The following is a 72,089-nucleotide window of genomic DNA, read 5'->3' as shown; positions in this document are numbered from 1 at the left end:
GATAATGGGCCCCACTTTGCAATTTTACCATTTTCTCATTTTTCCATCTTATTTTCTCAAAAATATCAATTTTCCAATTTAACCACTTAAATGCCAATTATAATTATTTAATAACTAAAAAATTAATTATTAAATAATATTGTCATTTAATATATTTATTAATTAGATTAATTAAAGTCTCGTAATTAACAAATGAACCCTAGAAACTCTTTCTTCACAATTAAGCCCTTGCTTAGTGAAAATTCATAAACTAGACATAGTCTAATTTTAGAATTATAATCGATTAATTAAAATCAATTAACTGAGTCTTACAAGTAGTATTGTCTCATTAATCAAAATCAATTAACTGAGTCTTACAAGTAGTATTGTCTCAACTAGTATGGGGACTATGGGCCCATATATCTAAGCTTCCAATAAGCAGATTTAGAATTTACCAAGTAAATTCACTGACTTATTAATTCCTTGTTGCATCCACCATAGAACTTGGAATATCACTCTCAGTTATATAGAACGCTCTATATGTTCCACGATATAGATACGTTATCACTTATCCATTGTTATAATCCCAATAATTAATGATCTTTTATAGATGATCTACATTGTATAAGGATTAAATTACCGTTACACCGTTCAATGTATTTTATCTTTAAAACACTTAGCCACTTATAAATGATATTTCAGTGAACTAAACATAATCACTGAAATGAGTACTCAACCATTTATCTCTATTTAGCCAAGCTCAAAGGAGATCATCGTTTCACTTCTATGCTTTGGTAGAAGCTATAGATTCCATATCTATGTTTAGCGCTCCCACTCAATTGCACTACCATGTTCCCAAAATGTACGTATCACCCTGACCAAAAAGTAGGCTTAACTAACAAATCAAAGAACATGTATAATACTCTTGAGATTGAACCTAACCATGTAAGGATTAAGATCATTTGATCTAGGATCAACTAGGTGATATTGAATTGAATAGATATTACGGTAAGTTTAACATATCTTATTCAAAGTTCAATATTGGTCTCTTCTGATGCATACTCCATGCATCCAACCAAAGCTTTACTTTAACGAATGCCCTGGAAAGGACATAACACTTATCTAAGGTGCAAGTATACTATGTTGTAGATTATCATATTGGTTAAACCCTATGTACTGATAAATCTATGAATATGTATTTAATCACACAATCTTGATTACTTTCCACTGTGCTGACGACACAATAAACAAGAATATAAATGTGATAAGGATTTGGATGAATTTATAAATCAAATAAACAAATAAATGATAATATGAACCAAATGACACAATAAGTGATGAAAATACTTTTGTTTCTTTATTGATATTTAAATAATAAAGATTACATTGAAATGGAGTTTTATTTAGGGCATAAAACCCAACAAACTCCCACTTGCACTAATATAAAGCAATTAGTACATTTCAATTAATCCTAAATTCTGACGGTGCTTTTCAAATGCAGTTCCTGCCAAAACTTTGGTGAATGGATCAGCTAGGTTGTCCTCTGTGTCCACTTTCTCCACCAATACATCCCCTCTTGCCACATACTCTGATGAAGTGATATTTCCTTTCTATATGCTTGCTTCTCTTGTGGCTTCGAGGCTCTTTACTGTTGGCTATGTCTCCAGTGTTATCACAAAGCAAAACCAGTGGTTTTTCCATTTCAGGGACGACACCGAGTCCTGTGAAGAACTTTCTAAGCCAGACAAGTTCTTTTGCAGCCTCTGCAGCAACTATGTATTCTGCCTCCATGGTAGAGTCTAAAATTGCAGTTTGTTTAGCACTTCTCCAAACCACTGCTCCACCCCCAAGAGTAAACATCATCCCAAATGTAGATTTTCTGTCATCAAGACATGCCTGGATATCTGATCGGTATAGCCTACGGGATTTAAAGCACCACCCTTGTAGACTAACACGAATTGCCTTGTACTTTTCAAGTACTTCAAGATATGCTTAACATCATTCCAATGTTCCTGTCCTGGATTTGTCTGATACCTGCTCATAATTCCCATTGCATAATAGATGTCAGGTCTAGTGTATAACATTGCATACATTAGACTTCCAACTGCTGAGGCATAAGGAACACTTCTCATGTCCTCTATCTCTTGAGGATCAGTAGGACACAGTTCCTTAAATAGACGGATACCAAATCTAGAAGGCATGGTTGCTCCTTCGGTGTTGGTCATTGAGAATCTCTCTAAAACCTTATCTACTTAAGTTGTTTGAGAGAGAGCAAGGGATCTGTTCTTCCAATTTCTGATCATCTGAATACCGAGAACATAGGCAGCTTCACCCAGATCTTTCATTTCGAATTGAGTGTCTAGCCATTCCTTGATGTCAGTCATTTTCTTGATATTGTTGCCAATAATCAAAATGTCGTCAACATAAAGGACCAGGAAGACTACCACTTGGTTTTCCTTGAGTTGGTAATCACAAGGTTCATCTTCATTCTGAAGAAAGCCGTAGGTCTTGATGATTTCATAAAACCTTTTGTTTCAGGAGCGAGAAGCTTGATTAAGTCCATAAATGGACCTATTGAGTTTGCAAACTTTCTTTTCCTGCCCTGGAAGAACATAGCCTTCTGGTTGCTCCATATAGATGGTTTCTTCAAGAATTTCGTTAAGCAAAGCTGTCTTGACATCCATTTGCCAGATTTCATAATCGAAAGCGACTGCTATGGAGAGAAGAATTCGGATGGATTTGAGCATGGCGACCGGACTAAAAGTTTCCTCATAGTCCACGCCTTCTCTTTGGGTGTAACCCTTGGCGACCAGTCTAGCTTTAAAAGAGATAAATGGTTGAGTACTCATTTCACTTCGCTGAAATATCATTTATACTGGGCTAAGTGTTTTAAGGATAAAATACATTGAAGGGTGTAACGGTAATTTAATCCCTATACAATGTAAATCATTTATAGAGGATCATTGATCAAATTGGGATTATAACAATGGATAATCAATAGCGTATCTATATGGTGGAACATATAGAGCGTTCTATATAACTGAGAGTGCAATTCTAAGTTCTATGCATGGATGCAACAAGGAATTAATAAGTTAGTGAATTTACTTGTTAAGTTCTTAGTCTGCTTATTGGAAGCTCGGATATATAGGCCCATGGTCCCCATACTAGTTGAGATAATACTACTTGTAAGACTCAGTTAATTGATTTTGATTAATCAATTATAATTCTAAAATTAGACTATGTCTAGTTTGTGAATTTTCACTAAGCAAGGGCAAAATTGTAAAGAAAGAGTTTCTAGGGTACATTTGTTAATTAAGAGACTTTGGCTAGTCTAATTAATAAATAAATTAAATGTCAATATTATTTAATAATTAATTTTAGTTATTAAATGATTGAAATTGGCATTTAAATGGTTAAATATGAAAATTAGCATTTTTGAGAAAATGAGATGTAGAAATGATAAAACAACAAAATTGTAAAAGTGGGGTCCAATATCCAAAACCCAGGTCGGCCACTTATGTAGGTTTTTATCCTTTATTTTTCAATTATTTTAATGACAAATAATTCTAACCTAACCCTAGGTGGCATCCTATAAATAGGTAGTGATGGCTTCAGGAAAAGATGATGCATCTTAATTCCTTCAAAGAAAAACTGAGTGCCTTCTCTCCCTAACCTAGCCGCCACCTTCTCTCCTCTTTCTTCACTTCTGAAAACCGAACCCTTGAGTAATAAAGTGAGTGCTCACACACATCAAGGGGTACCTCAATCATAGTGTGGAAGATCGTGAAGAATCCAGATTCAACAGAAGGACATTCAGGCTCAGAACTTGGTGATACTCTAAGACAAAAAGTATACAAGGGTTAGAGATCTGAGTGGAAGGAGACATCATATTCCGCTGCAACCACTGTAAGGTTTCTTATACTTTATATGTGTTTATTTAATATCATTTTAGAAGTTCATATTTAGGATGTTAAACAACATACTTGTTAGTAAATCTAAGATCCTGGTAAAATATTTCTAACATCTAGTACTTGGACAATCCTCTGAGGTCTGTCCCTAAGAGCCAGTGTAAGGGGTGGACGGTAATATATTGGGATCTATTGAAACTGAGTATAGGTGGTGTCCATGCCTTCCACGAAATAATAGTCATCAACAAATCCCCCGAGCTTGCTAATGGCCTTGTCCACAGTGCCTATCAACCACTTGAAATCTGGCTGAGAGAAGTAGAAGTACCCCGACCTACTTTGCTTGCGAGTAGACTTCAGGTCAAAGAACCAACTGACCTCGTGCAGAGATGGCACACCCAATTTTTGAATGGCATAGAGGATGAACAGAGCAGACAAATACTTAATGCCCTTGGGAATAAACTGGGTCGAACAAAGGCGAAAATAATCCGCCACCTTCTTGAAGTACGAGTCCAAAGGAAACATTGCCCCTTGGTTAGTATGCGCACCCGACCAAGCACACATCCCTTTCTGCAGGTTCGTGGCTCAGTGATTTGAAAAAGGGACGTAACGTTCAAGTCCGCCCAGATATTCAGCCTTGTCCAAGGCCCTCATGTGTGCCTCGCTGATTTTGGACAGAGGGCTCAACCATCTGGCACCTAAGGCACCTTGCCTCCTGTGAGGATCTGCTTTACTGAGCTCCTTGGTGACGTAGTCTTCCCCTTCAATCAAGACTTCACCCTCCATAGACATCGGCTCCCCGACCTCATTATACCCTCCAAAGTTTGGAGGTTCGGCCACTTCTTCCTCCTTGGCCTTGGAAGGGCTGCCAGGATGGACGTCATCCTACTCCTCAATCTCCTGGACCTCAATGTCCCCATCATGATCTCCCTCCTCCGTGGCGGGCAGATCTTGCTCGGCGCTTTGCAATGTGGTGAGTTGGTCCACATGAGGATTAGATGCGTTGACCTTCCACATCATCTGCTTTGTGTGGGCCATCATCCTCCTCCTGGACGGATACTGATGTGCATGTTGCGCAACCAAAATAGCAGGAACAGCAATTGGGATGTTGAATTTACGCGAACTTGGACGGCCAGCAGCAAGAGTGTTAGCAACACCTGGCCGGACAATATATGTCTAATTGGATGGAAGATAACGCCTCCAACCCTTTTTTAATTCCCAAATGAAGCGGTCGTACCTTTCTTCGGTTATTTTCTCAGAGTAACAATGGTGTTGAACTACAGGTTCTGGAGTAGGAGAACAATCACTACTCACTTCCCAATCTTAAAAGCACGAATTAGACAGTTTGTTACTCAAAGAGGACGTACTGGCACAAAGACAAGGTTGATCCTCGTATAGAAGTTGAAGCAAGTCCTGGTCGATTCGGTGTTCTCTTCCCCAAAACTCACCAGGGTTCATCTACAAAAGACAACACACGAGATGAGTGTTTGGCCGAGATATCGAACAATAAACAGGAAAATATGCCGCTCAGGAGTATTCAACAAATTAAAATGATGAAAAATGTACAAAAAGAAGTCAGAATCCAGAAGTTTGAAATTTTTGGGTTTAGGGTTAAATTTCACGAAACTTTGGATGAGCAAGGTGAAAGGCAAACAATGTGTGATTAAAGGCAAACATCGCAAATCGTGAAGCCGTACAGACTATTACAGAGAAAATCACAAAGTTTTGAGCCTAGATTTTCTATCTAGCTTCTACAACAAGTCGAGAACGCATGTATGAAATCGACTCATCGGATCCTAGGTCGGGACTGACGGGGCTCGAACCCCAGAAATTAAACATGCAAAGTAAAAAGAGAAGGAGATTGAAAAACTTACTCACTGTTTGAAGCCTAAGTTGAGTCCAGACGAAGCTGCTCGGACGCCTTTGCTGGGAATCTCATGTCAGACTTGAAGTGAAAATCTTTTTTGCTCTGAGTTTGTTTAGTGGAGAAATCAGTAAAATTAAAATTATGAGGCAGACTCAGCCTTATTTATAGGCAATATGGTGAAGAAAGGTAATCATTTCAAAATGCCTCAGACGCTTCGATTCCCTCCCAAAAGCAAATATTGGGAAATCAAAATTAATCAAGTGTAATCGTCAAAGCGTGATGAGAGAAACTGGGTTTCGATGAACTAATTAAGTCAGAGCATTAATTAGGCAAAAAATTGAAGAGACGCCTGGTCAGCCTCACATCAAATCACTAACAGACGCGCGTAACATGTGTCACCCATTTAAATGCAAAGGCAGATCGGATGAAGTCTATACGCAACTTTGGAAGTCCCGTACAGACTTGAGGGGCAAATATTATCCCAATTTTGGCACTCTCATGTGGCATCACATACTGGTGACACGTGGAATCGACTTCATGTTGGGAATATTTTACCAGGATCTAGATTTACTAACAAGTATGTTTCATTAACATCCTAAATATGAATTCTCTAAAACAATGAAATAAACACATAAGGGTTTAAGAAAACCTTACATTGATTGTAGCTTAATATAATGACTCCTTCCGTTCAAGATCTCTAGCCATTGATTCCTTTCTGTACCAGAGCATTATCAAGATCTGAACTTGAATCTCTTTCTCTCCTTCGGGTTTGGTTATCACCGTCTTACTCACTATGATTGAGTACTTGACTTGCTATGTGTGGGCATGGCACTCATAACTCAAGGTTAGAATAGGTGAAGAACAATAAAGGAGGTGAGAAAACACTAAGGAAGGAACTTACTCATCTAGTTTTGTTGAATAGTCAAGTTGACATTAATTTAACAAAGTGTCAAGTGGATGAGATGAGAGCATCATGTTCCTTTTACAGTGTTTCAACTAGGGCTTAGGGCTGAATTATATGGATGAAAAAAGAATGAAATATTGGGCAAAAATCCCTTATGGCCGTACCCAATAGTTGACCCATCTCTAGTTAGATTTTTGCCACTTTATTTCAACCACTTATTCTTCTTTTCAATAATACAATATTTTTCAATTCAATCCTATAAATGCCAAAATTATTTATTTAATAATTATAATTAATTACTAAATAAAATTTCTATTTATGTAATTTTTTAATTAGACCATACAAAGTCTCTTTATTAACAAATTGACCCCAAAACCTCTTTTCTTCACAATTAAGCCCTTGCTTAGTGAAAATTCTTAAATAAGACATAGTTTAATTTTATAATTATAATTGATTAATTAAAATCAATTGACTGAGTCTCCAAGCAGTATTATCTCAACTAGTGAGGGGACCATGGGCCTATATAACCGAGCTTTAAATAAGAAGATCTAAAATTCACCAAGTAAATTCACAACTTATTAATTCCACCTTGCTCCACTATAGATTTCAAATTGAATACACTCTCAGTTATACGGAACGCTCTATATGTACCACGATATAGATATGTTATGTAAAGACCGCTCAGTTTAATTTGGAAATTAGCAGTTAATCATGTTTAATTATGAAATTATTTATAGCTATTTAAATAATTATTTATACTGTTATTATTGAATTCGGAGATGCATTTTTATGTCATTTAGTAGTTTTCATAATTTTGCATTTCCGGTGCCCGGTAACATGGAACTCGGAGTTTGGCTCAGTAAAATCACAACTTAGTATGTTAGTAGCTTGGGATGGTTTATTAGACATTGGGAATGTCGGGAATGGCCGGGAATTTAGAATTTCCCAAAAATACCCCTTTAGTGTTATTTATATTATTTTAGTGTGGAGGGGCAAAATGGTCTTTATGCCCCAATGATATTTTGTCCTTTAGTGGACTTTATTTAGTTGAATTATGTGTTTATTAATGATAAGTGTTGGCTGAAATAGGTTGTTGCTTAAGTATTTGCTTTTATTTCACTTTTTCCAACTTAGAAAAAAATAGAAAATTTCAAAACTCTCTCTCTCTCTTTTCCTCTCTCTATTCGGCCCCCTTTGAGCAGCAAGAAAAGAGGATTTTCCTCTTGGATTTCAAGCCCTCCTTAGCAAGATTAAGTGTTCATAAGTTGTTGGTATGTTTTCTACATCTTTCTTTTATGTTTTCTTGAATTTTTGAAGAGAAATGGTAGGTTGCATGCTTAGTTTTAAGTTGTTCTTGCTGTTGGATTTTGATGATTATTTCTAAAGTTTAAGCATGATAATTTGAGGTTAATTAAGCTACTTGTGGTGTTTGATAGTTAGATTGATTATAGTTATGGTTTTTCTATGCGAAAGTTTAGTTTTTCAAAGTGAAATTGAGATTTTGGTGGCTGTGATTATTGCATGAGTTTGTTTTGGTTTTCTGCAGCTTTAGTGTGCATGTTTAGGTAGTTTTAATCTAGGTTTGATGCTTGTTATGTTGTTTAGTCAAGTTTTGAGTTTAGAACTCAATCTTTGACCTTTAATGGTGAAATGAGTTTTCTGTGTGTGAAGCTCGGTTTTGTTGCTTTAGAAATGTTCTAGGGGTTATATAGAACAGGTCTGGAAGGTTTTGTGTGATTTGGATTTGATTTGGTTGAGTTATGGATTTTTGAATTTCTGCCTGCGAGGAACTGGAATTCCGGTTGTGCATCCAGAATTCCGGATGGGTTTTGAAAATTCTCAGAACCGGAATTCCGGTTGGACAACCGGTCTGCCGGTTGGGTGATTTTCAGAAACCCTAGTTTTCCTCGTTTTTATGTTATTTGGGGTATTGCCATGCTTTTTATCGATACGGAAACTTTTCGTTCCTAGTTGAAGTCCTCGGGAAGTGATTTAGCGTATCACTTATAGTATTGTGATTTTTATAGTTTAGGAGCCTGTAGTCCGCCGCGCAGATAGTTCCAGTCAGGTTGACCGGCACACCTGAATTCAGAATTGAGGTAAGATTAGTATAAAAGTATGCATATGTAGATTACATGTTTAGCGTGCATGTTAGGAAGCCGGTTAGATTACATTAGATATGTATGTTGGCTTCGAACCATCCGACTGTGTCACATCGGTATAGGCTGGAGTATGACCAGCAGCTGGAGTATGACCAGTATGACCGAGTATAGGCTGACACTGTATCACATCGGTAAAGGCTTGAGTATGACCAGAAGCTGGAGTATGACCAGTATGATCGAGTATAGGCTGATACTTAGGTTGGTGGTTCCGTACTATTTGACGTATCACATCGGTACAGGCTAGAGTATGACTAGCAGCTGGAGTATGACCAGTTCGACCGAGTATAGGCTGATACTGTAACACATCGGTACAGGCTGGAGTATGACCAGCAGCTGGAGTATGACCAGTTCGACCGAGTATAGGCTGTTACTTGTCAATAGTACCGTCCCTATGAACGTTCAGGACTCAGTATCGTGTTGGACACGGCAGTTAGGGTTGTGGTCAGGGGTATGGGCGTCTGATCGTGACCGGGATTTATGTATGAGTATTATTATGCTTTTCTTACTGAGTCTGTCGACTCACAGTGCTATGTTTATGTGTAGGTAAGGGCAAGGCTAGAGCTGATGGACCATGAGCGAGCCAGTGAAGATTGTACATGTTGGGGCGGTTAGGCCTGGAGTGTACGATCATCGGGACAGCGAGGCTATTTTTGTAATTAGTCGCTAGGCGACAAGTATTTTGTATAGACAGTAAACTTTTGTAAATGGTTTTGTAATCGGGATCCCGAGTATTTTGTATAAATATTTTACAAGTTTAATTAAAAAGCAAAAATTTTAATTAATCACGTTTTCCATAAACCTCGTTGATTAGCAACGAGCTGCACAGTATGTTTAAAAATCACGTAATACGCCTATGCTAGTTAGGGTGTTACAATTTGGTATCAGAGCCGCCAGGTTGTCTTCCGAAGATCGTCACAACATGTACAATCATCATCAGCAGTTAGCTCGTTTTACGGTTCAGTAAGCTTTTATTGCTTTAGTAGTTTATTTATTTTAAAATAAGAAAAGCCTGATAGGAAGCATGTTAGTAGCCTGATAGTAGAATAGGCGCATGTTTCGTTTATAATTTCCAAATTAAGCGGCATTAGTAAGCTCTCCTTGAATACGACCTGATATGCCAACTCTTGGTTTCGCAGGCGGTTCCGACTAGATGGACGCCAGGCGGACTACCAGGAGCCAGGGCAATTCGGTAGGGTCGAATCAAGGTCAGGGAGCTCAGTTTCCCCCGCCAGCTAGGGGCCGAGGTAGAGGTCCCAGGGGCAGGGCTCGTGGTCGGGGTGATGAGAACCCGCCACAGGCTGCCCAGGCTCCCCAAGCCGATCAGGGAGCCCAGAATTGGGAGGTTAGGTTTGCTGAAATGCAAGCCAGAATTGAAGAACAAGACTTAGAGATTCAGAGATTGAGGCAGCAGGGGGCTCCTGCAGTGCCTGTGCCAATAGTTCTAGTGGCACCCGCCCCTGCTGCTCAGGACGAAATAGTTGTGGCGGCTAATAGAATGGAACCTTTGTATGAAAGGTTTCGGAAGCAAGCACCTCCGGTCTTTCTGGGAGGTCCAGATGTGATGAAGGCCGAGCAGTGGCTGACGGTGATCACCAAAATTCTGAATTTTATGGGTGTCACCGGTAATGACAGAGTGGTGTGTGCCACCTTCCAGTTTCAGGAAGACGCTCTTGTCTGGTGGGACATGGTGTCTCAGATTCACGACGTCACCACCATGACCTGGGAAAGGTTCCAGGAACTCTTCAACGCCAAGTATTATAACGAGGCGGTCAGAAGCGCCAAGAGGAAAGAGTTCGCTCACCTGACCCAGCGAGAGAATATGAGCGTGACAGAGTATACTACTCTGTTCGACCGATTGGCGAGGTTAGCCTCGGGTATAGTGCCAACCGACTTCAGCAAGAAAGAGAAGTACCCGGACGGGTTAAATGCGAAGATTAAGCATGACTTGATGATCATCACTGACAACAAGACCACCTATGCTGAGATGGTGGAGAAGGAACTGCGAGCTGAGGGCGCAGTTGGATGTATGTCGGAGTCAGCTAGTACTCCGGCGAGTGGCGGAGCTCCTACCCCTCCTGCATCAGGCTTTAGCAGGGGGAGTAGTGGTTCGGCCATGGACCAGAAGAGGAGAGCATCCACTGCATCCGGTGGCTCGAGTCAGAACAAGAGGTTCCAGGGGAACCAGAATAGAGGTAGTCGTTCTAGTGGTGCAGAGACCCGGTTCTCCTATCCCGAGTGCCCCAGCTGCAAAAGGCACCATCGGGGTGAATGCAAAGGTCAGGGATGCTTTCACTATGGCATGCCCGGACACTTCAAGAGGGATTGTCCCCAGCTCCGACCAGAGGCACCGAGGGCTCCGGCGAGACCCACTCCAGCTAGGGTGTTCGCCATCACTCAGGCTGATGCAGATGCCAGCCCCTCAGTTGTAACAGGTCAGCTTTCAGTTAATAACTCATATTACTCAGTGCTGTTTGATTCTGGGGCTACACTTTCTTATGTGGCAGCCAAAATCTTTAGTAAATTGGATAGACCGTATGATAGATATGAATCAGGGTTTGGAACCCTATTACCTGGCGGAGAGTTAGTTATCTCCAAAAGGTGGATTAGGTCTATGCCGATCAGAATAGATGGTAGAGAGTTAAGTGCTGACTTGATAGAGATGAGCCTAGTAGAGTTCGATATTATTTTAGGAATGGATTTCCTATCGAAATATTCGGCTAGTATTGATTGCAAAAGGAAGATGGTGATCTTCCAACCGAAAAGTGAAGAACCATTTGTGTTTGTTGGTTCAGTTCGGGGATCTCGGATCCCGGTGATTTCGGCCATGTGAGCTAGGGAATTATTGCATGGTGGATGCTTAGGGTTTCTGGCTGTGGTGGTGGACACCACTCGGCCAGATACCATTCGGCCAGAGGACATCAAGGTGGTTCGGGAATTTTTAGATTTTTTTCCCAAAGAACTTCTAGGGTTACCACCTCAGCGGGAGATGGACTTCGTAATAGATTTGGGACCAGGGGTGGAACCGGTTTCCAAAGCCCCATATAGAATGGCTCCAACTGAACTTAAGGAATTAAAGATTCAGCTCCAGGGGTTGCTTGACATCGGGTTTATTCGGCCTAGTGTGTCACCCTAGGGAGCCCCGGTTTTATTCGTCAAGAAGAAAGATGGAACTATGAGGATGTGCATCGATTACAGAGAATTGAACAAGCTAACAGTGAAGAATAAATATCCACTACCTAGAATCGATGATCTGTTTGATCAACTTCAGGGGAGGACAGTCTTTTCTAAGGTTGATCTCCGCTCGGATTATCATCAGTTGAAAATTCGAGAGGAGGACATTCCGAAGACGGCTTTCCGCACTAGGTATGGACATTATGAATTTCGGGTTATGTCGTTTGGACTAACCAATGCTCCTGCAGCATTTATGGATTTGATGAATAGAGTATTCAAGGATTTCCTCGATATTTGTGTGATTGTGTTTATCGACGACATCCTTGTGTACTCTCAGTCAGAAGAGGAGCATGAGTTGCATCTCCAGATGGTATTGCAACGGCTTCGGGACACAAGCTTTATGCCAAGTTCAAGAAATGTGAATTTTGGCTATCTCAGGTGTCCTTCTTAGGGCACATTGTCAGTAAAGATGGGATCAAGGTGGATCCCGGGAAGATCGAATCCGTCAGGAATTGGCCGAGACCGAAGACAGTGACAGAGATTAGAAGCTTCTTGGGTTTAGCTGGATACTATCGTAGGTTCGTGGAAGGGTTTTCAAAAAATTTCCACACCCTTAACCGAACTTACAAAGAAAAATCAGCGGTTTGTCTGGTCAGACAAGTGCAAAGCTAGTTTTCAGGAGCTGAAACAGAGATTGATTACTGCTCCAGTGCTAGCTTCGCCTTCAGACAACGAGAAATTTGTTGTTTATTGCGATGCATCAAGACAGGGTCTGGGGTGTGTGCTGATGCAAGCCGATCGGGTCATCGCTTATGCCTCTCGTCAGTTAAAGTATTATGAACAGCGATACCCGACTCATGATCTAGAGTTGGCCGCGGTGGTTTTTGCATTGAAGATCTGGCGGCATTACCTTTATGGAGAAAGGTGTGAAATCTATACCGACCATAAAAGTCTCAAGTACTTCTTTACTTAGAAAGATTTGAACATGAGACAGAGGCGTTGGTTGGAATTAGTGAAAGATTACGACTATGAGATTCTCTATCACCTTGGGAAGGCCAATGTAGTGGCTGATGCCCTGAGCAGGAAGGGTCCCGGGCAGGTAGCTAGCATGGTTCAGATCTCACCTCAGCTAGCAGATGATATAGTTAGATCCAGCATTGAGTTTGTGGTAGATCAGCTTCACAACTTAACGCTGCAATCTGATCTGTTGGAAAGAATTAAAGCCGCTCAGATGACTGATCCAGAGTTAATGAAGATCAGAGATGAGGTTTTGGCTGGTCAAGCCAGGGATTTCTCAGTGTCAGACAACGGGATGCTTCTGTATAAAGCAAGGGTTTGTGTTCCGAGTAGTATGGAACTCAGGAATGAGATCTTTGAGGAGGCTCATTCTACCCCTTATTCTTTGCATCCCGGCACCACTAAGATGTATCAAGATCTTAAACCGTACTTCTGGTGGAGCGGTATGAAGAAGAATTTGGTAGAATTCGTATCAAGATGCCTCACTTGTCAGCAGATTAAGGCTGAACATCAGAGACCAGCAGGGTTGTTGCAGCCTTTAACCCTACCGGAATGGAAGTGGGAAGATATCACGATGGATTTTGTGGTCGGGTTACCTAGAACCACGGGTTTATTTGATTCCATCTGGGTAGTGGTGGATCGATTCACGAAATCTGCTCATTTTCTGCCTGTTAGAACAACATTTACAGTGGATCAGTTGGCAGAATTGTATGTCAGAGAGATTGTAAGACTTCACGGGGTACCGAAGTCTATAGTTTCGGATAGGGATCCGAAGTTCACCTCCAAGTTTTGGAAGAGTTTGCAACGAGCAATGGGTACAAAACTGAAATTCGGTACAGCATTTCATCCTCAGACAGATGGTTAGTCCGAAAGGACAATTCAGATATTGGAGGACATGTTACGAGCCTGTGTTATGGATTTCAAAGGCTCTTGGAATAAATATCTACCGTTGATAGAATTTTCTTACAACAACAGTTATCAGAGTACGATAGGGATGGCTCCCTATGAACTGTTATACGGTAGGAAGTGTAGATCTCCCATCCACTGGGATGAGACAGGGGAGAGAAAATACTTAGGTCCAGAGTCAGTGCAGCGGACCAATGAGGCAATAGAGAAGATAAAAGCTAGAATGCTTGCCTCACAGAGTAGACAGAAAAGTTACGCAGATCCGAAACGCAGAGATGTTGAGTTCCAAGTAGGGGACCATGTGTTTTAACGAGTGTCTCCAATGAAGGGGATCAAACGTTTCGGGAAAAGAGGCAAGTTATGCCCTACATTTACAGGAGCTTTCGAAATTCTCGAGAAGATAGGTCAAGTGGCATACCGGTTAGCATTGCCTCCAGCTTTATCAGCAGTTCACAACGTATTCCATGTCTCGATGTTGAGAAAATACGTTTCAGATCCCTCTCATATACTCAGTTATGAGAGCCTTGAACTGCAGCCAGATACGTCATACGAAGAACAGCCAGTGCAGATCCTGGATAGAAAGGATAAAGTCCTTCGCAATAAGACCATAGCATTGGTCAAAGTTCTCTGGAGAAACAGCAAGGTGGAGGACGCCACCTGGGAGCTAAAATCAGATATGAGAGCTCAATATCCAGAGTTATTCAGGTTAGATTTTGGGGCAAAATCCTTTTAAGGGGGGAATAGTTGTAAAGACCGCTTAGTTTAATTTGGAAATTAGCAGTTAATCATGTTTAATTATAAAATTATTTATAGCTATTTAAATAATTATTTATACTGTTATTATTGAATTTAGAGATGCATTTTTATGTCATTTAGTAGTTTTCATAATTTTACATTTCCGGTGCCCGGTAACATGGAACTCGGTGTTTGGCTCAGTAAAATCACAACTTAGTATGTTAGTAGTTTGGGACGGTTTATTAGACATTGGGAATGTCGGGAATGGCCGAAAATTTAGAATTTCCCAAAAATACCCCTTTAGTGTTATTTATATTATTTTAGTGTGGAGGGACAAAATGATCTTTTTGCCCCAATGATATTTTGTCCTTTAGTGGACTTTATTTAGTTGAATTATGTGTTTATTAATGCTAAGTGTTGGCTGAAATAGGTTGTTGCTTAAGTATTTTCTTTTATTTCACTTTTTCCAACTTAGAAAAAATAGAAAATTTCAAAACTCTCTCTCTCTTTTCTTCTCTCTATTCGGCCCCTTTGAGCAGCAAGAAAAGAGGATTTTCCTCTTGGATTTCAAGCCCTCCTTAGCAAGATTAAGTGTTCATAAGTTGTTGGTATGTTTTCTACATCTTTCTTTTATGTTTTCTTGAATTTTTGAAGAGAAATGGTAGGTTGCATGCTTAGTTTTAAGTTGTTCTTGCTGCTGAATTTTGATGATTATTTATGAAGTTTAAGCATGATAATTTGAGGTTAATTAAGCTACTTGTGGTGCTTGATAGTTAGATTGATTATAGTTACGGTTTTTCTATGCAAAAGTTTGGTTTTTCAAAGTGAAATTGAGATTTTGGTGGCTGTGATTATTGCATGAGTTTGTTTTGGTTTTCTGCAGCTTTAGTATGCATGTTTAGGTAGTTTTAATCTAGGTTTGATGCTTGTTATGTTGTTTAGTCAAGTTTTGAGTTTAGAACTCAATCTTTGACCTTTAATGGTGAAATGAGTTTCTGTGTGTGAAGCTCGGTTTTGTTGCTTTAGAAATGTTCTAGGGGTTATATAGAACAGGTCTGGAAGGTTTTGTGTGATTTGGATTTGATTTGGTTGAGTTATGAATTTTTGAATTTATTCCTGCGAGGAACCGGAATTCCGGTTGTGCATCCGGAATTCCGGATGGGTTTTGAAAATTCTCAGAACCGGAATTCCGGTTGGACAACCGGTCTGCCGGTTGGGTGATTTTCAGAAACCCTAGTTTCCTCGTTTTTATGTTATTTGGGATATTGCCATGCTTTTTATCGATACGGAAACTTTTAGTTCCTAGTTTAAGTCCCCGGGAAGTGATTTAGCGTATCACTTATAGTATTGTGATTTTTATGGTTTAGGAGCCTGTAATCCGCCGCGCAGATAGTTCCAGTCAGGTTGACCGGCACACCTGAATTCAGAATTGAGGTAAGATTAGTATAACAGTACGCATATGTAGATTACATGTTTAGCGTGCATGTTAGGAAGCCTGTTAGGTTACATTAGATATGTATGTTGGCTTCGAACCATCCGACTGTGTCACATCGGTATAGGCTGGAGTATGACCAGCAGCTGGAGTATGACCAATATGACCGAGTATAGGCTGACACTGTATCACATCGGAATAGGCTGGAGTATGACCAGCAGCTGGAGTATGACCAGTATGACCGAGTATAGGCTGATACTTAGGTTGGTTGTTCCGTACTATTTGACGTATCACATCGGTACAGGCTAGAGTATGACTAGCAGCTGGAGTATGACCAGTTCGACCGAGTATAGGCTGATACTGTAACACATCGGTACAGGCTGGAGTATGACCAGCAGCTGGAGTATGACCAGTTCGACCGAGTATAGGTTGTTACTTGTCAATAGTACCGTCCCTATGAACGTTCTGGACTCAGTATCGTGTTGGACACGGAAGTTAGGGTTGTGGTCAGGGGTATGGGGGTCTGATCATGAACGGGATTTATGTATGAGTATTATTATGTTTTTCTTACTAAGTATGTCGACTCACAGTGCTATGTTTATGTGTAGGTAAGGGCAAGGCTAGAGTTGATGGACCGTGAGCGAGCCGGTGAAGATTGTACATGTCGGGGCGGTTAGGCCTGGAGCGTACGATCATCGGGACAGCGAGGCTATTTTTGTAAACTTTTGTATAGACAGTAAACTTTTGTAAATGGTTTTGTAATCGGGATCCCAAGTATTTTGTATAAAAAGCAAAAATTTAATTAATCATGTTTTCCATAAACCTCGTTGATTAGCAACGAGCTGCACAGTATGTTTAAAAATCACGTAATATGCCTATGCTAGTTAGCGTGTTACAAGTTATGATTATCTATTGTTTCAATCCTAATAGTCAAGGATCCTCTATAGATGATCTACACTGAATGGGGACAAATTTACCGTTCTACCCTTCAATGTATTTTATCCTTAAAACACTTAGCTACCTATAAATGATATTTCAGTAAACTAATATAATTACTGAAATAAGATTTCAATCATTTATCTTTACTCAGCCAAGCTCGAAGGAAATTATCGTTTGACTTCTAAATACTCATAAAAGCTATAGATTCCATATCTATGTTTAGCGCTCCCACTCAATTGTACTATCATGTTCCCAAAATGTACGTATCACCAGACCAAAAGGTAAGCTTAACTAACAAATCAAAGAACACAAATAACACTCTTGAGATCGAACCTAACCATGTCGGGATTAAGATCTATAGACCTAAGATTAACAATTGATATTGACTTAGAAAGATATAACGGTAAGTTTATGATATCTTATCTAAGATCAATATCGGTCCCTTCCAATGTAAACTCCATACATCCGATACTAGTAAAATTTTCCAATCCCATCGAAAGGACATAACACTTATCCAAGGTGTAAGTATACCTATCGCTGATTATCATGTCGGTCTAAATCCAGTGAACTAACAAATCAAGGAATTAAACTTTCGAACATATAATCATGATTATATTACACTGTGCTGAAGACACTATAATCATGAGCAAATATATATGTTCTGGACTTAATAGAATTTATACATTAAACATAATCATGAAATAAATCATGTGACCATGCAACATAAAATGCAGTTTCTGGTCTTTATTAATTAGTAAATCTAAATTTATCGAAATGGATTTTATTTATGGCACAAAATCTAACATGTAACACCCTAACTAGCCTAGGCATGTTACGTGATTTTTAAACGTACTGTGCAGCTCGTTGCTAATCAACGAGGTTTATGGAAATCGTGATTAATTAAAATTTTGCTTTTTAATTAAAACTTATATATTATATACAAAATATTCGGGCTCCCGATTACAAAATACTTTACAAAAGTTCACTGTCTATTAAAAAATACTTGTCGCCCAGCGACTAACTACAAAAGCACTGTTTTCCCGAGGATCGTACGCTCCAGGCCTAACCGCCCCGACATGTACGATCTTCATCGGCTCGTCCTCACGGTTCCTCAGCTTTGGCCTTGCCCTTACCTACACATAAACATAGCACTATGAGTCAACAGACTCAGTAAGAAAAGCATAAATCATAAACATACATAAATCTCGGGTTATGATCAGACGCTTATACCCCTGACCACAACCCTAAACCCCGTGTCCCACACGGTACTGAGTCTCGAACGTTCGTACGACGGTACTTTTGACAGAGTAACAGCCTATACTCGGTACACTAGTCATACTCCAGCTGCTAGTCATACTCTAGCCCTACCGATGTGTTACAATATCAGCCTATACTCGGTACACTATTCATACTCTAGCTACTAGTCATACTCTAGCCTTACCGATGTGATACAGTCAAACAGTACAGTACCATCGACCATAATATCACCCTATGCTCGGTACACTGGTCATACTCTAGCTGCTAGTCATACTCTAGCTTTACCGATATGATACTCTCGGATGGTACGAAGCCAACATACATATCTAGTGTAATCTAACAGGCTTCCTAACATGCACCCTAAACATGTAAATACATATGCATACTGTTATACTAATCTTACCTCAAATCTACTTAAATAAGCATAACTAAGTCTCTGGAAACAACAGCAAACAATTACAAGCAACACGACAACCAAGTTCATCATTTTACTTTGAAAATCAAAGTTTTGGGTTTAAAATACAACACTAGTTAAAATCAACAAACACCAACACAATCTTGCTTGAATCAACACATTAAATTATATTCTAACTTCTGAAATCAACAACAAACAACCACAGCCACAACAACAACTAAAATCCATTACATGCATAATTTCTTTTCTTACAAATCAAGAAAATATGAAGAAAAGAGCTAAGAACCTTACCTAGATTAAAGATCACAAAGAACTTGATTGAAAACCTTAGATGAAGTAGCAAATTCACAAACCCTAGCCGGGTTCTTAAGGGAAAAACCAGAGAGAGAGAGTTTGAAGAGATAGAGAGAGATGTTATCTTTTTCAATTTCTTACTTTTTTAGAAAAATGGATAAAATGGGATAAAACAATGATTTTATTATATCACTACACCCAAATAAACCTTAAAAACCTGATTTATAACTTAAAAATAAAGTCCACTAAAGGACAAAAAACAACTGGGCAAAAAGACTATTTTGCCCTTCCCACACAAAAAGACATAAAGGGTACTAAAGGGTATTTTAGGAAATTCTAAATTCTCGACTAATTCCGACATTCCCAATGTCTAAATAAACTTTCTTGATATACTAAAATACTAAAATTGTGATTCTACTGAGCCATACACCGCGTTCCATGTTGCCGGGCACCGAAAATGCAAAATTATGAAATTTCGCTATATGACATAAAAATGCATTCTGAATTCAAATATAACAACATAAATAATTATTTAAATATCTATAAATAATTTTCATAATTAAATCTTAATTAACTACTAATTTCTAAATTAAACTAAGCGGTCTTTACAATTAATTTCCAAATTAAATCTTAATGAACAACTCTTGATATTGAGCTCTCATGTCTGATTCTAGTTCCCAGGTGGCTTCCTCCACCTTGCTGTTTCTCCAGAGTACCTTGACCAATGCTATGGTCTTATTCCAAAGGACTTTATCCTTTCTATCCAGGATCTGCACTGGCTGTTCTTCATATGTCATGTCTGGCTGCAGCTCAAGACTCTCATAACTAAGTATATGAGTAGGATCTGAAACGTATTTTCTCAACATAGAGACGTGAAATACGTTGTGAACCGCTGAAAGAGCTGAAGGAAATGCTAATCGATATGCCACTTGACCAACCTTCTCGAGAATCTCGGAAGGTCCCGTAAACCTAGGGCATGACTTGCCTCTTTTCCCGAAACGTTTGATCCCCTTCATTGGGGCACCCGTAAAAACACATGGTCGCCAACTTGGAACTCAACATCTCTGCGTTTTGGATCTGCATAACTTTTCTGTCTACTCTGACAGGCAAGCATTCTAGCTTTAATTTTCTCAATTGCATCATTGGTCCGCTGCACTGACTCTGGACCTAGGTATTTCCTCTCCCCTGTCTCATCCCAGTGGATGGGAGACCTACACTTCCTACCTTATAACAACTCATAGGCAGCCATCCCTATCGTACTCTGATAACTGTTGTTGTATGAAAAATCTATTAACGATAGATATTTACTCCAAGAGCCTTCAAAATCCATAACACAGGCTCATAACATGTCCTCCAATATCTGAATCGTCCTTTCGGGCTGTCCATCTGTCTGAGGATGGAATGCTGTACTAAATTTTAGTTTTGTACCCATTTCCCGTTGCAAACTCTGCCAAAACTTGGAGGTGAACTTCAAATCTCTATCCGAAACTATAGACTGCGGTACCCCGTGAAGCCTTACTATCTCTTTAACGTACAATTTTGCCAATTGGTCCAATGAGCAGACTTCGTGAATCGATCCACCACAACCCAGATGGAATCAAACAAACCTGTGGTGCTAGGTAACCCAACCACGAAGTCCATCGTGATATCCTCCCACTTCCATTCAGGTAGGGTTAGAGGCTGTAACAACCCTGCTGGTCTCTGATGTTCAGTCTTAATCTGTAGACAGGTTAGGCATCTCGATACGAATTCTACCAAATTCTTCTTCATACCGCTCCACCAGAAGTATGGTTTAAGATCCTGGTACATCTTGGTGATGCCGGGATGTAGGGAATAAGGGGTAGAATGAGCCTCTTCGAAGATTTCATTTCTGAGTTCCATACTATCTGGAACACAAACCCACACTTTATACAGTAACATCCCATTGTCTGACACTGAAAAATCCCTAGCTTCACCAGCTGAAACCTCGTCTCTGATTTTTACTAACTCTGGATCAGTCATCTGAGCGACTTTAATTCTTTCTAACAGATCAGATTGCAGCGTCAAATTATGAAGCTTGCCTACCACAAACTCAATGCTAGATCTGACCATGTCCTCTGCTAACTCAGGTGAGATCTGAATCATGCTAGCTACCTGCCCGGGACCCTTCCTGCTCAGGGCATCAGCCACTACATTGGCCTTCCCGGGGTGATAAAGAATCTCACAATCATAATCTTTTACTAACTCCAACCAACGTCTCTGTCTCATATTCAAATCTTTCTGAGTAAAGAAGTATTTGAGACTTTTGTGGTCGGTATAAATTTCACACCTTTCTCCATAAAGGTAATGTCGCCAGATCTTCAACGCAAAAACTACCGTGGCCAATTCTATCGTTGTTCTAAATCCTTTAACTGACGGGAGGCATAAGCGATAACCCGATCGGCTTGCATCACTACACACCCCAGACCCTGTCTGGATGCATCGCAATAAACCATAAACTTTTCCTTGTCAAAAGGCAAAGCTAGTACTAGAGCCGTAATCAACCTCTGTTTTAGCTCCTGGAAACTAGCTTCACATTTATCTGACCACACAAACCGCTGATTCTTCTTTGTAAGTTCGGTTAAGGGTGTCGATATTTAAGAAAACCCTTCCACAAACCGACGACAATGCCCGGGTAAACCCAAAAAGCTTCTAATTTCTGTCACTGTCTTCGGTCTTGGCCAATCCCTGACGGATTCTATTTTCCCTGGATCCACCTTGATCCCATCTTTGCTAACAATGTGCCCTAAGAAAGACACCTGAGATAGCCAAAATTCACATTTCTTGAATTTGGCATAAAGCTTGTGATCCCGAAGCTGTTGCAGAACCATCTGAAGATGTAACTCGTGCTCCTCTTCTAATTGAGAGTAAACAAGGATGTCGTCGATAAACACAATTACACAAATATCGAGGAAATCCTCGAATACTCTATTCATCAAATCCATAAATGCTGCGGGAGCATTGGTTAGTCCAAACGACATAACCAAGAATTTGTAATGTCCATACCTAGTACAGAAAGCCGTCTTCGGAATGTCCTCCTCTCAGATTTTCAACTGATGATAACTCGATCGGAGATCAATCTTGGAGAATATCGTATTTCTATGAAGTTGATCGAAAAGGTCATCGATTCTAGGTAATGGATATTTATTCTTCACTGTTAGCTTGTTCAATTCCCGATAGTCGATACACATTCTCATAGACCCATCCTTTTCTTGACGAATAATACCGGGGCTCCCCAGGGTGACACACTAGGTCGAATAAACCCTATGTCAAGTAACCCTTGAAGCTGAATCTTCAATTCTTTAAGCTCAGTAGGAGCCATTCTATAAGGAGCCTTGGAAACCGGTTCCACTCCGGGTGCCAAATCCATAACAAAATTAATCTCCCGCTGAGGTGGTAAACCCAGAAGTTCTTTGGGAAAAACATCTAGAAATTCCCGAACCACCTTAATGTCCTCTGGCCGTATGGTATCTGCCCGAGTGGTGTCCACCACCACGGCCAGAAACCCTAAACAACCGCCACGCAGTAATTCCCTAGCTGACAGGGCCGAAATCACCAGGATCCAAGATCCCCGAACCGAACCAACAAAAACAAACGGTTCTTCACTTTCTGGTTGGAAGATTACCATCTTCCTCTTGCAGTCAATATTGGCTGAGTATTTAGATAGGAAATCCATTCCTAGAATAATATCGAAATCTACTAAGCTCATTTCTATTAGGTCAGCACTTAACTCTCTACCGTCTATTCTGATCGGCATAGACCTAATCCACCTTTTGGAGATAACTAACTCTCCGCCAGGTAATAGGGTTCCAAACCCTGATTCATAACTATCATGCGGTCTATCCAATTTACTAAAGATTTTGGCTGCCACATAAGAATGTGTGGCCCCAGAATCAAACAATACGGAGTAATAAGAATTGTTAACTGAGAGCTCACCTGTCACCACTGAAGGGCTGGTTTCTGCATCAGCCTGCATAATGGCGAACACCCTAGCAAGAGTGGGTCTCGCCGGAGCCCTTGGTGCTTCTGTTTTGAGTTAAGGGAAATCCCTCTTGTAGTGTCCGGGCATGCCACACTGAAAACACCCTTGCCCTCTACACTCACCCGGATAATGCCTTTCACAACTGGGGCACTCTGGGTAAGAAAAACGGGTCTCTGAACCACCCTGACGACTGCCTCAGTTCTGGTTCCCTCGGAACCTCTTGTTCTGACCCGAGCCACCGGTTGCAGTGGATGTTTTCCTTTTCTGGTCCATGGCTGAACCACTACCTCCCCTGCTAAAGCCTGATGGAGGAGGGGTAGGAGCCCCGCCACTCACTGGAGTCCTAACTGACTCTGTCATACATCCAACTGCGCCCTCAGCTCGCAGTGCTTTTTCCACCATCTCAGCATAGGTGGTCTTGTCATCTGTAGTAATCATCATGTCATGCCTGATCTTCACATTCAGTCCATCAAGGTATTTTTCCTTCAACTGAAATGGGTTGGCACAATTCACGAGGCCAACCTCGCCAACCGATCAAATTGCTTCGTATACTCTGTCACACTCATATTTTCTTTATGGGTCAGGTGAGTGAACTCTTTTCTCTTGGCACTTCTAACAGCCTCATTGTAGTACTTCGCATTGAAAGGTTCCTGGAACTTTTCCCAGGTCATAGTTGTGACATCATGTATCGTGGACACCATGTCCCACCAGACCAGAGCATCCTCTTGAAACTGAAATGTGGCACACACCACTCTGTCGTTCCTGGTGACACCCATGAAATTCAATATCTTCGCAATCACTGTTAGCCATTGCTCGGCTTTCATGACATACGGACCTCCCAGAAAAACCGGAGGTGCCTGCTTGCGGAACCTTTCATACAGGGGTTCCATTCTATTCACCGCTACTACCGGTTCGGCCTGGACAACAGGGGCAGGTGCCACGGGAACTTCTGGAACACGCACTGCAGGAGCACCCTGTTGTCTTAACCACTGAATCTCGTTATTTTGTTCCTCAATTCTGGCTTGCATTTTTGCAAACCTGTTTTCCCAATTCTGGGCTTCCTGATTGGCTTGGGCAGCCTGTGGCGGGTTAACATCACCCCGACCACGAGCCCTGCCCCTGGGACCTCTACCTTGCCCTGAGCATTTGGGGGAAACTGAGCTCCTTGACCTTGATTTGACCGAACCGAGTTGCCCTGACTCCTGGTATTTTGCCTGGCGTCCATCTAGTTTGAACAGCCTGCGAAACCAAGAGTTGGCACATCAGGTCATGATCAACGAGAGCTTACTAATGCCGCTTAATTTGAAAATTAAAAACATGCGCCTATTCTACTATCAGGCTACTAACATGCTTCCTAATAGGCTTTTCTTAATTCATAATAATTAAAATAAGCTACTAAAGTAATAAAAGCTTACTGAACCGTAGAACGAGCTAACTGCTGATGATGATTGTACATGTCGTGACGATCTTCGGAAGACAACCTGGCGGCTCTGATACCAAATTGTAACACCCTAACTAGCCTAGGCATGTTACGTGATTTTTAAACGTACTGTGCAGCTCGTTGCTAATCAACGAGGTTTATAGAAATCGTGATTAATTAAAATTTTGCTTTTTAATTAAAACTTATATATTATATACAAAATATTCGGGATCCCGATTACAAAATACTTTACAAAAGTTCACTGTCTATTACAAAATACTTATCGCCCAGCGACTAACTACAAAAGCGCTGCTGTCCCGAGGATCGTACGCTCCAGGCCTAACCGCCCCGACATGTACAATCTTCATCGGCTCGTCCTCACGGTTCCTCAGCTTTGGCCTTGCCCTTACCTACACATAAACATAGCACTGCGAGTCAACAGACTCAGTAAGAAAAGCATAAATCATAAACATACATAAATCCTGGGTTATGATCAGACGCCCATACCCCTGACCACAACCCTAAACCCCGTGTCCCACACGGTACTGAGTCTCGAACATTCGTACGACGGTACTTTTGACAGAGTAACAGCCTATACTCGGTACACTGGTCATACTCCAGCTGCTAGTCATACTCTAGCCCTACCGATGTGTTACAGTATCAGCCTATACTCGGTACACTAGTCATACTCTAGCTGCTAGTCATACTCTAGCCTTACCGATGTGATACAGTCAAACAGTACAGTACCATCGACCATAATATCAGCCTATACTCGGTACACTGGTCATACTCCAGCTGCTAGTCATACTCTAGCTTTACCGATGTGATACTGTCAGATGGTACGAAGCCAACATACATATCTAATGTAATCTAACAGGCTTCCTAACATGCACGCTAAACATGTAAATACATATGCATACTGTTATAATAATCTTACCTTAATTCTGAATTCAGGTGTGCCGGTCAACCTGAGTGGAACGATCTGCTCGGCGAATTACAGGCTCCTAAACCGTAACAATCACAACACAGATAAGTGACACGCTAAATCACAACTGGGACAAAGGTTTTAAAACCACTCTAACCTACTGCAACTTAATACAAAAATACCCCAAACTAGCAGGGAACAAACTGCCTGAAAACTTGAAACTAGCACGAAACGACAAGCTGGGAAAAACCGGTTTTCACCCCTGCTGCAAAATCTGGGTAACCGGTTTTACAGGCAGTTTTACCCAAAAATGCCACAAAAATCAAACCCCTAATCAAAACGTTTCCAAACTCAACCAAACTTTCCAGACCTGCTAATTAGACCCTAATAAACATTTCTAAAGCAACAAAACAAAGCTTCATGCATGAAATCAAAATCCACCATTAAAGCTCCAAGCTTTGAGTTCAAAACTCAAACTTGGTTAAATCTAATAAACATGCATCACAACCAGCTCAAATCTACTTAAATAAGCATAACTAAGTCTCTGAAAACAACAACAAACAATTACAAACAACACAGCAACTAAGTTCATCATTTTACTTTGAAAATCAAAGTTTTGGGTTTAAAATTCCACACTAGTTAAAATCAACAAACACCAACACAATCTTGCTTGAATCAACACATTAAATCATATTCTAACTTCTAAAATCAACAACAAACAACCACAGCCACAACAACAACTAAACTCCATTACATGCATAATTTCTTTTCTTACAAATCAAGAAAATATGAAGAAAAGAGCTAAGAACCTTACCTAGATTAAAGATCACAAAGAACTTGATTGAAAACCTTACATGAAGTAGCAAATTCACAAAGCCTAGCTGGGTTCTTAAGGGAAAAACGAGAGAGAGAGAGTTTGAAGAGATAGAGAGAGATGTTATCTTTTTCAATTTCTTACTTTTTTAGAAAAATGGATAAAATGGGATAAAATAATGGTTTTATTAAATCACTACAGCCAAATAAACCTTAAAAACCTGATTTATAACTTAAAAATAAAGTCCACTAAAGGAAAAAAATACAAATGGGCAAAAAGACCATTTTGCCCTTCCCACACAAAAAGACATAAAGGGTACTAAAGGGTATTTTGGGAAATTCTAAATTCCGGACTAATCCCGACATTCCTAATGTCTAAATAAACTGCCCCAATATACTAAAATACTAAAATTGTGATTCTACTAAGCCATACACCGCGTTCCATGTTGTCGGGCACCGAAAATGCAAAATTATGAAATTTCGCTATATGACATAAAAATGCATTCTGAATTCAAATATAACAACATAAATAATTATTTAAATATCTATAACTAATTTTCATAATTAAATCTTAATTAACTGCTAATTTCCAAATTAAACTAAGCGGTCTTTACATAACACTTTGTTGGAATTTATTTTACCAGGATCTTAGATCTACTCACAAGTATGTTGATTAACACCCTAAATATGAACTTTCTAAAACGATGAAATAAACACATATAAAGTTTAGTAAACCTTACATTGGGTGCAGCAGAATAATATGACTCCTTCCTTTCAGATATCTAGCCCTTGATTCCTTTCTGTAGCAGAGCATTATCAATATCTGAACCTGGATCTCTTTCTCTGAATCTTTAGTGCTGAAACTCCTTCTTGCTAAAAGTCTTTCTTCACGATCTTCCTCACTATGATTGAGGTATCACTTGCTGTGTGTGGGCACTACTCTTACACTAATTATTTCGAAATTGAAGAGAGAAGGAAGAGAGCAAGGTGGCGGCTAAAGATAGGGAGAGAGAGAGAGGCTCAATTTTTTCTGAATCAGAAGTGTAATTTTCCTGAAGCCTTCACTATCTATTTATAGCATTCCACTAGGGTTAGGTTTGAATTATTTGGCATTAAAATAATGAAAATATCAGTTTACATTGCCTACAAAAGTGGCCGGCCATGCTTAGTGGATTTGGGCCTCACTTTTTGTAATTTTGCAGTTTTACCTTTTCTGCATCTGATTTTCTCAAAAACGCCAATTTTCTAATTCAACCATTTAAATGCCAATTCTAACTATTTAATAACTATAAATAATTATTAAATAATATTGTCATTTATCATATTTATTAATTGAACCATACAAAGTATCATAATTAACAAATATGTCCCTAAAACTCTTTCTTTACAATTTCGCTCTTACTTAGTGAAAAATTCACAAATAGACATAGTCTAAATTGAGAATTATAATTGATTAATCAAAAGCAATTATATGAGTCTTACAAGCAATATTATCTCAACTAGTGCGGGGACCATGGGTCTATATAACCGAGCTTCCAATAAGTAGATCAAGAATTTATAACGTAAATTCACTGACTTATTAATTCTTCGTTGAATCCACGCATAGAACTTAGAATCGCACTCTCAGTATATAGAATGCTCTATATGTTCCACCATATAGACACATCATTAGTTATCCATTGTTATAATCCTAATTTGATCAATGATCCTCTATATGAATGATCTACACTGTAAAGGGATTAGATTACCGTTACACCCTACAATGTATTTAATCCTTAAAACACTTAACCCCGTATAAATGATATTTCAGCTTATGTGAAATGAGATCTCCACCATTTATTTTCGTTTGGTCAAACTCGAAGGAGATCATCCTTTACTTACTATTCACCAGATAGAAGCTATAGATTCCATGTTTATGTTAGCGCTCCCACTCAATTGCACTACCGTGTTCCCAAAATGTACGTATCACCCTGACTTAAAACTAGGCTTAACTAACAAATCAAAGAACACGAATAGCCTCTTGAGATTGAGCCTAATCATAACAGGATTAAGATCATTTGATCTAGGATCAACTAGGTGATATTGACTTGAATAGATAATTACGGTAAGTTTAATAAATCTAAGTCAAAGTTCAATATCGGTCCCTTCCGATGCATACTCCATGCATCCAACCTGAGCTTTACTTTAACCAATGCTCTGGAAAGAACATAGCATTTCTCCAAATGCAAGTAAACTCTTGTTGTAGATTATCATATCAGTAAAACCCTATGTCTAACAAACCTAGGAAACTTTATTCACATAGTTATGTTTACTTTCCAATGTGTTGACAACACAATAAACAGGATCAAGTATGTGAAAAGGGTTTCAGATGAATTCATACATTATGTACATATAATCATGAAATAAATCATGTGAACCATGCAACATTAAATATTATTTCTGATCTATATTAATAAGTAAATCTGATTATATTGAAATGAGTTTTATTTAGGGCATAAAACCCAACACAGTTCACATATCTGCTCGAAATAAATATGCCGAACAGAGCATCGCAAATTTTTGCACGAACGAAGCCTTCCTGGCCGGACAGTGGACGGTCCTAAGAGCGTGCCAACACTTAGCAACTTCAGCACTCGCATCGTGAATCACAGAAGGAATCCCTATAATTCTGGGATTATATTACAGAGATATGGCAAGCTATCCAGATCCCTTAATCAGTGTTTTATGTATTTAATGTGTAATCTTACCAAATATAGACATTGTAAACAGAAGGGAAACTTTTTCCACAAGGCTTGTAGCCCTATAAATAGTGATCTATTCTCACTGGGCATGGGTCGAAAAAACTTACCTAAGAGTATACTCAGTGATATTATTGTAAGAGCTCTAAGAAAGGAATTACTGCATTCTTTGTTTTTAAGTCAATACAAATCAAGGGGAGTAGGCTAGTACCGAACTGCTCGGGGCCGAACCTCTATAAAGAGTCTGTGTCTTTATTTATTTCACTATGTTACATCTATATTATACTACGTGTCGCTTACAATTAAGACTCGTTGTCGTTGGCCAAAAGCGAGGTCAACATATAGCATTAGACGTAGGTTTAATTAGCAAAAATTTAAAATACTTATTACATGTGTGTGTTATTCTCTTAGTTATTATTATTTATGTATGAGTATTAATGATAGATATTTATTTGTTGCTTAATATTTAGGGGGAAAAAATAGAAAAATACAAAAAAGGAAAAAAAATTACAAAAATACTATGGGCCGGCCCATTAAACATTTATACAGTCCACATACAAATATTTACAAAAATACCACATGCACTAAACCTTCAGCTGCACGGAGCGAACGATGAAGATGAACATGCCTCGATCGTTTCAAATCAGCAAAACAACCAAAATGAAACCAAAACGAGGGAAATACAACCATTAACTCCGGCGAAATCAACTGGAAAAGAAGACCTGCAATGATCTAAATAGAAAATGACGAAAAAAAACCAGAAAAAGTGTGAAGAAACTGAAATTACACATTTATTTTCTGTTTTATTCGATCAAAACAACTCCCCCTAATATCGAAATCCAGATTCATGAAATGTAGATCTGTCACAAACAGATCTGGAGCTCCCACCGAATCCAAAACAATGTATGATGTGAAAATTTTAAAAAAAAACCTCATGAATAATAGATCTACGTTATATACAGTTGCATTTTGATTGATTACTGGTTTTCAATGTGGAATATATTTTTTTAACAACACAATAAGAAGAGCAAATTCGAATTAAGGTACAACCAGTTACGTATAAGTCTGTTTATTTTTTGTTTTGGTTGCCTTATAGTTGCATTATCGTTTTATGATAGTTTATATATTATGCAGGAATTTATTTTGAAGGGGACCAAGAAATAGCAGTTATACATAGTAAGTTTTGTACAAATAGTTGCATATTAGTTTTATATGAAAATAACATATGCATGTAGCAAAACTATAATAAAACTACAAAACAACTGTATACAAACTAAAATACAGGAAAAACTCTTTGAACATCAACATCCATGATAAATCTCATTGTTACACATTGATGATATAAAAATGGACAGGAAACAACTAGACAAAAAATATATTAAAAAAATACATACAGAAGGTGTTTACACTATTAAAAAACTATGAAAAAACTATTACAAAATGAGAAATCAATAAACACAAAACCAACAAAAGTTGAATATGAAAAAATTTCAAAAATGGGGGAAAACCAAAAAGAAACCGAAAACAAACCTGCGATCGAAGAGGAGCACCATCCTAATCATTTTATTTTTTTTTGAGTAGGAGCATGAGAAATTTTTTCATGGGCAGCAACATTTGATTTCTTTTTAGGAGGAGCTCACTCACGTTTCAACAATTGAGGAGCAAAATCGGAGTCATCGTCTTGAACAAGAGGACGTTTTCCCTTATTCCTATTAGCTACAGATTTCAACCCCATTTTAGAACTTTTCTTTGGCACAGGGGAAGGAGTGGATGAAGAACGAGTAATAGCCATATTTATAAATGGATTAAGAGCAAAAGAAAGAGAGGGAAAACAGTTATGTAAATCGGTTAACGAGAGTTGAAAAAAAATGGAAGAACAAAAAGAATTGGGAAAACGGGTTGGGATCGTGGAAGGAGAAGAGTTCAGCTATGGAGCTTTTATTTTAAAAAAAAAATGAAAAGAAATTGAAAATAATAAAAGAAAAAAAGAAGAGAAAAAGAGAGGGAAATGATGTAAGGTATGATTGATATAAGTCATCAATCAATGATGTGTACTGCTGCATAGAGTGTGTGTGCAACTGGTAAAAGTGTAATAAAATAAAGTTGATGAATATAAATGTTGGTTTAACGATGTGAAGATATATATGTAATAACGTGTGTATTTTGTATTTTTAGTGTAAAAATTTATACTATTTATATATCTATTCTATATAAAATATGGCTATATAACAGAATTCTTGTTTTATGAGAAATTATTGGGTGATTTTTTTTTAAAGTTTTTTATTCAAAAATAACAATTTTTTGGATAATGGGCTCTCTTTTTTAACTGTATTTGTGTTTCAGCCGGTTTAGGCCATTATTGGGATTCCTGAGCCTTTTGTTTACATGTATGCATTTTGACTGTCGAGCTGGTTATATATTTTTCTTACATACTTAGGTTTCTGTAAATTAATTTTAAGTCTGGATTGTAAGATAATGTTTTAGTTCTTTCCCCATGGCCCTATTAGGTTGAATAATTCCGATTTTTCTTAATGTGGGGTTGTTGTGGCGATTCATGCAAAATACATGACGTTAGTATTTTAGCTGTTTAATTATGTCCCACCTTGCAGTTACATTTTTGTTTCATAATTATGATATTTACTTTGGTTACTGGTTGTGTTTAGTAGCACTGTGTTTTTAACGAAAACAAATAATAATAGAGGTAAAATAAAATTTTTTGTAAATATATTTATCATCCAAAACTAAACAAATTTCTAAGTTTTAGTCAAAATCTTATTAAATTATTCATGTTGGGGAGGTGCCAAATTGGCACGTGCATTGCTATCTAAAACACTCAAATTATAATAAGATAAAATATTTTGATTATAATATTAAAAATTTAATTTTAAATTCTGATATTTACAGTGAGTTTAGATATTCTATATTAAGACTTTATTTAATAATTTTTTTCATTTATATTAAGATGCTATTTTTTCTTTAATTTTTGCTACATATTATTTACTTTAAATTTTGCAAAATACATATATTGTTCTTTTGAATTTTCCAAAAATAAATAATAAATGTTAAAGTTATATATTGTTATGACTTATTATAGTAATTTGCGGCAAAACCCCCACAACTATCAATTTACTCACAAAAAACCATCTAACCTTATATTTTGGTGGGAAAACCCTCCAAAGTACTGTTCTGTTTACATTTTTAAGGTGTCGTCTGTCCAGCCTCGTTAAGTCCTAATTTTGCCCACGTGGCAATGACAGGCTACTAAAAAATTATCCTACGTGGCCATATTTTACAAAATAAAAATAAAAAATAAAAAATTTAAAAGTAATTTGCGGTAAAACTCCCCCAACTATCAATTTACTTACAAAAAACCATCCAACTTTAAAGTTTTTTGGATAGTTTTTTGCAAATAAATTGATAGTTGGAGGGGGGGGGGGTAAAGTTTTTATTTTTATTTTGTAAAATATGGCCACATAGGATAATTTTTTAGTGACCTCTCATTGCCACGTGGGTAAAATTAGGACTTAACGAGGTTGGATAGACATCACCTTAAAAATGTAAACGAAACAGTACTTTGGAAGGTTTTCCTACCAAAATATGAGGTTTGATATTTTTTGCAAGTAAATTTATAGTTGGGAGGGTTTTGCCGCACATTACTCTTATTTCTTCACATTAAGAATAATTACGTTATAGTTGTGTTATTATTGCAATTAACGTATTTTTTATTATTAATACCAATGTAAATATCATAACTTTATATACATAACTATGTTTTACTAGTCAAATACAATGATACAAAGATCAATATATCAATATATATATATAAAGGAAAGCACAAGAAGAGTTTATGTGTCATTTTATAAATTTTTCCTCCTATTTTTTCTAATTTCTAACACATTTTCTTATTTTGTTTGAAAACTAAACCACACAAACAAACTAAAAGTCTCACATTGTTTAAAAACTGTTAGGTTTTATCTATGTAGGTTATAAATTACTCTTAAATTTTTTATTTTTATTTTGTAAAATATGGCCACATAGGATAATTTTTTAGTGACCTCTCATTGCCACGTGGGCAAAATTAGGACTTAACGAGGTTGGATAGACATCACCTTAAAAATATAAACGAAACAGTACTTTGGAAGGTTTTCCTACCAAAATATGAGGTTTGATATTTTTTGCAAGTAAATTTATAGTTGGGAGGGTTTTGCCGCACATTACTCTTATTTCTTCACATTAAGAATAATTACGTTATAGTTGTGTTATTATTGCAATTAACGTATTTTTTATTATTAATACCAATGTAAATATCATAACTTTATATACATAACTATGTTTTACTAGTCAAATACAATGATACAAAGATCAATATATCAATATATATATATATAAAGGAAAGCACAAGAAGAGTTTATGTGTCATTTTATAAATTTTTCCTCCTATTTTTTCTAATTTCTAACACATTTTCTTATTTTGTTTGAAAACTAAACCACACAAACAAACTAAAAGTCTCACATTGTTTAAAAACTGTTAGGTTTTATCTATGTAGGTTATAAATAATATTCTTATTGCAATACTTTCCTTTGTCTAAAAAATATTATTTTTTTGTGGGTGATTGATTAATTTCTTACTCAAGTTTTTATTTTTCCTAATTAGTTTTAATTTTTTTATTTTTTTTTTCTGAAAAGAATACGAAATATGTTTTTGTACTTTTCAATATTTGTCAAGTTTAAAATAATTTTAAAAAAAGATCTTTAATTATTTTTTTCATATAAAAAGTATTGTATTTATTTTCTATGTGGGTGATTAGTGAACTTAATCTTGCCCATTGTAATTTTTTTAAAAGTAAATGCAGAATATATTTTTGTATTTTTTAATCTTTGTTAATTTTAAAATAATTATAAAAAAGTCATTTAATTATTTTTTTTATATAAAAATTATTTTCTTATAATTCTTTATTTAATTTTATTTAATAATTAAAATTATATTAATTTATTAATATATGATATTTATTAGTATAATAAGACACCTTAAATATATCTTTTTTATGTATAGTTTTTTGATATGAGACTATTGTGAATGTTAAACTTTTAAGTTTTATATATTTCATCAACTATGTGAATGATAAATATTATTTATTTACACATATTTTTACATTTTTCAATCTTTGCAAAATATTTAAAATTAAAAAAAAAAATCAGTTCTTAACAAATAAATCAATATGTATATCTACATAAAAATATAAAAGAAAACACTAAAGAAAATGAGGTGGCATCCTACAATATTTTAATCTATTTTGCCTAATTAGTTTTAATTTTTGTAATTTTTTTCTGAAAAGAATACAAAATATGTTTTTGTACTTTTCAATATTTGTCAAGTTTAAAATAATCATAAATATATATATATATATATTTATATAAATAAATAAAGGAAAACACAAGAAGAGTTTATGTGTCATTTTATAAAATTTTCTTCCTATTTTTTCTAATTTCTAACACATTTTCTTATTTTGTTTGAAAACTAAACCACACAAACAAACTAAAAGTCCCACATTGTTTAAAAACTGTTTAGGTTTTATCTATGTAGGTTATAAATAATATTCTTATTACAATACTTTCCTTTGTCTAAAAAATATTATTTTTTTTGTGGGTGATTGATTAATTTCTTACTCAAGTTTTTATTTTGCCTAATTAGTTTTAATTTTTTAATTTTTTTTTTCTGAAAAGAATACAAAATATGTTTTTGTACTTTTCAATATTTGTCAAGTTTAAAATAATTATAAAAAAAGATCTTTAATTATTTTTTTCATATAAAAAGTATTGTATTTATTTTCTATGTGGGTGATTAGTGAACTTAATCTTGCCCATCGTAATTTTTTTAAAAGTGAATGCAGAATATATTTTTGTATTTTTGAATCTTTGTTAATTTTAAATAATTATTAAAAAAGTCATTTAATTATTTTTTTTATATAAAAATTATTTTCTTATAATTCTTTATTTAAATTTTATTTAATAATTAAAATTATATTAATTTATTAATATATGATATTTATTAGTATAATAAGACACCTTAAATATATCTTTTTTATGTCTACTTCTTTGATATGAGACTATTGTGAATGTTAAACTTTTAAGTTTTATATATTTCATCAAATATGTGAATGATAAATATTATTTATTTACACATATTTTTACATTTTTCAATCTTTGCAAAATATTTAAAATTAAAAAAAAAAATCAGTTCTTAACAAATAAATCAATATGTATATCTACATAAAAATATAAAAGAAAACACTAAAGAAAATGAGGTGGCATCCTACAATATTTTAATCTATTTTGCCTAATTAGTTTTAATTTTTTAATTTTTTTTCTGAAAAGAATACAAAATATGTTTTTGTACTTTTCAATATTTGTCAAGTTTAAAATAATTATAAAAAAATATCTTTTATTATTTCTTTCATATAAAAAGTATTGTATTTATTTTCTATGTGGGTGATTAGTGAACTTAATTTTGCCCATTGTAATTTTTTTAAAAGTGAATGTAGAATATATTTTTGTATTTTTCAATCTTTGTTAATTTTAAAATAGTTATAAAAAAGTCATTTAATTATTTATTTTATATAAAAATTATTTTCTTATAATTATTTTTTTTAATTTTATTTAATAATTAAAATTATATTAATTTATTAATATATGATATTTATTAGTATAATAAGACACCTTAAATATATCTTTTTTATGTATACTTCTTTGATATGAGACTATTGTGAATGTTAAACTTTTAAGTTTTATGTATTTCATCAAATATGTGAATGATAGATATTATTCATTTACACATATTTTTACATTTTTCAATCTTTGCAAAATATTTAAAATTAAAAAAAAAAAATCAGTTCTTAACAAATAAATCAATATGTATATCTATATAAAAATATAAAAGAAAACACTAAAGAAAATGAGGTGGCATCCTACAATATTTTAATCTATTTTTACTATTAAAAGAATTTTAATAAATTTAGTTTATTTTATATATTTATAAATATTGAGAAATATCACTTCTTAGTAATTTTTTTTTTATTATTATTTGTGAAAATCCCATATGGATTAAGAACTACATAATTAATATACTTCTAAATTATAAACAAAGTATTCTTACACTAACTTTTGTTCAAAAATATATGGACAGAAAATATATAAATTATTTTAACAAAGGAAAGCATAATAAGAGTTTATGTGTCATTTTATAATTTTTTTTCTTCCTATTTTTCTTATTTTCTAACATATTTTCCTTTTTTTAAAAAAAAACCAAACCACACAAACTAAAAGTCCCACATTGTTTCAAAATTGTTTAGGTTTTATCTATGCATCTTATAAATAATATTCTTACTACATTACTTTCCTTTGTCTAAAAAATATTATTTTTTTATGGGCGATTATTAATATCTTACCCAAGTTTTTATTTTGCCCAATTAGATTTAATTTTTTTTTTTTGAAGATAATGCAAAATATATTTTTGTACATTTTAATATTTGTCAATTTTAAAATAATTATAAAAAAAGCAATTTAATTATTTTTTTATATAAAAATATTGTATTTATTTTCTATGTAAGTGATTGGTGAACTTAAAAAAAATAATTATAAAAAAATCATAAAACAATTTTTTTTTTTTATAATTATAACGATAATATTTGCCACAAAATCTTGACTTTTTTTATATATTTTAAAATAGCAAATTATATTTTTAGTTTCAACACTATTAATTTGTTTATAATATACACGTTAAAATATTATATTTCAAATTATATCATTTAACATAAATATGATATATATATACATAAAAATTGTAAAAGTTGGACAACACCGCGCGAAGCGCGTCTTAATTCCCTAGTTACTTTAATAAAACGAATCATTCATATAATCATACCTTTAATTGTAGAATTTAAAAAAAAAAAAAACAAAAAATATTTTACGTGGCTCGGCACGTAACTTTCATCTAGTATAAATAAATAAGTGTATATATTTAAATGGAACACTTCTTAATGGGTAATACCCATTGATGTGAACTAAAAAAAATTAATAAGGTAATAATTCAATAACCTTTTTATGGAAAGTTTCTAAAAATTATTTTTTAAAAAAAAAATTATATTTATTTTTTATAAAATTAGAAATAATAATTACAACTAATAATTTGAAAAAAAAAATTATAAATTATTTTTAAAAATTAATTAAAATTACTACTTTATTATTTTATGAAATTATGAGTTTATTAATAATTTATTATTGTAAAACTAAAAATCATTTACATGTATATTAATGTGTTTTTTTTATTAGAAGAATAGGAGCTTGATTGTGGAATCCAATTGTCTTAATATTATTCATATTCTTAAAAATAAAACGCTACAATACTTCTTAGTTCTTACTTAGGCTATCATTGTTAGAAAAATATTATTACCATCCAATGATTTTTTTGATATTACCATGAATCATTCTCCTAGAATAACTAATGAGGTGTTGTTCATTATTATATTTCTAGGATTGGAAGATAATAATCTTGTCTAGGGGTCAAATATAATTTTTTGTGCTGAAATTCTTGTGTTGGCAATTGCCATTATTCAATAATATTTATGCCACTTTTTTCTTCCTTCATTTTTTTTTTTTTTGTTAAAATTTTCTTCATTAGTTTTGTTCTTATAGATTTGGTAAGCTCAAGTATTTTAAAAAAAAAATAAAAACATATAAATAATTGTTAATTATTATAAAATTAAAGATTTTAGGTTTAAAAAAAATCTTATACATTTTATGTGTATTACAGTTTAAAGCTTAAAATTATTTTTTTTTTTTTATTTTCAGTAATGCAATTTAGAATTCTAGTATGAAAAAATTTTATAAAAAGATAAATATACACTTTTTTTTTTCTTTTTAATCTTTAAAATGATTTTTATTGAAAAAAAAATAGTTTGTTAAATTTTTTAGTTGTGTTTTATTTTTTAAATAACAATTCCATTTATAATTTTTTTATTTCTATTAATAGTTTTATCTATTTTAGGAATATAGAGAATAACAAAATACGAAATATAAATTTTTTAATATTTAATTAATGATTATAAATATCAACGATTAGATATTTGATCCAATGGTCAAGAATAAAATACCCATACATGGGTAATACTCATTAAGAGCATACCCATATTTAAATATTTATAAATATAATTAAAAATTAAAAAAGATAAAGAGAGTTAAGGAGAGAGAAGAAAATTAGTTTTGCAACAATATAGATATCTATTCTATATAAAGTGTGCCTATATAACTGAAATTCTTAATTTTTGAGAAATTTAAGGGTAACTTTTAATTTTTATTTAATAAAATAATAAAATATTATTTATATATAATAAAATAAATTCTACTAATATTTGAACTGATATTAAATATTCTACAATCACACCCATTTAAAAAGAAAACGTCACTTGAATCGCCCTCAATTAAATCAGGGTTAAAAGTCACCATTGTTACAACCTCTTACTAGCACAAAATTTTTCTAAAACAATCGAGAAAGAAAACCAGAGCCTTTTAGGCACACAAGTCGAAGTGCTTACAATCAAAATCCCTTGTATCGATGGATTACCTGAAGGGATTTCTCTCCTTCAATATTAAAAACCCACAAAAAGTTTTCTTCTTTTACAATCTCTTACTCTAAAATTTCCATAACCATTTCAATCTAGGCTTTGTGTGCTGTGGATCGAGAACCATGTGTGGTGGAGCTATTATCTCCGACTTCATCTCGATGAATGCGCCGCCGCGGTCCACTCGTCTCACCTCCAACTATCTCTGGCCGGATCTCAACTCAGCTTCGAACACCAAATTCTCTTTCTCTCTCTTCTTCTTCGTTCAAGTTTGTGATTTGTTCTAGAGAGAGAGAGAAATCTCAGTAGAATTTGCGATTCAAATCCTCAAATTTCACTCTATTTGCAAAAAAGCCCCTTTTTTTAGGGTCTGAATCCCCAATTTGGGAAATCGCCGCCGTATCTCGGCCGTTGCCGCCGTTACCGTTAACCATGATCGTTAGAACATACGGCCGTCGAAACCGAGGCATTTCCAGAACCTATTCAGACGGATTAAACGACGCCGTTAACGACGAAGAAGGAGAAGAAGACCCTTTCAGTTTTAGGGATTCTTTGTCTCAATCTCAAGAAGGAGAAGAATCAACCTGTGAGGATTAGGAGGGCGAGTTTGATGTCTTTGTTGTCTATTTGTGGTACGGCTTATCAGAGAAGGCTTCTGAGAACTCAAGGGTAGGTTTTTGGTTTTTGTTTTTGATTTGGGGTTTTTGAATTTGAAACAAGATCTTGGGGGTTTTGGGTATTTGAATTTGAATTTGATTGTTTTAGATGGGAAGGGTTGTTGAAGACTTTTCATTTTGTTGATTGTTAGATGAATTTATGACCTTAGAAAGAAAATTAGAGATTTTCAAGGTCAACCTTTACTATTCTTATTTTATAAAGAATCTGTCATTAGTGCATTGCTCTCTACTGGTAATTGGTTATTGAATTAAGCTTATGTGATTCTGTAATTTAATTGCGGACTTTGAGTTTTCTATTTGTGAATTTGTTTATATTTATAAAAGTGCTATTTTTCAGGATGGCAAAGACGATTGTTGATGCCGTTTTGGGCCTTAACCTTGATGATTCAGCAAGCAATTTAGCTGCTGCTTGTCTACTTTATGTCTCACATTTATACTTAACTATATGACTTTGCATTGATTTTTAGCTAAAGAGGTATTTGTTTTGTTTTAGTTGGTTATATCTACAAGGCAGCGTTTTGAAAATGGACTTGAAGTAAAGCACCACCTCTGGACTTTAACAGGACCAGTAAACTTTATTCGCTATTGCTAATGTGTTACTCCTTTTTCAAGCAGCTTTAGGATGCAGAGATGTGGTCGGTAATGACTGGAATTTTATTTATATTGGCGTCGTTTTGTTTTTTTTGAATCTATCAAGACTTCTTTGTTTGCTTATTCTAACTTGACAAGTTTCTCTTAAACATCTTTGTTGCCAGCTTTAATTAGTTAGATCACTCTATCCTTGTATACATATTTTTTTTGAACAATCACTCTGTCCTTATTATCTTCATTAATTTGCTATATACGTGAGCATTTTCTTTTGGGACAAAATTGACCACTATCATTTTTGGGTGGAGTGAATCTTACGGTCTTACAAGAAATATTATAAATCGGAGAATTTATTGCTAAAAGAATATCAGCTACATGTTCATCCATCATAGTAGACTCGGGCAACTTAGTGATGAAATTGATATCAAAATCTTCGGCTCTTCCGTACTCCGAATCATCTCCAGAACGAGTGAAAATAGTTCGAGAGTATAACAAACCAGGATCCCCCAATAATGAGTACGGACTACTTGACAAAGCTATTTGATAAAGGAAACAAAAGCCAATTTAGTATATGCAACTGAAAAAATGATAATAATTAATGAAAAATAATAATAAATACCTCTCCTTGAAAAACATATATTGATAATTACAATTATTATTCAGATGAAAAAGATAATTACAATTATTATTGAAAAGAAAAATTATTGTCAAAAGTGACTAATTATGAAAAATTATATGAATTATTGCCAATTTAGTATATGCTATTTTATTTTTTATCTTTTTTTTATTTATTATTTTTTTGTTATTTAGCTTTTGTTTTATTTTTTATCTTTTTTTTATTTATTATTTTTTTGTTATTTAGCTTTTGTTTTATTTTTTATCTTTTTTTTATTTATTATTTAGTTCGCTATAAAGAATTTAAAAATTAAATATCTATGTATTCCTTTTTCTATTATTTTTTTTGAAAATAAGCGTATTCGTGTCATTAAATAAACAAATTAGACCTCTCGGTCATTACATAATAGTTCCACCGGAACAGAGTCAATCGGAATAGAGCCGTACAACTTGTGAATAAAAGCCCAATTCGCCACATTATGGGCAGTAAAATTACAAGTTCTACTAGCAAAAACAAAATTACAACAATTAAAATAGGGAGAGGATCTAGAACAAAAGGAGACATAGTTCTCAATCGCCCAGTGGGACTCCGTCCCATTGAGAGCATTGATGACTATTCTCGAGTCACTCTCCACCAAAACATATTTGAAGCCTTGCTCCAGAGCCAAAGAGACTGCTGAACAACAAGCCGCTGCTTCTCCACATAAAGCATCCACAAAATCTAACTGAGTCGTGTGAATCTGAACCACAGTCCCATGATGGTTTCTGGCTACCACCGCTATGCACATACTTTCCAAGCCTACCCTGACATCACAATTTAATTTTATCCACTCCAGAGGAGGAGGCCTCCAAGTCCCCTCCAAAGAAGGGGTTGGGGAAGGCAAGACAACCTCATGAAGTTCTGCATAAGAAGAACTAATCAGGTCAATACATTTCAAAATATTCGGGCGAATGTTGTCATGAATAAGCTCATTACGAATTCTCCAAATAGTTTCAACAACAACCGAGGCATACAAAAACACTTCCTCCACTCGAATCCCCCTATTTTTAAGATTCCAGATGAATTTGACCCAATCCCAAACTCGAATCCTTTTTCTATTATAATTTGAACATTCTTATTCTAATTTATATCATAGCTAGCTGAAAATAATAATATATGTTATCAACTCAAAACCTATTTATATTTCATCTCTTCTCTCTCTTTTTTCATTCCAATATATATAACAAAATTATATACTCTCTAATTTTTTTTGTTGGCCGTTACACCGCTTATTTTCTTCTTCAGATTTTTCTCTTTGCTTATTCTCCCAAGTAATGTTAATATTCATCACTTTATTTTTTTTATTGTGAATAATGAATATTGTCCAAATGTTATATTCAAAAATAATGAATATTGTCAAAAATAAAACTCTATACTATATTTAATCATATAGAGTTTTTTTTTTTTATCTAACCGTTTCATGTAAGTATGGATTTTCTGAATTATTATTATTTAAATTTAATGTCTGCAATTACTTTATTACACCATTTTTTCTTACTTGTGTAGATTGGATTCTTACAACATTTTCTGCATTAGCATAATGACACATGGTAAGATGTCATACACAAAATACTTAAAACTTAAAAACGTGTTTTGTTTAAAAGAAACTAATACATATGAAATTAATGTTCATAATTTAATTTTACAAGATCGTGACAGAGAACCTTCAAAACGGATTCCATATAAAGATTTACCAATCGAAAAAAAGAAAGCAATATGTAAAAAACAAAGAGAGAGATATGCTAAACAAAAAGCATTTAAGATCAATAACATTAGTGTAAGTAGTAATCCCAGTCATATTGATCTTCACACATATATTGCCGAGAATACGGCAACGTCAAGTCAACAACAAACAAAAAGACTGCGAAATGACTCCACTCACACTACCATAAATGAAGATGAATCTTCTTGTGGAGATAATGTTTCCACCAATGTCGATTGTGAAACTAATTTATTTGTAAATTCATCATCTTCGAGTAATGTCAATTTCAATCAGGTTTGCATTTATCCCATATTTTTTTTTTTCAAAACTCAACTACTTCATTCACGTGATGAAACTCCATATGATTATTTTGGATGTTGTTTTTGATAAATATTAATATATATAATCAGAACCCAAATGAATTTGCTAGGGGACCAACCTACAATAAAAGAGTAACAAGACCTCGTAGTGGTAAGGGACACTTTAATTTATAATTAAAATCAATATGTTATGTGAGTTGGAATTTGATACCTAATTATTATTTTACAACAAAAAAGGTGTACATCTTCATTCCTCACCTCGACTTCGTCAATTGCTAAAAGAGGTGCCATCTGAAGCATTTTCTCTACCACCCCGTCCCTCGATGCAAACATTGCAAAGCAAAGCGTCTCATTCATGAAACAACAGGCTTTTGTTGTGCCGATAAAAAAATTTATATGTGACAAGCCAACATGCGGCCAAGAAGGATTTCCTACACCACGGTATATTACAAAAAACATATGATGTTATTGAAATTAAGTTAAAATAAAAAAAATATACTAACAATCTTATAATGCATTTTACAGTGCTATAGCATATGTTGAACTTGATGACAATACAAAGAGCCTATCTGCTGTCATGTTCGCAAATATTGTCGAAAAAATATTTTCGTGTAATGCTGCCCAACTAATGAACTATACTGCAGAGGTGTAGTTTTTAAAAAATTAAATAGTTTTACATGTCTTTCATAAGTTAATTTTTTAATTAAATAAATTATGCACACCATGTCTAATCATCTTAAATGAAAATACATCACTGTTTGCAGGAACACCGCCGCTTTGTCGACACTACCATAATCAATTTATCAAAGAAAAAATGGATAATCCAGATATATGCGGTCTCGGCTAGAATGAAAAGTGCAAAATACAAAAATTACACTATTGTCTCTATCAAAGAAAATGAAGATTGAAATCCACCAATGACTATCATTAGTTTTCTTATCTACAATTTTTAGACTAATGCTATCTTCAATTATCAACAATTTAGATATTGATTTTTAATTTTCTTTTTATATTACCCCCATTTAAGTAATGTTTCTTTAAGTATTGGAACATCAATTTTTAGTATATTTTTGGATTAACTTAAGAACATATTTAAATCATTAAGCTTTCTTAAACACTTGCATTCAGTATTCAATAATAATCTCACTTTCAAATAACATAAAAAAAAACCTAGCATAAAATTTAATATATGTGCCTCGCACGTAATTTTTTGTTAGTAGATAGATAGATGTGTAATTGCATTCAAGAATATTTTTATTTTTATTTTTGTTTTTCATGTTTTAACTGGTTACAAACCTTATATAATATATCGTAATATTATTAAGCAATGAGGTATATTTAAAAAGCATTACCAAGTGTACAAATCATTCTTACACAATACATTTTCTATTAAAATAATGATATTTTGCTAATAGTATAGGATTTATGGTATATATGAAATTCAATTTTCTTGTTCGGTTTATATAAAAAACAAAAGAAAAAGAGAAATACTAATGGTTCTTTGCACTTTAAGAGCAAGTCCGGAATTGAACATAGTCAACAGGCAGAACATCTTCAGGAAACTCACACGACGTCGTTTTCTGAGGCAATAGCTCACAAGGCGTAGGAACAACCCCACTGGAAATCCCACCCACGTTCGTACAATTCCACTGCACTTTTTTGGGCTTCTTCGCCAATCCAATGGTGACATTAGAGATACAAATTCCAGTGAAAGGGTCACCGGAGATGCCCTCCAATCGGGCGGCCATGCTCACATTCTCTGCCACCATATCCCGATAATTGATGTTCTGAATTTGAGGAAGGGCGTTGGGATCATATCCGTTATCGGCGTGGGAGCCGTAATTGCCGGTCATCCAAAAGGCCCATTTCATGGTGGTCATGGTCATTCTTCGGACGAAAATGTCCCTGACGAAACCCCCTCTGCCCACGGCGGTTTTGATTCGGATTCCGGACTCGGTGTTGATAGCGACGATGTCCTCGGCGCGGACGTCCTCGATTCCGCCGGACATTTCACTGCCGAGGGCGATTGCGGCGCTGAAGGGAGATATGCAGGTGAGGCGTCTGATGAGGAGCTGTTTCGTTGGCATCCCAAATGCGATTCCGTACTGGTCCCAACCACTCTTTACTGCTATGCAATCGTCCCCAGAAACTATGTAACAGTCCTCTATTCGTGTGTTTGTGCAAGAATCTGCTTAGTTCATTTTATTGTTTTTAGGACAAACACATAATTCATAATTAATAACAAAGTAAAGTAAGGTACCCTTTCATAATTGAAGTAGAGTAAACTATGTCTTAATAAAAACACAGATACTAATGAAGCATAATAGAAAATAGTGGCTTTTTCTTTTAAACAATTATAATGGTGAATTAGTACCCTATTGCATGTTCCATTTCATATATGTAGACACGTTATCAGCTCAATATTTCATACGATGTTCTTCATTATATTTATAACCAAATTATGAGTACTTTGGAGTGTTAAAACTAATATTTAAACTCCTGTGCTAGTCAAGCTTCTCATTTTTGTTTATAGTACTCTAAATTATTGAGAATTTTTAAAAAAACGTGTTAAAAAAATTGGTTGAACTTTACAAAATTACAAATAACTTGACATTTCAAATAAATAAATAATAAATAACTTGGGTAAATACTATTTTGGACTTTCTGTTTTACAAAAGTTACCAATTGGACCCTGTGTTTTGTTAAATGACAAAATGGACCCTGTATTTTCTAAAATAGTACAAATAGGACCCTGAATTGATTTTTTGTCAAAATAAAGTTTAATTATAATCCGATCTAAAAGTACTATGACAAAACTGTTTACATTTTTTGTATCTGTTCGTATTAAGCATTGTCTTCAAGATGGTTGTATTAAAAAAAAAGTTGTCAAAAATTAAGCTCAGGGTCCTATTTTTACTATTTTAGAAAATATAGGGTCCATTTTGTCATTTAACAAAACACAGGGTCCAATCTGTAACTTTTGCAAAACACAGGGTTCAAAATAGTATTTACCCTAAATAACTTGATATAAAATAATAAAATAACTATTTATTTACGTTTATAGAAATACATAATTTAATGTACCAGTTTTAGGCGTTTCCTTCATTTATAGTCATTTTGTGAAAATGTGTTTACTCCTAATAAGAAAATTGTGTGGCACTTAATATAAAGGGCCTGGGATTAGAAAGTTAATCTGCTTTTCACAAACTCAAAAAAGAAGAAACAGAAAGAAAGAGAGAAAGAAAGTTAACCTGGGTTAATCCCATCTGTGTTGGGAGACGTCACAGGAGCAAGGATTGTAATGCCTTGAACAATAATATTGCTGCAAAATTTCATAATTTTAATATATATATATATTTAATAATTGATACATAAATTAATAAACAGTTTTTGTAAATGAAGAATGAAGGAATAAAGAAAACCTGGTGTAAACAGGGTGAATGTTCCAAGATGGAGAATTGAGCAAAGTGAGGTTAGAAATTTGAACATTCTCTGAATACATTATTTCAATCAGGTACGGCCGAGTGTATTTTAATTCTCCACCACGGTACTTTTTCCACCACAACTCTCCTTGACCATCGATTGTGCCATTGTTCCCTGATTCACAAAGTTTAATTTTTACTTGGAAAGTTAATATGCTGGACTATGTATCGCACCCCCAAACTATTAGGAATTAAAAATCTTCTTATCTAGCTGTTACATTTGTCACTTCTTTTTTTTTTCTCTTTTCAAAATACCATGCACTTTGTAATAATAAATAAATAACAAATACTACATTAAGTATCACTTATATAGCTACAAATTTTAACTCAATAATTAATACTGAGAGCTGTATGAGTTTCAACTAGTAATCCTTTGATTTGTTGCTCTGATTTTTATAGTTTTATATACTAATTTTTGAATCCTTTACCTATTTCTCAAGTGAAATTAGTTCTTGATATTATGTAGGATTTGGTATAGGAAAATAAAATGGTGAATAACAATCAGTTGATTTAAGGTTGTTGTTGTTTGGACCCGTGGGTTTTTCAGAAATTATCAAAGTCCTTCTCGGTCTCAGGTTGGGGTTCATATGGGGTGATGGGGCAGTCTTTGCCCTCTTCTTCTTCTCCTTTGGCTGATCCTAGTTGGGTGCCTCCTGTTATGAATTTTGTTAAGGTAAATGTTGATGGGACTTTAGATATTATTGATGGTAATTGGTATGGTGGTTCGTGATACTGAATGTGTTGTTTTGGCCTCCGGTATTTGGCGCACAATTTGGACACGTTCAACCTGAAGTCGTTGTAGCTCTTGCCTTGCGTAATGCAGGAACCCAATGTCGTTTACTTGGTTGGATAATATTCAATTTAAGTTTGATTGTCTTATTGTAGTGAGTATTGAGTAAGACTAATAATAATAATGTCTCTCTAGACTTTTTTTTAGGCCTAGTTTTTCGGGACGTTGGTTGTAGTTTTGCTCCTTTAGATAGGATGAGTCTTTTTCATTATTCTACAACTGCTAATGTTATTGCTCACACTCTTGTTAAATATGCCTTGTGTATTGCTGTTAGCAAAGTTTTGTGGTTTTCCCTGATTGTGCACATAATATTATTATGGGTAATTTATGATTAATTGATATTATCCCCTCTTCCTCATTTTTTAGCGCTCATACTCTATTGGGTGGTGTTTTAGAGTTTTCTTCTAAAAAGCAATAATAAAATTTTGGTAATAAATATTATTTTTAATATAATTAAATTTAGATATATAAAAAAATACTATGTTAATTATTGATAACTAAAAATAAAATGTGTGACATATTTTAGTAGGTGGAATAATTTTGAGTTTGATTACACATGGGGACATGGGACTTTTTTAACGTGTTCGGTTAGATAAAATCACACCGCTTTAATAAACTTTATGCCTAAGTTTTTTTTTTCTTCTTCTTCTTCTTTTTTTTTTTTTCTCTCTATGACAACTTTATAACTAGGTTTGATTTTTCTTCTAGCCATCCTATCTATATATTGATGTCCTACAAAAAAAAAAAAAGCTATTTATTGATGGAATAAATGTTCACATTCCATTTCATGTGTTAATTGTTTAAAACAAATTTTTATTTAAAATATGTAAGTCAAATAAATAAGTTTTTTTCTTATACATATAATACAAAATAATAAATAGCTATGATATTCTGGTTCAAAAAAAGCAGCTATTATATTTTTCATTAATTAGAATAAGTAGTTAAAGTCGAGTGTATTCATGTTGAATAGTCATTATTCTGTATTATTTTTCTAACAAAACTAACAGAGATATAATTCAACCAAAATAGAAAAATTAAATTTATTATTTTCTATCAAACCAAAATCTAATTTTTAAAATAAATAATGAAGGTTGGTTTATTATTATACCTGTAATTACAACATCAGTGAGATTGATTCCAAAGATGAGACTGCTGAACCTTCCACCTTCTGTATCCCTTCCTCGACCATACGATGGTAATGGTTCAATCACTGGCCAATCATTCTCATCCTACATATTTACATAAAAACTCTAATATATAAATCATGTGTCTTGATTTAATAAATTTTGAGTTTCATGGCAAAATAGCATCTTTTTTGGAGTTATTAGCACAATTTCAATAGTTTTTGGTAAAATGGTTTGATAGCTAGTCAGAAAATTCAGACAAATAATCCAAAAGTTTAGACAGCTCACCAAATTAATTTTCACTGGAAAACAAATTTTACAAAAAATTATTAAAACTTGGACACAACACCAATTAACTTCAAAATCAATGTAGCCGAAATCTAATCATGTAATATGGCCCATATTAAGATTAAATATATCACATCGCATAACATGGACCCCATCAAATTGTGATTCCCACTTCTCCTCCTCTCAAATTACATCGTAGCTCTTTTTTATGCTTCTTTAAATTAAACAATAAATAAGAGCACAATTATATACAGGCGGTGGATCAAAGTGCCGTGCTTATGTTTATATTATATTATTTTATTCATTAGTACTCACCAATTAGATTGGTAGATATACTAATTAATAATAATAACATAACATTTTCATATGACAACATATGATTCTGTTCTGTCCATCAGGTACATCTAAAAGTAACTCTTTTTTATTCTCCTAAATATATGTAGTAAATGTGGTTTGTGTGTAAATAAATGGTAATAATAATAATAATTAAGTTAATAACCTGTGAAGCAAGTAGAACAGCGTCCTTGTCAAGAAAAAGAGTGAAATGGCTAGTGAGATTGAAGCTTCCGGTCAACCATTTCCCAGGTGGAACAAAGAGTAAAGATCCACCGTCCGATGAGTACTGACTCAGATAATTGATTGCAGCCTGAAACGACACCGTGTTTAGTGTCGTTCCATCACCAACTCCTCCAAAATCTGTCAATGAAGCACTGTGTGACCTGCAATTAATGGATGAGTACTCAAGCCCCTCCATTGATGAGTACTGCACCTTTGATTGTATTCGGCTTGAAATTACCCCATTTGTGCTCAGCAAACCCAACAAAATCAAAGCTAAAACTATTGCCATTTCAATCAGCTGTATCTATGTATAACATATATTTTCAACCCCCAAAATGAAGAGAAACAAGAAAAAATGTAGTTATTTCGATGTACTCAAAAATGAAGAAAATTAAGGAGTGGGTCTAGAGAAGAGGGGATTTTTGTGAACCTGACTTGTTATTGGGACAGTTCTCAGATGAGGTGAGAGTTGGGAGAGACCACACTTTACAAAAGTAGAGTTATTGGTCTTTTGGTATTTTTTGCAAAGACGTCTAATAAGCTATATATAATATTGAGCTTGAGTAGTGTATTGATTAATTTATTTAAAAATAAATTACCATCTTTCTTTACTCCATGGTTTTGCTTGACTTTGAAATCACTAATTTAATTTTAGAATACCTTTTTTGACGTAATGGACGTGAGTATGAGGTAAGAATATTATGTGGGCACATGTAGAAAAGTACATATATATGATTTCACCGGTTTCATATAGCTGGTTATAAGTTTTCAACTATGCACGTCAAAAGTTAGGCTAGTTTTAGTTTTATTGGTTGTGATAATCTGTTCTGTTGGGACAGAAATATTGGACTTAATCACTCGACCCCCATGGCTCACGTCTAACACGTTTGTGTTTGTTTTGTTTAGGGAATAGTTATGGGACATTTTATGATGCTCGTACGCACAAACATTTTATCTATATTGCTGACACTGTTTTAAATAATATCCTTATTCCTAAGAACCTACACTATACCAATTGTTATGATTTCAGTTTCAGACATTAAATCTTGCAATATAATTAAAAGAATTTGGAGAAAATTTCAATTACTAATTTATGTTTGCTAAACAAGCCTCAAATCAATCTTTTGGATCTAGTTTTTGGCATTGTTTATTTTTTTTTTCATTTATTTAGTTATAGTAGAGAAGGCGAGTAGAATTCGGAACCTCGATCCTTTTTGAAAAGTGAGTGAAAATTATACCTAAGATCACTACTAATAAAATTTTACCAAGCTGCTTGTTTTATCTTGGTTATTATTTTTCTCTTTTTTTTTTCAACAGAAAATGTGCATTTGTAACATTGGGGCAAACAAGCATGATAGTAAAAGATGATAAATTTGCAAAATTTTAAAATTAGAAGGGGATAAACAAAAATAATCAACAGAATCGAGGGACCAAAAAAGTATTGTGTAAAAAAGATAGATAAAATGACGACATTATCACTGCAGTACTCAAGCAAATAATAATTAGGTGATCTAGTTTTTGAAAAGTTTGTAGAACTACTGAGGTATGCTCGAAAGCGATGGAAACGGTTAATGGAGTTTCAAATGTGCAAAAGCATATCGATATGATGAAACGATAGATATAAATATTTAAAGTAGAAAAAACTAAGTGCTAAAAAAGTGCTCTCCACTTACCTGAGCTTCATATTTATTGTTAAATAAGAAAGGCACATTAAATGGAAGGTGTGCACATGATTGAAAAGATTGAGGGAATGTTCAAATTATGTGCACATCCATATAATAATTATAATAATTTGAAAAGGTAAAAAAAAGTTATTCATTATCATCAACCCAGATGTAACTCAAAAATATAATATATATATATAGGCGAACGATTTTGTGTCCAGAAGTGTGAATCACAGATTAGAATCCGTTGTACGGCAGGTAGGTCCCATGTTATAATAGTTTTTTTTTTTTAATTATTTAATTTAGTTGGGAACCGGTTATTCTAGGTTTGTTTACCAGTTGTACAGTTATTTTTTTAATTAAAAAATAAAAAGGTACAATTAATTTACTGTTTACGTTAGTTAATGTACGAATAAATACAACAGCTTTACTGTTCGTGGCAGTTAATTGTACAAATATACTGCAGGCAGTGGGTCCATGTTGTCGGAGTAGGGTTATTTTGGTATTTTCATTCCTTCATATCATGTATGTAATTGTGGGATTGTACGTGAGTACATTATATCACGTACCTTGTACATTAATTGTTTCTGCATGTTGTTTAGTAAAATTAGTGTACAAAATATCACGTACCGAGTACAAAATATCACATACCGAGTACGTTCATTTATGTTTCGTAGTACATTAATTGTTAAGAATAATTTGTTATAACTTATGAAATTATGTGTTGGTATATATTGAGTTTTACGTTGGTGTATTATTTTTATTTTTATTATTTTGTATAAAAAAAATTAATTACTATCGAAATTTTGACCTTATAAGATTGAATTTTTTTGCCTAAAATAATTTATTTGTTCATTAATTATAATTTTGAGATTGGTTGAGATAATTACCTTAAACACGGCAAACATAACATGAAGTATATAGATCTAAAGTTTTTGAAGCAATAATTAGAGTCATAAACCTTAAAACATCAATAGTTAAAAATAGCTAGTTATATGAATGACCATAGTATGATTCTTGTGTGGAGGAAGGCGGTTCCGGGAAAGACGCGTTGGAGTGTTCATTGAATGAGTCAGTTGTTGGTTGATTGTGTGCAGACTGTTGCCCCTGAGATCCAGTATTCTGTTGACGGTTTGGGCACCGTCGATAATCATGGCCTGATGAGCGACAAATGCAACAATGTCTTGAGTTTCTTGGGATCTGCTCCCCGTTCGGTCCTTCCCTTGGATTTCCCGTACCCTTTGTTCTCACAACTTCGGGGTCTTTAATAATGTTGGGGTTGTTGCGATATCTTCCAGGTTGTGGCGTCTCTCCTTCTGGATTGGAACTCATCTCAAATTCTTCCTTGAACATTAGAGTTAGCCGTTCAATCTCTTCCTTTGCACGCATGTACGAATCCTCTGTTTTTGCTGCATAGAAAGTGAAGTTATAAGTTAGTGAACTGAGAGATCCAAACCTAGCCATCTCATAAATGTGTTGTTGTTGTTGTGTCGCGGGGTTAAAATGTAGGTGGAGATTTGTCTTCGCGGATTTGCTCCATCGCTTCATAAGAAGAGTATTAGGTATTCTTCTCATGTTTAATCTTTTCATTGTAGACCATAAATGTCTACAAGGGTACCCCTGACTTTCATATAGCATGCAGCTACAGTGTAGTGCTCGTTGGCCTTCATAGTAATGAACTCGGTATTGGACTTCCAGATGCTGAAACTTTCCAATGGTGTATATCTGCCACTCTCCTTCCTCCTCCTGACCTAGGACAAAATAATTATTCTCTAAATCAAGCTGCTCAGCAACCTTGTAGTACATAGTTCTTGTGTAGAATTCAGCACATTGGTTGTAGTACGTGGTCAAGCATGTAGGATTAGGTGGGTGAGGTCGAGTGCATTTGCTTTTGAAGTCATTTGCAGTCTCGTTGTGTCTGAGCTTTGAGACTGTCATATCTATGGTTGTTACAAATTCACGCAAGCAATAATTCTTCTCTAAAATTTTTTTTAGAGTGGAGTTGATCGATTCGCAACGTTGTGTGGTTCTCATTCCTGCAACGAATGAACCCCTTAAATAAGTTTCTGCCCACTATTTTCTTGTGTCGAATGTTGTTTGGCACCATTCATTATCTGTTAGGTGTTGGCCTTCGATGACGTCTAACCATCTTGCTTCAAAATCCTCCTCCTCGTAGTAGTTGTACATCAGATCTTTAAATCTTTTCAAGAAGATCGATCTTTAACCTTTTTGGAAGCATTTGTATTGAGATGCCAAGCACATAGACGGTGTGTAACATCTGGCATGTGTTCCATGATGGCCTGTTTCATGGCCACATCTTGGTCAGTAACTACAACATTTGGCTTCTTATCTCCATGGCATTCGAGAAATTTTTGAAGTAGCCAACAATAGGATGGAAGCTTCTCGTGGAGGAGGAGAGCGAACCTGAAGATGCATGTGTTGAAATGGTGGTTTACGCCAATGAGAACAGTGAGAGGCTTATTGTACTCATTTGTCATGTAGGTGGTATCAAACCCTAATACATCCCCCAAAACCACATAGTCGACACGTGAGTTTCCATTTGCCCAAAATAAGTTAGCCAATCGATTCTCCTCATCCACCTGATATACAACGAAGAAATTTGGATCCCTCTCTGTGAGACAATCAAGAAATCCCAATGCTCCTTCTGAGTCCGTCTCTATCTTTTCTTCTCGCTTGGCACTAGCAATCCTGTTGTAGACATCTCGAAGTTGACATGGCATTCTCTCGTGACCTCCACTTTGCAAAGCAACATGAGACATTATGTTGGCAGTTTTAATTCCAACGGAGTTCATCGACCTAACTTGGGCAAGCAATCCATCGGACACTACTCAGTATGATCTCAAAAATTGTACCTCACTTGGTGAAGCGAGGTCGTGATTGTGTTTTGTGCTGAACTCTTTGCATTTCCAAGTGTTAGACAGTTGTGTGAGTAAAATACGTAATGTTACCTGACATCCGGTTCTACTGACATCATGAGGTCTCTTTTGTCTTTGTCTGTCCGTTATTGTGATTCTTTTGTAACCCTCGAAACAACAAACCCACTTGCGCATTACAATGACTCCTTGAGAACGCCGTACATCATCTTTTCTTGTGCTGAAACCCATCCGTTTCGCGTACCTTTCGTAGAACGCTTTCCATTTTCCCAGTTTGTCGAGACTCTGGCCTAGGACATCACATATTTGAATCTCATTCACTTGTTTTGTGATGTTTAGCTCTGCTGTTATGCTTTCCCATTCGTAGGTTTGTTCATCATTCATGTTCTCTGCTTGAGACTCGGCATCCATATTGTATCTGTTTCAATTAACAATTTAAATGATAAAATTAATAGGTAAGGAATGGTGGTAGAGAAAGATAAGAAAAAAGGACTTAAGTAACCAATTGTTCCTTCGACGTTAATGTATTAGAGTAGAGTGTTCGATTGTTATTGATATCCAAGAATTTGAGATGAAGAATAAGGGAAAGATAGTGGTGAGTGGAGTGAAATTAGATTTTATGAGATTGAATGCCTGAGATTGTAGAGTAGTATGGGTTGGTGATCACATTTATGTCTGTTGGGCTGATATTAATGGGCCTTTGCAAAATTAGAAACTCTATTCCACTCTTACCGTACTTTAGAACAGTGAAATAGTACAATTATATTTACTTTTGAATAAATTAATTGGAAAATAAGGTTATTGTATGAGTTTAGGGTTTAGAAATTTTGTTGATTGTTGGGCTTATATGAATGGGCCTTTACCAACCTTGTTTAATGAATTAAACCATTTCGTACGTCAAAAAAAAATTAATAGTACATTTTTTTTATTTGTGGAAAATAAAGATTGAAAAGTAAGGATCATTTTTTTGGTTAAAGTAATGACATTTTTTAGTAGAATGGGTAGTTGGTCCCATTTATATATGTTGGGCTGATATTAATGGGCCCTTGACTTACATCTTCTTATGAATTAAACCATCGTCGTACGTTAGAACAGTACCGCAGTACATTTGTTTTTTGGGAAAAACAGGATTGATGAATAAGATTGATATTTGACGATAGTCCGTACGTGTACACGTGTATTAAATTGTGTAATTCAGAGATTTAACCACCCCTCTTTTGACACATCAGATGTGCCCAATGGAGTACATCCCAATGGAGTACAGCTAACTAAAAAACGTAACATAACTTATCCATCACACTTTATATAACACACTTGAGAGGTGTTCCAATCCAGCATCAATTTTATAGAGAAAGTAACTTGTAATTTAGTTATTCATTGCATTAGAATATATCAAGTATGAGTTCAGGTCCACACTGGGTTATTTTCAATGGACCAAATGAAGGTATTTATAGTAGGTACGAAGATGCTGTAAGTAAAAACTGTAACGTCCAATCCAACAGGGACGCCACGTGTGTGCAATTTAATAAAATACTGATATTTATATAATATGTAATTATACTAAAAAGTGTGGGTAATTAAATTTTGATAATTAAAATTCATCTTTTAAACTGTTTAACAAAAGATAAGTAATATGGGCTACGGGGTCCCCTGTTTTCAAAATATTCACAAACTGGTTTCAAAGTATTTTACAACATAAACTTTATATTTCCAAAATACAATCAAAATAGAGTATCATGTTTACTGGGCTGTGCCACTGCGGCTGGTATGTACATTGCTGCGGCAACCACAAACTCATGGTTGCTCAACTTTAGCCTTCCCTTTACCTGTACCATAAAGCACCCGTGAGTCACAGAGACTCAGCAAGAAAGTGATCAAAACAATAACTGAAAGAAAATGATTATCAACTTAATCTCATGCCATCATGTTTACTCACTATACAATATAATAAGCATTCCTTTAAACATTACACATTCCTGGTACTTAATAAAGTACCCCTTTTTACCACGCGTCACTTACGAGCTGAATATGTCACTATCATTTCCCGATAAAGCAAACGATAAGTAAGAAGCCTAACCGCGGTTTCAAGAGTAATTACTCATAACGGTAATAACCGTTTCCAACCCTAGGTCATAACCTAGGCTTAATAAATATTTAATCAAAATCTTGATAATAATCAAGGCCACTTCCATTCAACCATTAATCTTTAACCACATACGGTGCTTACCACTTTTCTTACTTCGGTTCAGAAATCAAGAGTACGGGCCGACCTGAGTGGAAAAACAAGCTAGGCAATCCCGGTCCTATGTCACGACAATTAAAACTCAAATGAATACCCTAACTTGGTATTTTCCAGATTAAAACCCTAATTTAAAACCGATTAGACTTAGCCTTAACCAACTTTAAAATAACTCAAATAACTCAAAAACATTCAAACGCAGGTACTAGGTTCAACCTCGAGCCAAAATAGGGTTCAGAGAAAACCCGAGAAATTTTTCCCCTGCTGTAACCGGTCGACCGGTTCTGGTACACCAGAACCAAGCGGTCGACCGGTTGATGTCAGACTAGAAAAATTCTGGGATTTCTTCCCCAGCTCGAACCAAAACCATTACAGACCTAAATTGCATTTCCAAAACAGTTCAATATACCAAATACAACATATTCAACACATCATTTAATCACAATTCACCATTTAACTCAAAATCACCATCTCATTTGAAAATTTGCACCAAACATCACTTTCAACACCAATTCAATTAAACAGCCCTTAACTTCACTCAAATTTCATTCAAACAAGTTCCAATTCAACCCTATGAACCTACCTTACCCTCAGTTTATACCCCAGCTCAGAATTCATTGAAACTTCCACCAAAACCTAAACTAAACTCAAGAAAACAAATTAAGAATAATGTAGAAAGATCATACCTTCACTTAGCTAGCTTCTAGTGCTAAGATTAGCTCAAGAATGGTTGAAATAAAATGAAATCCACTTGGTTCCCAGCTGCTTCTAGGTTTCAGCAGAAGGAGAAGAAAAGAGAAGCTTAAGGTTTGAAAATTTTGGTTTTTTTCTTGTCTTGGAAGAAAGCTTTTTAAGTAGGGTTTTTCTTTTTTTTTTTTTTTTTTTTTTAAATAATAGGCAGCTAAAAAAAGAAAAGTCAAGCACCATGAATTTACTAATCTACCCCTCTTCCATAATAATTTTTTTTTTTTAAAAAAAAACCTAGGGGCATTTTGGTAATTTCACTAATTCCCCAATTCGATATTCTAATAAAATTCTAACTTAATCTGGAATATTCTCAAAATAATTCTTTCATTAATGTCGTGACATTACTAACCACATCGCTAAATTTCCACAATTGCCGGGCCCGAAAATAACGTATTTCATTAAATAATTTCCCAACAATTTACCTAAGTAAGATCATAATCCTACTTCGTTTCCCAAGTAATTACATATTTAATAAAATATGTCTATTTAATAATATTTATTTTCTGGGATATTACAACTATCCCCCACTTATAGGAATTTCGTCCTCAAAATTTACCTGAAAAGCTCGGGATACAACTCCCGCATCTGCGACTCTAACTCCCAAGTCGCTTCTTCAACTTTGTTGTTCCGCCACAGCACTTTAACTAGCGGAATAGTCTTGTTCCACAGCACCTTTTCTTTCTTGTTTAAGAACTGTACTGGTTGTTCTTCATATGACAGGTCGGTTTGAAGCTCAATGTCTTCATAACTTAAGATATGAGTTGTATCAGATACATATTTCCGAAGCATCGAGACATGAAACACGTTATGAACCCCAGATAAAGCAGGAGGTAGAGCCAACCGATAAGCTGTTGGGTTTTATGCCCTAAATAAAACTCTTTACAATCTGATTAGTTATCAATATAAGAAATTTGAAGTGATTGATGTTTGCATGAATTTTACATGCTAATGGTTTAATATGTTTATTACATTCATACACACAAAATCAGTTAAATCCAGATCATATGTTTATTCACAATTACAGTATCGTCAACACAGTGGAATGTGATTGTGATCATATGAATCAAAAGTTTTGGTCCCTGTTTCATCAGTGTTATTGGATTTACACTAATGTGATAATCAGCGATGATGTGTACTTACACTTGGAGTAAGTGTTATGTTCTTTCCAGGACATTAGTAAAGTATACTTGTTTCGAATGTATGGAGTATACATTGGACTGGACCGATATTGCAACTAAGTTAAGATATTACAAACTTACCGTTATACATATCTTTCCAAGTCAATATCAGTAGTTGATCTTAAGATTAAAAGAATCTAAATCCTGATATGCTTAGGCTCAACTTAGGAGTGCTATTCATGTTCTTTGATTTATTAGTTAAGCCTACTTTTGGGTCAGGGTGATACGTATATTTTGGGAACATGATAGTATGATTGAGTGGGAGTGCTGAACATAAATATGGAATCTATAGCTTCTACTGGTGTATAGAAGTCAAGTGATGATTCCCTTCGAGCTTAGCAAATAGAAGTAAATGGATGAGCTCTTGTTTAACTGACTAATTATTAGATCACTAAACACCATTTACAGGTAGCTAAGTGTTTTAAGGGGCAAAATACATTGAGGGGTGAGAACGGTAAAGAAATCCCATCTCGATGTAGATCATCTATATAGAGGATCTTTAAATCACAATAAGATTATAACAATGGTTAAATGAGATAGTATATTGATATCGTGGAACATACAATATGCTCTATATAAGTCTGAGAGTGCAATTCTAAGTTCTAAGAGTGGATTCAATGAAGAATTAATAAGTAGGAATTTACTTGGTAAATTTGGTTCACTTATTGGAAGCTCAGCATATAGATCCATGGTCCCCATTCTAGTTGAGAACATTCTGCTTGTAAGACTCATTAATTGATTCGTGATTGATCAATTATAATTCTAAAGTTAGACTATGTCTAATTTTATGAATTTTCACTAAGCAGGGGTGAAATTGTAAAGAAAAGAGTTTCTAGGTTTATTTATTTATTAATGGACTTTATATGTCTAATTAATAATTAAATTAAATGACAATATTATTTAATAATCTATTTTAGTTATTAAATAATTAGTTTTGGCATTTAAAAGGTTAGAATTGGAAAATTGGCGTTTTTGAGAAAATAGAGATAAAATTTGATAAAACTGCAAAATTAAGAGAGGCCCAATAACACACCATGGCCGGCCACTTAATGTGCTTTTTCAAATTAATATTTTCATTATTTTAATGCCAAATAAATCCTAACCTAAACCTAGTAGTTGCCTATAAATAGAAAGTGATGGCTCAGTCAAATCACAAGTTTTCACAAGCCTTTCTGACAGAAATTTCTCTCTTCAGAAAAACTGAGCCTTCCCCACTTTCTATACCTTGGCCGAAACCCTCTCTCCTATTTTCTCCTTCATCTTTTTCGACCCTAGTGAAAGAGTAAGTGCCCACACACAACAAGCAGTAACTCAATCATAGATTGGAAGACTGTGAAGGATCAAACTTGAAGAAGAAGGACATTCGGGCTCAGATCTTGATTATACTCTGCTACAGAAAGGATACAAGGGTTAGAGATCTGAGTGGAAGGAGACATTAATTCCGCTGCATCAATGTAAGGTTTTCTTAACTTTATATGTGTTTAATTTATCGTTTTAGAAAGTTCATATTTAGGGTGTTTAAATAACATACTTGTGAGTACATCTAAGATTCTGGTAAAATAATTTCCAACAACTGGTATCAGAGCCATGGTAATTGATTTACTTACATGAAATTTGGACTTTAAAACGATTGTTTGTTTATTTTTGGATGATATCATGTTGTATTGAGTGTTATTTGATGATTGATTGATATTTGTAAATTTTCGTAAAAAATAATTGCGATTTTGTTTCTGGAATTATTTTAATTGGATAGTATGGAAAAAATTAAGCAAGTTAGCCTTTTACAGAACTCAATTTCGATTTTATTTGAATTAGTTATGAATTTTTGAAGATTTGAAAAAATCGGGGCTATGCTGAAATTTTCCTGCGATCGCGAAACTGTCCGTACAGTTCACAATTTTTTCGTTTTTCTACGATTTTTCATGTTTTTTTATGGAATTAACTTCCGATTTTTTGTATGGTTTTGTATATATACTATTACTATTCCTAATTCAATTCTAATTATCATTTTGAATTAATTTAATATTTTTAAATTTAATTCAAGATATTAATGTAATTTTAATTTGAATAGAATTAGTATCTATCTTCTTGCTTAAAAATCTATCTTATTTTTAAATTTGATTATATCTTATCTTATTTTTAAATTTAAGGTCAAATTTTATATATATGTTTTTTAAAATTAAATCTTTTTAGATATTTTGACCTTATTTAAATTTGAAATAAGATATTTATAATCATGTAATTTTAAATAGATGTAAGATATTTTGCTAACTTTTAAATTTTGTTATTTCATTTATTTAAATTAAATTTAAAAATCTGATAAGATATTTCATTTATCTTTTCTAATTTTTATTTAATTTTTATTTTTAAAATAACATTTAATTTTTAAAAGTATTAGCAAATTTTGAAATGATATTTAGGTTGGTTGAAACCTAATTTTTCAAAAAGTAGGTTTAATTTTAAATATTTTTTTTTTAAATTTCGAAACTTAAATTTTTTTTCGAAATTAAAATATTTTTTTTATTTTTTTTTAAAAATTAAAATATTTTTTATTTAATTATTAATTTCGAAATCTATTTATTTAAAATTAAATAAATCCTACTTCCAACTATCCAGCTAACCTTGTTGCAGGAGTATATGGTTTAAACTTGTGTGTAAGTTTTTTAAAACCTATTATTACTTGATTGCAAATAGCCATGGTTACTTTTTGCCAGATCTAATGATCTGATGGCTCCCTTGGTCAAGTTAATAATTTGTAACAGGTAAATTTTACAATCTTCTTTCATCTGTGTATGACCTAGCAACATGATAGGATCTATCCAAAGTGTGCCTGTGTGAGCCTATATGTTTATTTTGTTTTAATATAGATACATATAGGTTGTTGCTAAATAAAATGTCACACCATGATAGATTTTATTTAGGTCCATTTAGTTATTGGACCTATTCAATTAATAACAGTTATTTATTTTAAGGTTAAATTCCTCTCTTTTGGGCCTTGTGTGAGAGTTGGGAGCCATAGAAGTGGGTACGACATACTGAACCCAGCACTCCCTCACATGAACTACCCCAATTGTGAAGGCCCATTTGCCTGATTTGAATAACTGTACTAGGTTAATTATATTAGTTTGACCTAATAAAATTGAATTAGCAACATAATTAACTTTTAAAATATATGAAATTTATTTTCATTTTAATATTTTAAAGTTAATTTTAAGAAAAACACTTTTAGTTTAGATATTATTTCTAGACAAACTATTTGTATTTTTCTTGTATTTAATTAAATATAGAATTTTAACTAACTAAGATTCTTTCTGGAGCTTATTTAATTAAATATTCCTATTTAAGTTATAAATTAGTTGTATCAACTGATTTTTCTTATCTAACTTAAATTTGAATATTTGATTTAAATTTTAAATCAAGTTGAGGAATCCTAGGCATTAGTTATTAAAGATTCTTAAGATATTTTTTAAGTTAATATCTTTTCAAATATTAACTTAAAATGGAATATTTTAGATATTTTTTGGTTAATATCTTTTCAAATATTAACTATAAAAAGATATCTTCAAATTAAGTGGTTACAACTTACTTTTTGATATTTAATTAAATCTAAATTTGAAATTATTTAAGTTTTAGATTTTTTCTATCTAACTTAAATTAGATATTTTTCAAATTTTTTGAAAAGATGCTTAGTCAAATAAGATATTTTCTAGATAGTAATTTCTAGACTACTTATTATTTCTAATATTTAAATAGGAAAAATAATATACTTTGTGAAATTAATTATTTAAATAATTAATTTTGGTACAATTCTATTAAGTATATTTTTCCTAGTATTAAACTAGAAATAAATAATTAAGCCTTCTCTACACTTAATTATTATTTCTTGAATTTAATACATTTAATTAACTTGAAGAATCTAAATATCTAAGTTGATTTTCATCATGATACTTAAATATTTATTGATTTTTCATGACACTTAATTAAATAGAAAATTATTTTTAGGTTGAAATTTAATTTTTTAACTTAAATTTAAATAATTTTCAATATATATATTTTTTCTTTATTTTATTAATCAATTTCGAAATTTGCATTTTAATTATGCAATATTTTTCGAATTTTTTATTTTGAAAAATAGATTGAGTTGTAAATTAATTATTTATTTTAATTAATTCTTAAGCCAACTTCAATCAATGATTTTTTCATTTAATTGATTAATTTAAAATAAATGAATTTAAAATATATATATATATATTATTAGAAATTGAATTAACTAGTCAAAAGAAAATCTAGATAAGTGATATTTTTGCTTGAAGTATTTCTTTTCTATTTTTATTATTTTCGAAAATTGTATAGTTTATATACTTTAAATTTTCGAACTCAATAAATATATTCTCAAAGGAAATTTTTAAGTTGCTAATTATTTAATTTAATTCAACTTAAATTAATTTCCTTAATATTGATATTTAAGATTATTACTAAGATGGAAATAATTAATTTTATTTCAATCACCATCTAAGTATAATTTTATAAATATTATATTAAATTCTTATTTTTGAATTTTAATTCTTAATTTCGAATTTAATGAGATTTATTTATTAGAATAATAAAGAAAATACATTTTAAAGAATGAGCTTTATTATTATTAAGATATTCGATCTCCATTGTGGGTTTTACACCGCGTTTGTTTTATTGAGTAATCCTCCCTAATGGAGGAACGTTCATTAGCAATTTCCCACCGTTTAATCTCGCATGATAAGTGGTTTGTAAGTGTTTTATATGGTATAGATCACCCTAATGGTGGCGACCATATTTGACTTGCAAATTGCGAAACAATGGTAGAAGCTCATGAGATAGAATAGCCTTGACTCTCGCCTAAACGGGACAACGCTGGATTCCAATCTTGATCGAATAAAAGGTTGCTAGAATGTTTAACATTTTAGATGAGCTGACAACTCTATTCAATGGATGGTAGCTTTGACTCTCGCCTAAACGGGACACTGATATCAGTTTGTTGAAAAACCTTGGAAATTATTTAGGATTGAATTTTTAAGTATTTTCTCATATCATTCCTACTTGCTATGTGCTCATAATTTCTGAATTGATTTTGTGTTAAACCATTATTAATTTCTATTTTTTGATTTCTATTTATTTTGTAGTATCCTGTTTTGTCAAAATGAATCCCATGTTAACACTGTTGACTGAAAATAAGCTGAATGGATCTAACTTTAATAAATGGAATGAGAACATTAATATTGCTCTCATAGGAGAAAGTGCCTTGTTTGTTTTAACTGAGCCGTCACCTGAAGTGCCTGGGGATAATGCTTCCAAAGCTGTGAAAGAAAAGTATGAGCGTTGGCAGAAAGCAAATGACAAAGCTCTATACTTTATGCTTTCTAGCATGGTTGACACCCTCAAAACTCGGTTTTCTAAAACCGAGAAGGCTACTGAAGTTATGACGAAGTTAAATGAGCTATTCGGTAAGGCATCACTTCAGTCACGCTTTGACGCGACTAAGAAGTACATTAATGCACGGATGGAACCTCATCAAAACGTGCGTGACCATGTTCTCCTCATGTCCAGTTATTTCCAAGAAGCCCAGGATCATGGTGCTGAAATGGACAGTGCTACTCAAGTTAGTCTTATCTTGAATAGCCTGACTCCAGCATTTCTACCATATACATCAAATTATGTCATGAATAAGAAGGAAATTGACTTTCATGAATTAGTCAATGACCTTCAAACTTATGAAAATTTGATTGGAGGACCCAAGAAGAAAGGGAGTAAACCTCATAATCCTGGTAATGGTAATGGGACGATAAAACCTGAAGCAAATGTTGCCTCTGCTTCAAAGCCCAAATCGAAGAGGAAGTGGCACAACACCAAGAAGCGAACAAAAGCCAATAAAAAGGCTGCTCCTTCCGGTGATGCTACACTTAAAGGAAAGTGTTTCTACTGCAATGAGAAAGGTCATTACAAACCCCAGTGTCCTAAACTTGCAAAAAAATAAGGTATTTCCATTTATAAACTTTAAGAGTTTTAGTGAATTATTATCCAATTGGATTTATGATTCTGGACTAAACTTTGTTTATTTGTTTTCTTCTTCTTATAGGCCAAGCTACTTGAACTCAATTGAGTTGGATCAGAAAGCTGGACCAAGGGTGAAATCGTCCAGATGAAGATGAAGCTCTTCAATTTTTTGAATTAATTGTTTTAGTTTAAAGACAATTTGGATTTCAAATTTTAGTCAAGGATATTTATCCCCGTTCTCTCATATTGTTGCAATACATTTTTTTTTATTAATAAAGTTTCTAATTTTCGAAATTCACTATTGCAATTTATGAGATTGAGCTTCATTTAATTTTATCTTCATCAATTATTACCACATTATATTTGTATGTTTGTATGTGTAAGTGTTTTTATTATTGATGCAAATTCTATAATATTTACAACTCTTCATAGAGTTATATTAAATAAACACTAGAAACTATTTCTATGTTTATTAATAATTGTTAATTCTCATACAATTATTAAGAATTTGTTTAATAAAAGGATCTTATGATCTGATAGGGATGGAGAAAAGTTAAGAAAACTATGCAGTTCAACGATCTTTTATATCTAATGAACTCTGGATAGTATTCAACTCCACATAAACTCTATCACACTAAGAGAATCATGATCTTTACAACCTTTAGGGGTGGATCATAATCTCTATATACTTAGGGGTGGAGGTTATCCATAGTACCCTATATGTATATTCTTAGGGGTGGAGTCTATTCCACAATTCCCTATGTAACACATATTTTCTTTAAGCATGGAAGTAATATAATGAGTCAGCTATTGTCAATATAAATTCTTGATCTTGATTGTATGTTCCATTTCGATTTTACTGTTGTAAGTAAAAGTTTGATACCTTTGAAAGTTCTTTGTTAAAGTTTCACACTACCTTAATTGAGTGGGAGAATTTTAAAATTCTATACCCATCTTCATTAGGTTGATACTTGTGATACGTACTTAAGAACAATACTGAAAAGAAAATCTAACCATTCACATGGATAGGTATAGCTTATCAGAATTATGAGAATAAGATAAAGAACTCTAGTTCAGTCCATTCGAATGACTTGAACCAAGAATTCTTAATCCTCATAAAATTTGATGGTATCTTAATTTTGATTACTTTATCTCTGGCATGTATTTTTCACTTCAAATACTAGTCTGCTATGTTGATGACTTAGTCTTAACTTAAAGTTTCAGACTAATACAAAAGTCACAACTAGGTAACTCTCTAAACAATCAGAGGTTAAAAGTATTATTTAACCAGACATCTGCTATTGAGTGGGAGCTATCTGAGATGTAATCAAATAGGGAACATTAGAAGATATTCAAGAAAGATTTATGAAAGTGATCTATATGTCAGATATTAAGGAACTGTGTATCAGTTGTCTTTGTATCACACCATCTAATTTCAAAATTCTGTAAGATGGTGCTTACTTTGGGGGTGGAGAATTATTGTATAATAATTCAAGCTCTACCAGAGAAGAACTATAACTTGGTCTATTCGAAAATACCAGAAAGTTATATCACTGAAGAAAAGTCTACACTGTATTATCTCAATTACATATTTTAAAATATGAGAGATATGTCTTCTGTTAATTCAGATGTACTTTTAAAACAGTAAAGATTTCAGTATCCCTTGATGAGTAAAGCATATAGTAAAGGATGTTTCATAAGTGTATTTATGAACTAGTTTCCAGAAGTTTGGGTGGATTCAAATATACTACACTTGATCTGAAGATCAAGACATCAGATTGACCTATTTGCACAGTTTGTTTTATATTAGTGCAAGTGGGAGTTTGTTGGGTTTTATGCCCTAAATAAAACTCTTTACAATCTGATTAGTTATCAATATAAGAAATTTGAAGTGATTGATGTTTGCATGAATTTTACATGCTAATGGTTTAATATGTTTATTACATTCATACACACAAAATCAGTTAAATCCAGATCATATGTTTATTCACAATTACAGTATCGTCAACACAGTGGAATGTGATTGTGATCATATGAATCAAAAGTTTTGGTCCCTGTTTCATCAGTGTTATTGGATTTACACTAATGTGATAATCAGCGATGATGTGTACTTACACTTGGAGTAAGTGTTATGTTCTTTCCAGGACATTAGTAAAGTATACTAGTTTCGAATGTATGGAGTATACATTGGACTGGACCGATATTGCAACTAAGTTAAGATATTACAAACTTACCGTTATACATATCTTTCCAAGTCAATATCAGTAGTTGATCTTAAGATTAAAAGAATCTAAATCCTGATATGCTTAGGCTCAACTCAGGAGTGCTATTCATGTTCTTTGATTTATTAGTTAAGCCTACTTTTGGGTCAGGGTGATACGTATATTTTGGGAACATGATAGTATGATTGAGTGGGAGTGCTGAACATAAATATGGAATCTATAGCTTCTACTGGTGTATAGAAGTCAAGTGATGATTCCCTTCGAGCTTAGCAAATAGAAGTAAATGGATGAGCTCTTGTTTAACTGACTAATTATTAGATCACTAAACACCATTTACAGGTAGCTAAGTGTTTTAAGGGGCAAAATACATTGAGGGGTGAGAACGGTAAAGAAATCCCATCTCGATGTAGATCATCTATATAGAGGATCTTTAAATCACAATAAGATTATAACAATGGTTAAATGAGATAGTATATTGATATCGTGGAACATACAATATGCTCTATATAAGTCTGAGAGTGCAATTCTAAGTTCTAAGAGTGGATTCAACGAAGAATTAATAAGTAGGAATTTACTTGGTAAATTTGGTTCACTTATTGGAAGCTCATCATATAGATCCATGGTCCCTATTCTAGTTGAGAACATTCTGCTTGTAAGACTGATTAATTGATTCGTGATTGATCAATTATAATTCTAAAGTTAGACTATGTCTAATTTTATGAATTTTCACTAAGCAGGGGTGAAATTGTAAAGAAAAGAGTTTCTAGGTTTATTTATTTATTAATGGACTTTATATGTTTAATTAATAATTAAATTAAATGACAATATTATTTAATAATCTATTTTAGTTATTAAATAATTAGTTTTGGCATTTAAAAGGTTAGAATTGGAAAATTGGCGTTTTTGAGAAAATAGAGATAAAATTTGATAAAACTGCAAAATTAAGTGAGGCCCAATAACACACCATGGCCGGCCACTTAATGTGCTTTTTCAAATTAATATTTTTATTATTTTAATGCCAAATAAATCCTAACCTAAACCTAGTAGTTGCCTATAAATAGAAAGTGATGGCTCAGTCAAATCACAAGTTTTCACAAGCCTTTCTGACAGAAATTTCTCTCTTCAGAAAAACTGAGCCTTCCCCACTTTCTATACCTTGGCCGAAACCCTCTCTCCTCTTTTCTCCTTCATCTTTTTCGACCCTAGTGAAAGAGTAAGTGCCCACACACAGCAAGCAGTAACTCAATCATAGATTGGAAGACTGTGAAGGATCAAACTTGAAGAAGAAGGACATTCGGGCTCAGATCTTGATTATACTCTGCTACAGAAAGGATACAAGGGTTAGAGATCTGAGTGGAAGGAGACATTAATTCCGCTGCATCAATGTAAGGTTTTCTTAACTTTATATGTGTTTAATTTATCGTTTTAGAAAGTTCATATTTAGGGTGTTTAAATAACATACTTGTGAGTAGATCTAAGATCCTGGTAAAATAGGTGATCGACATTTCCTTCCATAAAGTATCTCATACGGAGCCATGCCAATGGTACTCTGATAACTATTGTTATAAGAAAACTCAATCTGAGGTAGGTACTTGTTCCAAGAACATTCAAAATCCATTACACATGCCCTCAACATATCCTCAAGTATCTGGATAGTCCTTTCAGATTGACCATCGGTTTGAGGATGAAAAGCTGTACTGAATTTCAACTTAGTACGCATTGCTTGCTGTAAACTTTCCCAGAATTTGGATGTAAATTTTGGATCTCGATCTGAAACTATTGACTTTGGGGCACCGTGAAGTCGAACTATCTCCTTGATATACAAATCATCATATTGATCTACTGTAGCGTCCAGTCCAACAGGGACGCCACGTGTGTGCAATTTAATAAAATACTGATATTTATATAATATGTAATTATACTAAAAAGTGTGGGTAATTAAATTTTGATAATTAAAATTCAACTTTTAAACTGTTTAACAAAAGATAAGTAATATGGGCTACGGGGTCCCCCTGTTTTCAAAATATTCACAAACTGGTTTCAAAGTATTTTACAACATAAACTTTATATTTCCAAAATACAATCAAAATAGAGCATCCTGTTTACTGGGCCGTGCCACTGCGGCTGGTATGTACATTGCTGCGGCGACCACAAACTCATGGTTGCTCAACTTTAGCCTTCCCTTTACCTGCACCATAAAGCACCCGTGAGTCACAGAGACTCAACAAGAAAGTGATCAAAACAATAACTGAAAGAAAATGATTATCAACTTAATCTCATGCCATCATGTTTACTCACTATACAATATAATAAGCATTCCTTTAATCTCATCCCTGTTTTGGCTCGGGGTTGAACCTAGTACCTGCCTTTGAATGTTTTTGAGTTATTTGAGTTATTTTAAACTTGGTTAAGGCTAAGTCTAATCGGTTTTAAATTAGGGTTTTAGTCTGGAAAATATCAAGTTAGGGTATTCATTTGAGTTTTAATTGTCGTGACATAGAACCGAGATTGCCTAGCTTGTTTTTCCACTCAGGGCGGCTCGTACTCTTGATTTCTGAACCGAAGTAAGAGAAGTGGTAAGCACCGTATGTGGTTAAAGATTAATGGTTGAATGGAAGTGGCCTTGATTATTATCAAGATTTTGATTAAATATTTATTAAGCCTAGGTTATGACCTAGGGTTGGAAACGGTTATTACCATTATGAGTAATTACTCTTGAAACTGCAGTTAGTTTCTTACTTATCGTTTGCTTTATCCGACAACGATAGTGACATATTCAGCTCGTAAGTGACGAGTGGTAAAAAGGGGTACTTTATTAAGTACCAGGAATGTGTAATGTTTAAAGGAATGCTTATTATATTGTATAGTGAGTAAACATGATGGCATGAGATTAAGTTGATAATCATTTTCTTTCAGTTATTGTTTTGATCACTTTCTTGCTGAGTCTCTGTGACTCACGGGTGCTTTATGGTGCAGGTAAAGGGAAGGCTAAAGTTGAGCAACCATGAGTTTGTGGTCGCTGCAGCAATGTACATACCAGCCGCAGTGGCACGGCCCAGTAAACATGATGCTTTCTTTTGATTGTATTTTGGAATTATAAAGTTTATGTTGTAAAATACTTTGAAACCAGTTTGTGAATATTTTGAAAATAGGGGGACCCCGTAGCCCATATTACTTATCTTTTGTTAAACAGTTTAAAAGTTGAATTTTAATTATCAAAATTTAATTACCCACACTTTTTAGTATAATTACATATTATATACACACGTGGTGTCCCTGTTCGACTGGACGTTACAACATGGTATCAGAGCGCCAAGGTTTTTAGATCCTGAAGACTGGTTTGATATGTACATTGGCTGCAAGGACCTGATCGACTCATGGTTTAGTAAGCGCTAAGTTAAAAGATAGCTTGTTAATTTTCTGATTACCTGATTATTTGAATTATGTTGATATCGGAATGGTGTGGGAAGAATTATAATATATGGAAATACTTATCAGTATTGTTATTACCTGGAATGTGATCGCAGGTGTATAGTTATGCACCCGAGGCGGACTGGTAGGGGTACCCGCGAGCTAGGTGGGCTCGGGGCTGCCGGTGAAGGTGAGAACCCTCTACCACCACCTAACTGGGAAGAGTTATACGCTGCAATGCAAGAGACTATTCTGCTGCAGGGTGAGCAAATCAGAGAATTGAGAGAGCAGCGAGCTCAGCCTGCTCTAAACCCTAATCCTGATCCTCCAGCACCTCTGGTAGTGCCACCGGATGTAGGGAATCGTTTGGAACCATTGTATGAGCGGTCCAGCAAGCAGCCAGAGTGGCGTACTCGTGTATAAGAGCCATTAGTCCATGGGTGTAAGGGCTCAATGGAGGCTTGAAGCGGGGACGTTACAAAAACCCTACTTCTGATGCGTCCATAAAAATAATTCATTATGAATCTTTCATAGAAGATTTTTCTGCTTTATGTCTACATGGAGAGACGGGACAATGCTTCACTTGGCAGCAAGTGAGAGAACTTTGCTGTGTCAATGAGTTTCCCTGCATGTGGGATTCTGATGATGATAATGATGAAGAGGCTATCCTTAATTCTCTTTGCTCATTGTTTGATGAGGTTGAATGCTCTGGTGCAAATAAATCACCCGAACAGGACAATGTGAATGATCGACTGACAAAGGTGAGGACCGAAATGGAGATGATATAGAAGTTGGGGACAAAGGAGGAGTGGATCCTTCTCCCAAAAACAGTAAATGATGCACTGTGTTAGTGTCCATGTTATGTTATTTTTTATTTTCAAGCTATAATGTATTATGAGTATTTGTTATGAAATCCAAAATTTCGTTTATTTTGAAGTATTAATGTCACTTTCCTCATTAATTAATTGTGGAATTAAAAGTGAAGTAAATAATTGTGAAATCACAACTAAGTTGAAAAAGAAAATAGACTTCAAATAATATAATAGAGACATTTACATACAACTAATAGTTAAACGATGGAGGTAAGTGCTTCAATCTCATTAAATGGCCTAACAAAAAGTTGATTGAACGACCATATGAGATGAGTTGTAAAATAAGTACACTCTATATATATAAAATACCACGAATGAAATTGAACGGATGTTCAATCAAGTTCTATAACTTGAGGGAACTTCTGTTGAGAAGGAGGGCTATTGTCTCTCAACGGGGACTTCGGTCGTGAAGGACTTTCTCTTGGAGTAATGTTTGGTGATTCTTGTTTTGGATGAAGTGGGTAGTGGGTATGGAGACCTCGGTGTAGTCGAGAATGTCTTCAATGACATGTTCCAATTTTTCTCTTGAAGTGTTGGCTTCTTGCATGGCATGGGCTGAATGGTAGAGGTGTTCCGCCAGTTTGTATGACTCCTGCTTAGCCTCCGTGGCTCTTAAATGTGCCTTCCTTATAAGTTTTTCGTGTTCGTGGAGAACACCCTCGAGCCTAGCACAATTAAGACTTCCTGAAATGGAGGCTGAACGGAGTCTAGGACTCCGTGAAGGTGTACCTACGGGTCTTGTGAAAGAAAAAGGATGCGGTGGTGTAAAGCCCGCTTAGTTAATTTGGAAATTAGCAGTTATTTATGTTAATCAGGAAATTATTTATAGCTATTTAAATAATTTATCATTGTTAATTATGAAATTCAGATATGCATAATTATGTCATCAGCAGTTTTTATATTTCGCATTTCCGGTGTCCGGTATTTTGGAACTCGGCGTTTGGCTCAGTAGAAATCACAACTTAGTATGTTAGTATTTTGGGGACGGGTTTTAGACATTGGGAATGTCGGGAATGGCCGGGAATTTAGAATGTCCCAAAAATACCCCTTTAGCATGATTTTAGTGATTTTATGGTGGAGGGGCAAAATGGTCTTTTTGCCCCATTAGTGTTTTGTCTTATATGAGTTTATTAAATGAAATAAATGTTTATTTATTTAATTGCTTTTGGCTGAAATGGATTTATTAAAATGGTATATTAAGCTTGAAAATCCCTTTTTCTCTCATTTTACACTTAGTCAAAAAATTAGAAAGTTTAAAAAATAGAAAGCTCTCTCTCTTTTCCTCTTGCATTTCGGCTGAGACTTGGGGTTCAAAGCTGGGATTTTTGGTAGAGATTCAAGCCCTAATTTGCTACTCTAGAGATCTCTTGTTGTGGTATGTGTTCCCTAGTTCCTTCTCTTTAAATTTCTTGAGAAAAATGTGGAAAAAAATGAGATGCATGCATGATTTCTAGTTGAGTTTGCTGCTGTGTTTTTATGGTTAAATTGTGTGATTCAAAGTATGTTTATGTGATGTTAATTGAGTGGTTTGAAGCATGCTAGATAGGGTGTTCAAAGCTTTGTTGTTTTTATGTAAAATATGTGATTTTTGGATGAAATGCTATGATATGTTTCTGTGTTATTGCTGGATGTTTCTGTTAGTTTGCAGAGGTATTTTTATGCTTAGTTTAGTAGAATTAAGCTTGTGGATTGCTTGTTTATGTGGTTTTGCTCAAGCTTGAGTTTGGAACTCAAAGCTTGAGCTCCAATGGCAAAATTTGTGTATGTGGTTTCTGGGTAGGTTTGATGCCTTGGAATTGTTATTTGGGGCATATAGAACAGGTCTGGAAAGTTTGGGACCAATTGGGTTTGAATTGGTCAAGTTAGGAGATTTTTAGTTGGCTGCCTGCGAGGAACCGGAATTCCGGTTGAGCATCCGGAATTCCGGATGGGGTCCTGAATTTTCCCAGAACCGGAATTCCGGTTGGGCAACCGGTCTGCCGGTTGGGGATTTTTCAGAACCCTAGTTTTCCTCGTTTTTGGGTTTTTAGGGGTATTGCCATGCTTTTTATCGATAGGGAAATGTTGACCGAGGTTTTCGGCAACTAATAAAATACGAATATAATAGTGAGCTATAAGAAAGCGAGATGAAGACTTTTTACGTGGTTGGGGCGTTA

At 34.3% G+C, this 72,089-nt stretch overlaps 1 protein-coding gene and 1 long non-coding RNA gene across 2 annotated transcripts; one reads left to right on the top strand and one right to left on the bottom strand.

The window, feature by feature from the left end:
* Positions 1–38,312: 38,312 nt before the first annotated feature.
* Positions 38,313–40,012, top strand: LOC133037936 (uncharacterized). Its single transcript, XR_009687920.1, has 2 exons — positions 38,313–39,164; positions 39,510–40,012. It is a non-coding gene; the product is annotated as an uncharacterized LOC133037936 (long non-coding RNA).
* Positions 40,013–43,734: 3,722 nt separating this feature from the next.
* On the bottom strand, positions 43,735–49,235 carry LOC133037935 (probable polygalacturonase). The gene is made up of 5 exons (XM_061115738.1): positions 48,621–49,235; positions 47,818–47,938; positions 45,860–46,034; positions 45,689–45,759; positions 43,735–44,625 (listed from the first exon to the last, which is right to left on the bottom strand). The coding sequence occupies exons 1-5, from the start codon at positions 48,966–48,968 to the stop codon at positions 43,946–43,948; spliced, it is 1,395 nt and encodes a 464-aa protein (XP_060971721.1). The 5' UTR covers positions 48,969–49,235; the 3' UTR covers positions 43,735–43,945.
* Between the last annotated feature and the right edge of the window lie 22,854 nt (positions 49,236–72,089).

The sequence above is a fragment of the Cannabis sativa genome, chromosome 5 (genome assembly GCF_029168945.1).
Source record: "Cannabis sativa cultivar Pink pepper isolate KNU-18-1 chromosome 5, ASM2916894v1, whole genome shotgun sequence".
In the NCBI taxonomy this organism is placed as follows: Eukaryota; Viridiplantae; Streptophyta; class Magnoliopsida; order Rosales; family Cannabaceae; genus Cannabis; species Cannabis sativa.
This window is presented reverse-complemented; position numbering and strand designations above follow the sequence as displayed.

Bases quoted from the DNA above. Each gene is read 5' to 3' on its own strand.
- LOC133037935 (XM_061115738.1), bottom strand. From the start codon at position 48,968: ATGGCAATAGTTTTAGCTTTGATTTTGTTGGGTTTGCTGAGCACAAAT. The intron at 46,035-47,817 runs GTATAATAATAA...TTTGTGAATCAG, and splicing joins CACTGATGTTGTAATTACAG to GGAACAATGGCACAATCGAT. The intron at 44,626-45,688 runs GTTAACTTTCTT...TGAACTAAGCAG, and splicing joins CACAGATGGGATTAACCCAG to ATTCTTGCACAAACACACGA.